The sequence below is a fragment of the Hydractinia symbiolongicarpus genome, chromosome 8, assembly GCF_029227915.1.
Source record: "Hydractinia symbiolongicarpus strain clone_291-10 chromosome 8, HSymV2.1, whole genome shotgun sequence".
Taxonomy (NCBI): domain Eukaryota; kingdom Metazoa; phylum Cnidaria; class Hydrozoa; order Anthoathecata; family Hydractiniidae; genus Hydractinia; species Hydractinia symbiolongicarpus.
The window spans coordinates 25,702,922-25,760,789 of NC_079882.1; the positions used below are offsets into that span (position 1 = coordinate 25,702,922).

At 33.5% G+C, this 57,868-nt stretch overlaps 8 protein-coding genes and 1 long non-coding RNA gene across 9 annotated transcripts; 3 read left to right on the top strand and 6 right to left on the bottom strand.

The window, feature by feature from the left end:
• Nucleotides 1-7,576: 7,576 nt before the first annotated feature.
• LOC130655530 (uncharacterized) lies at nt 7,577-13,516 on the bottom strand. Its single transcript, XR_008984678.1, has 2 exons — nt 13,367-13,516; nt 7,577-7,915 (listed from the first exon to the last, which is right to left on the bottom strand). It is a non-coding gene; the product is annotated as an uncharacterized LOC130655530 (long non-coding RNA).
• Nucleotides 9,353-13,358, bottom strand: LOC130655529 (QRFP-like peptide receptor). The gene has a single exon (XM_057458304.1). The coding sequence runs from the start codon at nt 11,464-11,466 to the stop codon at nt 10,507-10,509; it is 960 nt and encodes a 319-aa protein (XP_057314287.1). The 5' UTR covers nt 11,467-13,358; the 3' UTR covers nt 9,353-10,506.
• Nucleotides 13,517-18,814: 5,298 nt separating the features above from the next.
• LOC130655533 (tigger transposable element-derived protein 4-like) lies at nt 18,815-21,340 on the bottom strand. The gene is made up of 2 exons (XM_057458306.1): nt 20,898-21,340; nt 18,815-20,165 (listed from the first exon to the last, which is right to left on the bottom strand). Exons 1-2 carry the CDS (start codon nt 21,281-21,283, stop codon nt 18,965-18,967), a joined length of 1,587 nt encoding a protein of 528 aa, XP_057314289.1. The 5' UTR covers nt 21,284-21,340; the 3' UTR covers nt 18,815-18,964.
• A 3,225-nt stretch (nt 21,341-24,565) lies between these two features.
• Nucleotides 24,566-25,752, bottom strand: LOC130653884 (zinc finger protein 675-like). Its single transcript, XM_057456383.1, has 4 exons — nt 25,700-25,752; nt 25,580-25,596; nt 25,486-25,492; nt 24,566-25,196 (listed from the first exon to the last, which is right to left on the bottom strand). Exons 1-4 carry the CDS (start codon nt 25,750-25,752, stop codon nt 24,566-24,568), a joined length of 708 nt encoding a protein of 235 aa, XP_057312366.1.
• A 2,979-nt stretch (nt 25,753-28,731) lies between these two features.
• Nucleotides 28,732-29,818, top strand: LOC130655534 (uncharacterized). Its single transcript, XM_057458307.1, has one exon. The coding sequence runs from the start codon at nt 28,875-28,877 to the stop codon at nt 29,739-29,741; it is 867 nt and encodes a 288-aa protein (XP_057314290.1). The 5' UTR covers nt 28,732-28,874; the 3' UTR covers nt 29,742-29,818.
• A 1,673-nt stretch (nt 29,819-31,491) lies between these two features.
• LOC130655532 (phosphopentomutase-like) lies at nt 31,492-44,583 on the bottom strand. The gene is made up of 19 exons (XM_057458305.1): nt 44,068-44,583; nt 41,741-41,840; nt 41,086-41,153; nt 39,599-39,687; nt 38,648-38,732; nt 38,206-38,289; nt 37,663-37,686; nt 37,159-37,328; nt 36,862-36,985; nt 36,652-36,717; nt 36,484-36,578; nt 36,208-36,305; nt 35,907-35,989; nt 35,721-35,814; nt 35,212-35,341; nt 34,539-34,638; nt 33,503-33,592; nt 32,796-32,929; nt 31,492-32,297 (listed from the first exon to the last, which is right to left on the bottom strand). The coding sequence occupies exons 1-19, from the start codon at nt 44,539-44,541 to the stop codon at nt 32,189-32,191; spliced, it is 2,217 nt and encodes a 738-aa protein (XP_057314288.1). The 5' UTR covers nt 44,542-44,583; the 3' UTR covers nt 31,492-32,188.
• Nucleotides 44,584-45,801: 1,218 nt separating this feature from the next.
• Nucleotides 45,802-48,558, bottom strand: LOC130655535 (tetraspanin-33-like). Its single transcript, XM_057458308.1, has 2 exons — nt 48,420-48,558; nt 45,802-47,752 (listed from the first exon to the last, which is right to left on the bottom strand). The coding sequence occupies exon 2, from the start codon at nt 47,742-47,744 to the stop codon at nt 46,908-46,910; it is 837 nt and encodes a 278-aa protein (XP_057314291.1). The 5' UTR covers nt 47,745-47,752; nt 48,420-48,558; the 3' UTR covers nt 45,802-46,907.
• Nucleotides 48,559-52,284: 3,726 nt separating this feature from the next.
• LOC130655536 (folate receptor gamma-like) lies at nt 52,285-53,545 on the top strand. The gene has a single exon (XM_057458309.1). It carries the CDS (start codon nt 52,327-52,329, stop codon nt 53,083-53,085), a length of 759 nt encoding a protein of 252 aa, XP_057314292.1. The 5' UTR covers nt 52,285-52,326; the 3' UTR covers nt 53,086-53,545.
• A 1,487-nt stretch (nt 53,546-55,032) lies between these two features.
• On the top strand, nt 55,033-55,800 carry LOC130653885 (QRFP-like peptide receptor). The gene has a single exon (XM_057456384.1). It carries the CDS (start codon nt 55,033-55,035, stop codon nt 55,798-55,800), a length of 768 nt encoding a protein of 255 aa, XP_057312367.1.
• Nucleotides 55,801-57,868: the final 2,068 nt, after the last annotated feature.

Below are 57,868 nucleotides of genomic sequence, written 5' to 3' on the forward strand. Positions count from 1 at the left end.
GCGATTTCTCTTTGTCTTACAATACAAAAAAAATCAAAACATTCGAATTCGACAGAGATTCAAATTACGAAAAAACATTCGAAAGTGTTAATGGTATATTTACACTTAAAAATTCGGATTATAGAGAGAATTTAGCCGAAAGAACCTTAAATTAGTTCGGATTATAGAGGTTTTCGGATTACAGAGATTTTGATAATAGAAAGTAAATTATGAGAGTTTCTTAAGGAAAATTGACGGTGACTTTTAAATTGTTCGGATAATAGAGATTCGGATAATAGAGATTCGGATTAGAGAGAGTAAACTGTATATTCTCGGGGAAATATAACTACCTATATACTGCTCCCACGCAAGTGTTTGTGTGTGAGCATGGACTCTATGGTATGAGTGTGGCGTATTCATTTTCTCCAATAAACACTAAGAAAAATCACATCCTTCTTAAACATCATCTGCTAAGTTGCACATCATTACCACTTTTCGCATTTGTTTAAATTGTCTGCTAAATATTTAGGCTGCAAGCCAGTAATCACAAAACGTTTTAGCAGAATGTTTTCTTTGATACTTCTCCTGTAGTATAGTTTAAACCATATCATGAACCCATGCAAAAAGCAAACTATAATTCATTCGAAAAGTGTGAAAACAAGTAACTTTTTTTGTGTAGAGAACCAATTTTTTACATTTTAATAACTTTCTTTTTCAATACTAACAGTTATTGTGTTTTGGCTAATAGATGTGATATGTTTTTTTATCGAGTGTAACTTGTACGCTTCAGCTTGCCATGACCATAAACAATGCAACAACCAGCGTCTATACCATTCTCAATTACTATCAAGCATCATCATCAATCATCATCATCTCCATATCGCTACCCAGGATGGCCCTCATTAGCTCCTAATGGTATTGTAGAGATAGAGAAATGTATGTTCTGGCACAGTCCCTAAAACGCGCACGCCCACGGTAGCCACAACAAATCCAACACCATCCCATGCTTAGCCACGCCTAGTGGGGTAAAGTCCCTATGACGCAGCATTGAGTAAGGACATATCCCTAATAATAAATGAAATGTAGTGACGTCATCAAAATATGCAAAATAGGAGCTCCAAAATCTTTCTAGCACCATTCCCTAAAAACCAACGCGCATATCAAAGGGTAAGTCCCTATAGTAGTATAGGGGAATGAATATAAGTATACTGACCTCCTTCGACACTTTTACTCGCTCAAACCCAGCTAAAAACGCTCCCCCGACACTCCCCTCCAAAATTCCCAAAACTCATGTAACCAGCACACGAAATTTTGATGACGTCATCAAAAATTTTAGCGCATGTGCAGATCACACGGCAACCGACAAATTTAGCGCATGCGCAATCGAGTAGGGGATTTTCCTTACTCAATGACCTTTTTTGTTTGAGCCCTACTTATAAAAAAAGAGCATGAATTGGTTTAGAAACGCTATTAGCAAACTATATAACACCATATCAGCTCCAGTAACAGCAACCCGCGACGCTCTTACTGGTAGATTGAAGAGTGTGCGGGATACTGTTATTTTTTATTACAACAAGGAGAAGGAGCAAATTTCACCAACGCTTCATGATGTTGTTGAACATGAGGCGCAGATGATAGAAGACGGAAATCGTGTGAAGACATGGCGGTTTAACAAGACCCTTAACCAACCACTGCCAGGTGCTATTATGCAAAAAATCACGCCCCATATCGATATGAGAGTCACTGTGGTTTATAGCTTCAACTGTGATATTCACAAAGGTGGTGGTGATGTATCAGGTTCTCACAAAACCAAGAGCTCTGGGTCACAATCGAGCATTGGTGAAATCGAAACCTTCATAGAGCAATGCGAGATGAAGCGTCTCGACCTCGAAGATGCGGAGTTTTGGACCAAGGCATACCTACCACCCGACAGAACTATCGAGACCCCCGGAGCATACGAGGGCAAAATTGTCTTCAAGCACGGGCAGATCAAGAGCATCTCTACGAGGGAGCCGTTACTTGGATGTGGACCACTTCCTGATTGGCTATGAAAGAAGAGATACATCTACGGCTTTGACAAAGAAGATGAAAGAACGGACAATTTGTGCTTTTGGAGATGCCTAGCCGTTCACTACAGAGGAGAGCGCAAACAGCGTGAAAAATGCATCACACAAGAATCCCTCGCCCTGGCGAGAGTACTACGAGGACCCCAATCTAAAGCGTGAAGATGTGCGCTCTACAAAAGCTTGTAGATTTCGAGGGTATTGCCAAACGATTCAAGATTAACATCAGAGTTTTTGAACCGAAGACAAACTCTGATAAGGCACCATGGCGGCTCGTATACGGGCAGAATCAGTACAAAAAGGGGTTAGACACGATAAATCTTGTTATGTTGGCTGGCCACTGTTTTTTCATCAAAAAGATGGATTTTTTAACGCACCATTGGGAATGCGAGGTGTGTAATCAACGGTTCACGCAAAGCAACAACCTCACGCCACATAAACAGGACGAGTGCGAAGGTGCCAAGACTACGATCATTTGCAGGGGTGAGAAAGTCAAGCGCATGCCAAGCAAGTCTGAGAAAGTCTTTTATGACGAGGGCATTAGCTATGCAGCATGCCAATGGATGGAGGTGATGACTGAAGAAAAAGGGAGGCACATACATCACGCACTCTGCGGACATGGAGGAGAGAGAGTGATGCGAGATGCTCTAAAGCGTGAAGTGTGCAGAATTGACGGTTATGAGCCAATCTCAAAGACCGTTTAAGAATATAACGGCTGCAAGTGGCACGGATTTCTATGCCAACCCAATAGATCCTATGCAGACAAGAATCTGTACATTGCAACTAAGTGGAAGGAAGACTTCATAATGGGGTCAGGGTATAACCTTGTCACAGCATGGGAGTGCGAGAAACCACCAAAAATCAAGAGATGCTTCGACAAAGAATTTCGACCCTACCCCCACTACATCGTGTTTGACTTTGAGGCCCTCCTAGCACCATTGAATTAGCGACAAACAGCAGATCTAACATATCTATCCGAGCATATCCCGGTAAGTGTTGCTATTCAGGACAGTCTCAACTAAAATCCAACATTCATCAAGCACCACGATCCCAAGGTATTGGCTAAACAGTTCGTTAAGGAGCTGGGGAAAAGGCAGGCCCTCATCGTTGAAGAAGTTGAGAGAGTGTACCCAAAGCCTGACGATTTTGACATGCAGCCATATAGATACCAAGACGCTTGGAACGAGTGGGTGAACCAAGTTGCGCTGGGCGGATTTAACAGCGGTAAGTATGACATCAACCTAATCAAGCGGTATTTTGTCGAGCAAATTGCCAAAGACGATAACGACAAAGTCACTGTGGCAAAGAAAGATAACGACTACATGTACCTCACAACCTCGAAGTTCAATGGTGCAAGTCCTTGGAATGCAAGCTTGAAAAACTCGTGTTCCCATATGAATGGCTTGTCACAAGTTGAATCATGTAGGCCCTATCGAGCACGAGGCCTTCTACAGCAGTCTTAATGGTAAAAACACGCTAACGAATGAAGAGTATGAAACATTCCGCGTAGAGTTTTATAAGCGCGGCTGCGTCACTATGATGGACTGGTTACGTGAGTATAACCTAGCCGATGTTATACCTTTCACCGAAGCTGTGGATAAGACGAGACTGCAGTATTATGACGATGAAATTGACATTTCGAAGGATGCGGTAAGTATTCCAGGCGTGTCGATGCGATACGTATTAAACAAGTCTCTACGTTTACACCCTGAGTTAGAGCTCTATGCTCCAGGCAAACCTGTACACATAAATGCAAGGATAACTGTTTCAAAACCCGTTGCAAAGCCTGCAAGCAGGTCCAAAAAGCCTGTACAGAGTGCACAAAGAATGAAGCTTACGAGCTCTTGCAGACAGGGATAGTGGGTAGCCCCGCGATCGTCTTTTGCAGGTACCATGAGAGTGATGTGACGGGGATCAGATCTCATGTATACGACGAACCCCGCTCATGCAAGACCATTCTAGGAAATGATGCAAACATGCTCTACCCGAGCATCCTGCTGCAAGATTTCCCGTGCGGGAAGGAGAAGCTCATAAAGATCGCTGAACCGAAAGCAGGACAACAATAGTAGTTTCTGCCTTGCACATATACCGATGATAGTGCCAGAATGGCACTAGCTTGGCAGGGTTAATCGTAGGGTACTGGCATACCGTAAAATTTAGTTGTGATTGCATCCTTGTAATACTTAAGCTTGGCGTTCACGTAATGTTCCTTTTTTAGGGCTCTGTCGTCAATTGCTCAGATATAAGCTCTGAAATCTTGGACCAAATTTGACGATATTTCGCAACCCAATCAGGGTACTCTTCAAAATCGAGACTCATTGCCGGTACAGCATTATACCATGTGTGCATCAGATTTTAGGTGTTTTTACCCTTAGGGCTACCACGAGTTTTCGTGTATGATACTCTATAATGTACCTTGGATCCTTACCTCCGTTGACAGGTATGGGATCTGACTCTGTCAGGTATTCTACATTGATAACGTCGATGTCTGTAAAGATAGCGGCAAATGAGTAGAATAGTTTTGGATTCAAATTGTTGCATCTTCTTTATTGTATATTTCGAACGACTGCAGAGAATTGCATGTCATTGTACATACGCAGCCACCTCCGTTGTACGTGATATATTCATGGTAGCAGTACCAGCACAACATTTTACCCTTTACCACGAACCTCCGACCACAGGCGCGTCTATCGTACACATCGAGTACCCTTTTACAGTCGTTACATTGTTCCATTTACTTATCACAGCTACAAGGACGATTATCCTTTAGATCATCAAGACGTTCCCGTAGGTCTTGAATCCTCTGATTATTATACTTCTCCCTCTTCGATTCTTGTACGCATGCTAAGGCTATAAGGGGCAGAGAGAGACCAATGCCGGTCAGGAAGGTCATGTGTACTATAGTTATAAGGCTATTAAATATTGATTGACAGTTGACGCACATTTATTAGTAGTATTTTTGATTATTCCCCCTCTTTACTGCGATCAGGGAATTCCCCTTTTTGGATGATAGGGACTTACCCTTTGATATGCACGTTGATTTTAAAGGAATTGTGCTAGAAAAATTTTGGAGCTCCTATTTTGCATATTTTGATGACGTCACTACATTGCATTGATTATTAGGGATATGTCTTTACTCAATGCTGCATGATAGGGACTTTACCCCACTAGGCATGGCTAAGCATGGGATGGTGCTAGATTTATTATGGCTGACCGTGGGCGTGCGCGTGGGCGTTTTAAGGACTGTGACAGAACTTACATTTATCTATCTCTATTGTTATCAAGGGTTTCCTAGCGCATTTAAAACTCCCATTTGAGCTTCGGAAGCCGTGCAAGCACAACAATCGCTCAACTAGACAACTGCCTAAGATATTAATCCTGTTCTCATGCTAAACATTAAGCAGAATGGATCGATTCACAGTTCGATAGTCTCTAGCATAATTTGGCCTGGGTTTGAACCCCAGACCTTCCGCACTGGAGGTGAACGCTGCTCTACCACAGAGCCACCAGTCACAAAGCCGCCGTCCTGATTACGATCAATACAATAACTGTGTTCCCGTAAATTAAAGCGTAAAATTAAAAAAATATAGAATCGGCGAAAGCATTTTCAGTGAACGACTTATGCAAACTCTTGTTAGATTATCATATAAGTTAAGAATATTGCAAAAGTAGTTACAACAAGTTAATTTATTATTTTAATTTTATATATTTTGTTGTCATTTTCTAATTTTGTTCGCTCTTCTATTTTTTGATATGAAAGAACGAATGGTTTTTACTGAAATTTAACTGAAGCGAAATTTAACTGTAGCAATTTCAGTGTATCGAAGCAATAAAAATATAGATTAAATTACTTAAACTACATTATGCATAGTTAAGCAATTTTAAAATGAAATTGATCCCCGTGTGTTGGTATATTCACCATGCGTCTTACCAATTCATGGCCTCTTAAAAACGCGATAAAAGCATTAAATAAAACAAAGCAGTAACCAACTTACACTTCTAATACTTCGCTGGTAAGGATGGGTTCTTTTTGTTTACCTTTGGTTTGTTTGTTTCTTGTGGTGGTGGTGTTGTGGAATATAAATCACACTACTGCCACATCAAGATGTCGTTGTAAATTGCGATATTGTGGAAGACCGACAAACTGTAAAGGTAGTAAAAATTAACAATATATCTGTTTATTTACTTTTCTAATAAGACATTCTGAATTAAAACGAAAGCTGTCTTCTTTGGTATGGTAACACATGGAGCCATACTGATTAAGTTTTACTTACATGTATTGTGAACTAGCTGGTAAGGCCTGTGGAAAAATCCTCTTAAGAAAATAAACTATTAAAAACTACACGTTTTTCGTTTTATTAAAGCCTAGTTTATAAAAAAAATTAAGCCGGGATTTGGAAAAAATGAACACCTTAAAGAACATGCTGAACCTTAACCAAATCTTAACTTATAACGAAGTATTTTTTTGCGGCTTTTTCTTAAAACGCATGTGACAATAATTAGTGCACTTTCGTTGTCGGATATAAGTTAAAAATAAAAGGCTGTGAATAGCTTTTTAAAAACTCAATTTGGCGGTTATTTACGCTAAGAATATAAAAAGACCAATTTCGACCTCAATTCCTTTAACAAAAAAAACAACTAATTCCAGTCAAAATTCATAAAAAATGTGTAAATGGTTAAAGATTAAGCAATTCTCGTAATAAATTCCGATTTTAATAAGTATCCATTTGTTAATCGAAGCGCCAGAATAAAATAGACACAAACAAAAAATCCACTTACTGAAAATTATTATTCTTCTCATCATAAATTTGGCGCGAAAAACTTTCTAATCGAAATAGACCACGAATATGATAACACTGTTATTGTTAAGGCCGGTTTCTATTACCTTGTTACGACTTTATTGTGCAACAAAGCAACGCAAGAGATTTTGCACAACAAATGTTATTTTTTCTAACAATTACTCACCGTAATAAAAATCTTTCGTCCGTAACTTTTCTCTGTTGTTTATAACAAAAGCAAATGCTTTGAGGAAACAATAAACGTTAATTACCCGTGACGTTTGTATAATAAAATTATAAATTAAAATTTTTGCTAAAGAACGCTACATATGCCAGAATAAAAAGATGATAGTGCGCAGTATAATCGAGTTTAATGAAGCGAGCGTTGTTTAGTGCCTAGCTTTTCTTGGTTAAGGAGCTGTTCATATGAGGCGAGCTGACCCGGTTAACCGGGCTGGCTCGGTTAGGCGGACTGATATTTTGTTACGTTCATATGAGGCGAGCTCTGTTAGGCGGGCTGAGAATAGTCACGAAAGTTTGTTCATATATTTTATATCGCGTTCTAAATAAAATTTAAATTACAAAAAATCTTTTAAAAAATGTAATCCATGAAAAAGCTACAAATAATGCTTATTTTGTCAAAACAGTGATAAATACACAACAATAAAATTGGGTGATAATGTTAATGGAGCGTTTTTATATATTTAATGTTCCAATGCATATAATATAATATTATTTTCACCAATAGTTATACAAATTGACAAAAAATGCTTTCTACAAATAAAATAATATAAAGTGAGTCAGCCGCCTGGCCGGACTGGCCCGTTTATATGGAAAATGTTCATCCCGCCTAGCCGAGATCTCGGTAAAAACAATCGAGCCAGCTCGCCATTTTTGTATGTGTTTCTTGATAGTAGCGAGATCCCGTCCGGCCGAGCCAGCCTGCTTCCATATGAACTGCCTCTAACTGACCATCATCAAGCAGTTTGGGGTCTCACGTAGGCTCGAAAAGTTCGTGGGATTGACCTTCGCCCTTTTACAACTGATGTAGCATTAAATAATCGATTAGCAAATGTAATTCTAGAAAAAACAAATCTACTTTGCCTGTTACAGACACACGAAATAAGTGTATTATTGCAAAAGCTACTATTTAGTCCCGTGAAAAAATCTACTTGTAGATACTGTGAACAATGAAATAATTTCTTTTTTCATCAAGAGCTTTGTACATTAAAGCGGGAATGAATAGATGATTTTGATCGTGACGCTTGTTGTTCATAATCCCCAGACCTCTTACGCAAATCGGCAGGCTAAATAATGCAGGCGGTAAAACATGGACCAGTTTATTCCAAACTTTATTTCAAGTAAAGGCATCTTGTTATCTTGAAATTGTTTTATATAGCTTGTAGTTTAGATTTAGAAGATATATCAATGAGAAGGCCTGCATTTTTTTGCTTGCCAATTTCTCTGTTTTTTTTCCGCACATGCGCAAAAATCCCGAAAAAACGTAAACATTAAAACTCGTTTATTGTCAAGGTTAAGTACAACAAAAGAAAATAAATAAATCAAAGACAGCTGGATAAGCGTATAGAAGTGCCATTCTAAAGCCGAAACCTTAGTCTTAAGGTAAAATAAAGCATCCCCTTTGATCGAAAGCTTCTGTTCTGTAGATCTGTCTTTAAGAGTAAGTTTTTTTATCTACAGAGCCCAAAAAATGTTTCTTCTTCAGATAAAATGCTTTAGCTCGATCTATGATCGATATTTTGAAACCAGTGTCGCTTTTCTGCAGGTCAACGAAGCCTTTGTCTTAATATTGTAATGGTAATACAAATGGTAGGTAACACTAATAAGCTTCAAAATGAATTCTGCGAAATATTTTAGGGAGTATTATAAAAGATAGTTGTGGCTGTTGTGACGTAAACAAAAAGGGGAAACATGCAATGGCTACGCTGCTGTTTATGAGAAAGGCTCAGTGTGCTGGAACTAACCAAATTATGATAGTCGCATTTGTTTATGTAAGTAAATTGAACTTGACATTTATTGTAAGCAAAATGTCGGAATTATCGTTCACAGAATTTCGCAATATAACAAAAAACGTTTTATTATCTTCACCAATATGACGTCATAACCATCAGAGTCGACTTTCGATATTTGAAATACCTGGGTTGTAAATAAATTTTGATTCCTATTTTTAGCCGTCTGAGTAAAAAAATTTATTTCCTTGCAAGTAAATTTTTTCTTTACAAAAAATGGAGACCTATAGGTGTCAAAGGTGAGAAGAACAAAAATGTCTCAGCCTTATATAGCTACAAGGCTAATACAGCTGTTTACCGCAAAAACTTGCTAATACTGATGTATTGGTCTTTCTTTGTAATATGTATAGGTGGACCAGTGTGCGCAATTTATTGTCAACATGGAAGTATATTGGACAGATTTGGTTGCAAATGCTGCAGTAATTTTTTTTGTTTTGAAGCATAGGAAATATTTGTTTTGTAAAAAAGAAGTTAATTTGTTATCGATGTATTCACTGTTATAATTATATTTTTTTAGAAAAAAAGAAAAATAATGTGTTATCGATGTATTCACTGTTGTAAACTTTATCAGGTCATTCTTTTATCTGAGACTTAATGATATCTTTTTTTCAACAGTTGTTATTTGTTTTTCTTTAGAATTCCCTAGATGTACCATAAGAAACACCTTTCAATATCTTTATGGGAAACGCTCCTTTGACAGAAACAACGGAAGATGGAGTTGCATAAGGAAAAATATTCTCCACCAATGATTGTAACAGGTAAGTATATAAAACAGTGGTTTGTATAGTTTCTCTTTAAACATGCGTTGTATTAAGTACCAAAAAATAAAAAGAAGAATAAAAAGAAGAATTCGTTGGTTGTTTCAATTGACTCGATTTGTAAAGATGGATACAAAAACCTTGTGGTGCAGTTGAACATCGTAAGTTTCTAAGATACTGGAGCATTTAAATTACACGCAAAGATGAATTGGTTGGATGTTTAAAATAAGTTCAATACTTTGAAGAAGGGCGATGACATAATTAACAGTTGGGGAGTGGGGTGAGTGTATATTTAGCCCGGTTGCATAATCGTAATTGTGCAATTTGTTGTATTTTTAGACTGCTGGTTCGTGTACAGGACTAGCATACTGGCGCGTTTAATCTTCCATTTAACACATTCAAACATCCAAACTCTGATTTTAAGTTTTTGTATTTATGACTTCAGCTTTTTTTATATTAAGATATTGCCATCATATTGCAGCATAATTTAGCAAGTAAACAGTGATTTGTTTCAACAAAAAAAGAGGCTCCTGAAATGACTTGTCTTCTCTTCTATTGTGTTTAATTTTATTACAAAAACTAGGAGAAAAGATTGAAAATAGGTGTAAAAGAGTCTTATCTAACATTTAATATATATTTAAAATATATTTTAAATATATCTATATTAAGCAGGGCTAGGCGGTAAATTTATAGTTTAGAGAATTAGTAAAGATTAAAGTTTCTATAAAGAAAACCTAGATGCAGAGAGAAAGGTCAGTGAAACTTGTCGTGATTTTGTAAATGCAAATCTATACAATCTAGATAAAATTTTTGTTGTTTTTGCTTTGTGTTACTTTAATTTTAGTGGGTATATTGTGTTATTATAAAATAATAATTCATTTCTATTTCATTCATCAGATTATGAAACTGTAGATGGTTCCGTTCTACATGCCACACAAGACAACATCCCCCTTACTTTTCTACGTATTTTAGTCAGTCGGAAATAGTAAACAAACGGATTAAACAATCCATTTAAAAGTGCAATGAATTGAAAAACTGGAAGCATGACTGACTGTGTAGAGATCGTCTTTCCCAATAACATAACGTGGAAGGAGTAATAGACCATTGGTGTGAAGCAGATGGTTAATGTTAACGATATGGACAAAGATAGTTTTACGGAACGGCTTTTCATTTGTATCATTCTTTTCCCATCTCGATCTGTCTCAACAATCCTGCTACATATTCTTTTAACTTCTCTGTACACTTTATGATGGGCGAAAAAGAGTAATAAAATGACTAAAAGAAAAATAAGGCCAGCCAGTTTTTGAAACATGTCCCAAAATGTGCGGAATATAACACTTGAGATAACACTAAAAGCAATGCATGAAATCCATAATAAAGCCAATGCCACCATGAACTTTTTCTTCAAAGAGGTTCCTTCGTAATAAAACGGATGCATTACAGCTAAGTACATTTCAATTGTGATGAGAAGTATTGTTGAAACAGATATCAGCACCAGACTGTAACCAGTAAAGTTGATATATAAAGCAACGTTACAGTCCATATAAAATTCAATTGACTGATATATAGTCAGCATCCAAGCTGGTGTCCCAATTACTGCAGCTAATACATCACTCACAGATAACATTATGTACAAACATTCCGATATGGTTCTAGTTGCGACACATTTAAACATAACTGCTAGATACATGAAATTAAAGATTATGGTTAAAACGCTTTGTAATAGGAGAGAACTAAACAAGCACCAGTAAAACGTTTCGGGAGGTGTTATGTTGGTGCCAAGAATATCGCAATATACGTACTTTGAAGTGACATTATTCATTGAAGTGACATTATTCATTGAAGTGACATTATTCATTTCTGCACAACAAGTATTTTTCTTGTTTTATTGCCTGGTATTCAAAAGAGGAATAAATTTTACGTTTGTTACAATCGATATGATGTGTATAAAATCTAGGAGAATGGAAAATGGATACCCCTAGACACAATACATTATACAATCTTTTTGTCAGCATACCTTATTGACAGAATTTTTAGTTATTTAAGTCAAATTGCTAGAACTTTTGTTCAATTCCTTAAAAAATAATCAGCTTTGTACTTTAATAACTATAAAAAATTAAGAATAATTCTTTTCCCTTAAAAAATTTTACTGAACTAAAGCTTTGACAGCTGTGAGCATTTGGTTTAATTTTTCCACGGGCAAATAAAACGGTAACACCAAGTGATTGTAGCTACTTGCGGCTACCAAATCAAAGCATCCATAACAAACAATTTGGATAGATTGAGTCCATCTGCTATTACCTCTGACTAAATCACATGTATAATCATGAAAGAATTCAAAATATTTTTTAATTGTAACAGATTGTTAACATTTGTTGTTTGGGTGTTCTTTAAAACATTCTTTTTTCTTTCAAGGGAAAGCATGATCCTTTGTTTTTATTCATTCATCTAAATAAAACCAGGTCGTTATTCTAACTTTGAAGTTAAAAAATTAAAATTCACTGTGTTTGAGAAATGTTTTGATTTTTGATTTTCAATTGCTTGGTCGTGTCACAGCTAGGAGGCTAAAAAGAAAACAAAGAGAAGGCGCGGCTTGAAAAATATCATGCATTTAATTACGACTTTTATAAAAATAAATAAAAATTGTTGACAGAATTTTTGCGATGACGTAGCTGTAAAAATATCTACCAAAATTTAAATTGGAGAAGATTAACTGTAACTTCTGGCCTAGTTTGGAGAAAAAAATTATTGGGTGTGAATTTTTTACTAATAAAGTTGTGAGAAAAAAAATATATTACACCTATTACTGTGAGTGCATCATTGACTTTGACACATACTATATACCTGTACTAAAGCGCTCCACCTGGATGTGTGACACTGTTTACCTATCGCTCAACCTGGTGTTCAACAGTTGATTACTGGTTGCTTGACCAGTAATCAGGCTTTTTTGTTCGTTTACGATACTAAATTTTGTCGAACGAAGCAATATGTTTATTAAATTTAGACAAAAAAATATTTTAGTATAATAACCATTGCTTTGCTTAACAGGCTTATTTATTAACTGTAACACTGCTAAACTTTTGAAGACAAAAAACATGACCTAATAAATAAATTACTTGTTCGAGGCGTGTCTTAGTAAAGTATCTTAATTTGACTATTGTGTTTAAAGAACAAAATTAAAAAAAATAATGCACAAAAACCCTCCTCCTGTTTGTGTAATTTTGAGCTGTGGTAAATAAATTTCTTAAGGCCGGTCAATAAAAAGTGTTGAACAACAATTGTGCAACAGTCGCACAGCAGTTAATCGCCGTTCCCACTTTAAAACACATGCTGTAACTACAACAAAGTGATGTAAGAGATGTTGCACAACAAAGTAGTACAAAAGATGTTGCACCAATGTTGCAGAGATATTTTTCTATCTCCATAACAGTTGCACAAAAATTACTGACTCTAATCTATGGTGGCCATGAGATGTTTGAAATATTAACGACATCCTTTAGGAACGTAACAGAAACATATCATTAAATTTGAACGACTCCGTCAAAAGATTGATTTCAAGATCGAAATACTTTAGCAGTCCTAGCATATTAGTTATAAAAAATGTCCCAGGAAAAACGTGATCTGACTAGAGCTACTATAAGCAAATCAAGGTAATATATACCCTGTGTACAACTATTGGGAACGGGGAGTTAGGCTAAGAATGATGTCAGATGGCTTAAGCAGACATACACAAAGGTCGTTGTGGAAATTGAGCTTACAGAAGATTGGGTAACAATAGATTCCATCAGCAGCAGCAGCAGCAGTAACAACACAAAAATGCACCAGATAGTTATCCGTACCAAAAGTAAGTTTGGCTTGGTACAAATTAGTTCATCTCTTACTACCGACCAAGTCACATGCAAAACAAATTTTAAAAAAAATCACAATTCTTTTTTTAACCTAACTATTAACAATTGTTGTTAGCGCGTTCTCTTTTTCTTTCTTTTAAACTTTATTCACCGTATAAAATTTATTAATTTGTACCGAATCGTTATTCTAATAAAAGCGAATTCCAATAACAAGTTAAATATATTCTTTTTTTAATTCTTTCATGAAAATAATTAAAATTGCCATATGTTATTATTTTTATTTTTTATCATTTTTACTCGGTCAAATCAAATTAAAAGAGACAATGAATTCACAAAGCCCAAACTAGATTGCTTATAAACGTAAAAATACCTGATATAGCTTCATAATATTTAATTTTCGGTCGCCCTTGAAGATTTCAAATATTTCAATAAACGATTCCTAACCCTTTTTAAAGCAAATTATTTTTTTTTGTTTATATATTCTTATAGACACATTGTTTTGAAATTTGTATTTCTTTTATTTGCTAACCCTCAAAATAATTGAAAAAATAATGAAATTTTGCTATAGGTCATCGCTGAAATAAAAACAAAAAGGGCGACGATACAAGAAAAATAAAATAAAATAAAATAGTAACTATATAATTATAATAGAAATAATGAGCTCTCGTGCATGTTTTGGACGAATGGAGAGTAAGAAATTGTTCAATGTGCTGCTTGTTCAAATGTTTTGCATTAAAAAAAAACTTCTCGTGTAACTTCTTTTCGTGTGACTTAAGGTTCAGATTTTTGAGTATCATTTAAGGTTAAGTGCTAAGAAAAATATTATGTGGAAAATCAAAAACTTGACGTCAAATGATGACGTCATCATAAAATCCTTAGAATAGACAAGACTATCAGTTTTGAGGTGTCCCTAAAAGGCTCGGCGCCTCAATGGTGTTAATCTTGTCGAGAGAGGCAGTTCATATAATTAAGGGTAACACGCGTCCAAAAGTTATTATACAATTAATATCACTAATGGTAAGACCAAAAAACAAATGTAAAAGAATTCATGCACAATGTTTTACCATCCCTTTTTTAACTGTTTCACATCCTCGACCCTAGGGTCTTTTGGCCCTATTCCATTATTACGAAGCAGCTACGCGTTTATTAAAGAGAACCAGCCTAGTATCTCAGAACCAGGCTGGTTGTATACATTAGAGATTATTACATATCCTGCAATCAATGATATTTGATAGTAGATGCTAGATAAATTTAACTTCCATGCGACTGAAGAAAATAACTCCTTTATTGAAAATTTAAATTTGTTACGAAAGTCCAATGCTCCACTAACCCACGTCTATTAACCGTATACTGTATACAATCAAAAAACACAAAAAATGCTCGCTGATATACGCAAAATCTTCAATCAACAACAACCTACTCGTTGCTTTATTTTCGATTTATTCTGATTATATGCAAAATAAATAATTCAAGTCTTCGATTGTTTACTTTATCTATCAAATGTTTGTTTGTACACTTTGATAGAAAAAGACAGATTGTAGCACAAATACAGTCGAACATCGCTGGTTAGTACGTTCCATTGTGTTTTAAAAGGTTTTCTTAAAGTCATGCTAGTGCTTCGTCCCAGGGTTTGGTGTCAGAGGCGCTATCGCTTACTTGACGACCGGCTGTTAGTGTCAACAACTCGTGGAAATGAGAGGTTGCTATACAAGCGTTAAGATTCAAGTCATTTCATGACATTTTCGTACCTTTCTTAAAAATATTTGTCATAACGGAGTGGAAAATAAGTGCACTGGTTTAAAACTTTACTATCCTCACCCTTTCTCTTGGCCCCTGAGCCGTGCCGCTATCACATTAATCAAAAATGCAAAATGCCCTGGGTACGATGGCTCTGAGGGGTCACACTTCTGTCATAACTTTTTTTTACTTCTGCACTTTTTTTCAAAATACTTCTGCAATTTTACTTCTGCAATTTTTTTGAAAATAATTCTGCAATTTTACTTCTGCAATTTTTTTTTAAAATACTTCTGCAATTTTACTTCTGCAATTTTTTTTTAAAATACTTCTGCAATTTTACTTCTGCAATTTTTTTGAAAATAATTCTGCAATTTTTTTTTAAAATACTTCTGCAATTTTACTTCTGCACTTTTTTTTTAAAATACTTCTGCAATTTTTTTTTAAAATACTTCTGCAATTTTACTTCTGCACTTTTTTTTTAAAATACTTCTGCAATTTTTTTTTAAAATACTTCTGCAATTTTACTTCTGCAATTTTTTTGAAAATAATTCTGCAATTTTACTTCTGCAATTTTTTTGAAAATAATTCTGCAATTTTTTTTTAAAATACTTCTGCAATTTTACTTCTGAAATTTTTTTGAAAATAATTCTGCAATTTTTTTTTAAAATACTTCTGCAATTTTACTTCTGCACATTTTTTAAAAAACTTTTAGGAAGGAACTTTATTTAAATATGGCGGATATAAACAGGTCGTAAAATGCAAATATTTTAGTGCAATATGTTAGCTAGGCCCCAGCCCGAAGAAATTGTAGTTATTAAAATAAAGTTTACTTTAGTCCTCAAAGTTTTGGTGAAATAAATATTTTTTGATAATATCTTTTGTTGCTTGTTAGTTTTTTGGAAGGTTAAAGGTTATATAGACGCTAGCTAGCTATTTGTGTGGACCTAATGGGATGGCTTTTTATAAAAATGTGAACATAAACAACGTTTAACTGTACTAAAATTGGTGCCTTGGGCAAACTGTATTATTATTTTTATTTTTAGTGTAAATCAATGGAAAATATTTTAAAGAATACCATTAGAACAGAAATCAAATCATTTATGGATTCAGAAAATACAAATAATGAAAGAAAAGAAGACTAAAAAGAGAAGGGTCCACGAAAAACAGAACAAAGACCAGGACAACTGTTATCCAAAATTCGAGCAAAGTCATCTGAAAGTGGAAGTTCACAATATTCTAGTCGACCCTCCAAAAAGTACAAAAAGTTACAACTTAAGTATGAGAGATATGATAACCTAATTAACGAATTCAAAGTGGTAAGGCTAAAAGATGGAGGAGGCCCAAGATTCGTTGATGTGGAACAAGAAACTCCTATATCATTTCAAGAAATAAAGGAACTAGCTAAAAACCTTTACTTTGATGATAACAACTGACCATGATGACATTTTTTATAATTAGGGAAATACCAATCAGTTTATTTACATGCTTTTGTTTTATTTTTAACTTCTTTTGTGGTATGTAGACATCCTTCTTTCTTTATATATTACTCACTAAGCTTTACTACGGTTTACTATGTCCTAATATCAGTACAAAAATGGGTACGAGAGTATAGTTATGTTGCCAAAAAAGGATTTGTTATTTTGTTAAGATCTATTTGTTTTTACGATTGCTGTGTTTGTTGTATATATATGACTCACATTTATTTTGGTTTACTAGAGATGTAAAAATTACTTATTGTATGAACTTTTTAAGGAAAAAAAAGCAATAAGAAAACAAAAAATGTTTATATTTTGTTCAAGTGTATTATGAGAAATCATCAATCTTTTCAATAAGATAAAAACACAAATGTAGTGCCTCCTTTGGATTTTGTGGTTGAGCGATACCATCGCGATTCATAAAATGCTCTGCAAACTCCTGAAACTCGTACGAGAAATCACAAAGCTCATTTTCAGCGACCGATTGGAATTCATTAACTTCCTGCGGATTCACGTTTTGTAAACAATCCTCTGCGTCAAACAAATGAGGAAGGAAAAACATAGAATCGGAAGGACCACTTGGTCCACCATTATTGCTTTTTGAGATTAAATGTGAGTTCCATTCCTCAAAAATTTGAATTTAAATCACTTCGAATCAATGGCATAAAACAATATCGAATACAGTCCAATATAACTGGATCGGAAGTAAAAAGCGTGTCTGAGTCAGCTAAATCCCGGAAAAAATGCCGCCACCACCCAATACGATCCCGTTGTAACATGGCCCAAAATGACTCAATTCTCTGGTTCTGTGGCGATGTTGTTATACTGAAAGATTCATCAGTGTCTGCGCCTGAGAGTGATCTCAAGTAAACGTGAAGGCACTCGATGAGTGCATGTTTAGTTCCATCATCTGCTTTAATTATCAAAGGAAGTCCTTTCAAATTTAAAACGGCATCTAAATAGTATCCAGCGATAACTTCGAGCAGTTTATTAGTGGTCCCTACTTTAAGCCAAATTATTTTGCGTGAAAAGCCGTCAATACAATCATGAATGCTAAAACCATACGGCTTAAGATTATCGTGGCCATCATTGTGCCAGATATAATTTGGGCCTCGAGCTCGGTATGCTCTTCGACGAAGGCGCCGTCTCTTTCTCCTATTTACTCCCTCTGGATCAAAATACCTTATTGCTAGCCTAACATTATCTCGTCTGCAGATTATGCCTTTTGACGTTAAACATCTATGAATGCGACGATAGCCCAGCTCAGCTCCACTACCATCCAGTTGCTCCTTCACAGCCTGCATCACATCTGTGTGTTGAATTCTAATACTTGCCAAGGGCTTTTTTCTCATACCATAAAGACGAAACCATCTTTTTAATGTCGATAAACTAGTTTTATAGTTATGATGTATACGAAGGAATTTTAGTATCTCTAGGTATGTGATTGAAATAAACCTTAATAGCATCCTTCACGCTTTTCATGACGGTCTAGTGAATAAGGAGATACTAGACAACTGATTAATAACGCCAATCGTGAGTTAGATAATTAAAAAAAAAATGCAAAAGTGAAAAAAGAAAATTGCTGAAGTAAAAAAAAAAAAAAAAATTGCAGAATTGAAAAAAAATTTGCAGAAGTGAAAAAAAAATTTCAGAAGTGAAAAAAAAGTTAACAGAAGTGAAAAATACTTTACAGAAGTGTGACCCCTCAGAGCCATCGTACCTGGGAACGAAGTTGATGCCTGAACTTTTATTAATTGACAAGAATAGCAACACATTAATGTTAATTTTCACGGATACCAAATTCCACTAAATTTCGCAAAATTCGAAAAATTTCTTAAAAATAAGTACTCGTGAAAAACTCATAAAAATTTGTCGGCAAAATAAATCTGTAAATATTTTTATCTGGCAGAAATATTATTCTAGAGAGTTTCATAAAAACACTCAGATTGTAGAAATCACAATTGCTTGTTCCAACCGGTCCCTTATCGTTTTTTAAGGGAATCCACCTTCAGAAGAGTTTAGTCCTCAAGATTAAATAGTTTTGTTTTTTCTGGAATACGCTAAGGGTTAGCAAATACAGTAGAGTCTCCATAACTCGAACAGCCACGGGGAAAAGGAAATCGTTCGAGTTATGGAGACATTCGAGTTGTAGAGGTTTTCAACTTTTAGCGCAATATCCTCCCTTTACGTGGACCAGCTGGATAAAAACGTTATATTTAATCTTAAGTCTAACTTTAAGGGGGCTATTAGGTTAATGAAAGTCAAAACAATACACTTTTAATGAATTTTTTAATGTTTATTTAGAAAAGAAGTCGGTGATAACTGTTTGCTTACAACTCATATCAAAATCTTTGGCGATATTACGATTCAAGTCCCTCAGGGAAGCTATCATTTCTTCTCCAAAATGTGAAAAAATACTCAAGTCTTCGAGGACGTTGATAGCTGTACGCACTTGCTCGGCCGTCGGTCTTGTGATCTTATCTTCTTCCTCCTTGTCTTCTTCGTCGACCTCTTCTAATTCTTCGTCTTGAGTCCCAGTGATCTCAGCAATGATGTCAGCAGTCTTCAGACGCCCATGGGATGTACTGACTTCAATGTCAAAATCAATGAAATCTTCAGTTGATAAGTCAGGATCAATGTGGTCAGGAAACCTTCGTTTTATGTAAGAGAGTTCAGCATCGAGGGTTGGAATTGGGTCTTCTTCTACTTCGCTGGTTAAACTTTTAAAAGGGTCGTCATCTTCGTTGATCGCTCTTTCTGCATCCTTTTGGGAAATTCCTGATTTTCGAAAGCAATTGGTGAATGTTTTGTTGGAAACATCATCCCATGTTTTCCTTAGCATGTACATAGCTGCAAGAATCGAGAACTTCGGAGTCGATTTTTCCTCGTCCAAGGCTTTTATCAATTTCCGCACTGCTAGCGATCGATATTTTGCTTTCAGGGCGCGGATAATTCCTTGGTCCATAGGTTGGGTTCGGGACGTGGTATTTGGAGGAAGAAAGATCAATTCTACCCATTCCAGGTTTTCAACATGAGGATGTGCGGTACAATTGTCAATAATCAAAGCAATTTTTCGCTTAGAGACAGAGAATTTTCGATCAAGCTCGCGTACCCACTCTTCGAACAGCTCTCCAGACATCCAACTCTTCTTTTGCGAACGGTATCGACAGGGTAGTGTTTTGACACCTTTAAAGCAACGAGGGTTGGCGGACTTGCCGATTACAAATATTGGCAATCGTTCCCCCAAGGCATTACCAGCAGCTAAACCAGTAAGTCTAACTTTGCTGTGTTTTCCTCCAGAACACTTATCACCTTTCATATGCAAAGTTTTATTGGGAAGGCATTGAAAGAAAAGCCCGAATTCGTCGGCGTTAAAAATGTCTTCCAGAGGATAGCGGGAGAGAATGGTTGGTAATGTTGTCTCCGACCATGGCGCTGTCATTTCCTCAGTGACGGACCGTGATTCTCCAGCGATGGTTTTGAAGGATACTCCATACCTGAAAGGAATAGATGAGAAAAACGTTTATCTCTGTAGTTGTGACTAGTGTAGATGGAGCTTTACATTTTGTTTGATTCGAATCATGGAATTCTAAATTTAGAATGCCATGGCCATGATTCGAATAGAAAACATTCGATTGTTACCATGTTTTGATTTGTGAAAGAATTCGAATAGAAAAAGATTCGATTTTTACCAAGTTTCGAAGTTTTGACGAGTGAAAGAAAGCATGGAAGCCATGAAAGTCCAACAAGTCAAAAGATTAACAGACATTATTTGTTGTATAGAACTTCCTATCATTAAACTTATTACGTACGAAATCGACGCTTTTGTCATGGGGTATCATGTTTATAAAAGTAATTGGACACCCTCTGTTGGAGATGAATTTTATGGTTTCATGGAACCAACAAATAAAATGGATAAATATGCAGTTGCAGTCAAGAAAAATAATGGAGAAATCATTGGACATCTACCACTAGGAAAGTCAGGACGCTTTGCAAAAGTCATATTTTACTTTCTGAAGAATGACAGCTTCAATGTTTGCAAAATAACAATTACTGGAAAGTCATTGAATACTGGTGATGGATTAGGGATGAAAGTCCCATGCAAATTATCCTTCCTCTCTGAAAGAGAGTCTATTGATATTTTGAAAAAACAACTACCAAAGCTATTGTAACATTTTTTTAGATTTTATCTTCACGAAAATAAACAAACAAAATCTTAGTCAACTAACCTGGTTTTCCATTTAGCCATCCACCCCTGAGAAGCTTGAAATGACTCGACACCCAACGCTTCGGCAAACTCAAGAGCTTTCTCTTTCAGCATCGGGCCACTGATTGGGATATTATCACTCCTCATCATAAGTAACCATTTATGAACAGCTTTGTTCACATCTTTGAATTTTTCTGGCTTTGATCTCTTCGATGTTTGCCCGTTGTTAAACTGCTTGTAAAGCTTTTCTTTATTTTTTTTCCAAGTTGACAGGGTGCTTGGAGAAATTTTGAACTCTTTTGCCACATCCTTTGGCGCAGTACCCTTTTCCAACGCTTTAAGAGCTTTGTACTTGATTTTGCACGACTTATTGTCAATTCGACGCTTTGATCCTGCCACAGACGACATTGTTATGAGAGTGTCTTTCTTTTGAAATTCTTTAGATTTTCTCGAAAACGTTCGAAAAAGACGTTCTAAAGGTTTGGATGACGCATCATTAATCATTCGAATTAATAATAAGGCCTGCAAAACACGTATTGACAAGATTTTTAGACCCAATTTATCAGGAAAACTGTTCGAATTTTGATTATGATGTCAGAAAATTCGAGTTATGGAGAGAAAAGTCTCCAAGGGACAAAAAAATTTGTTCGAGTTAAGGGAAGATTCGAGTTATAGAGGTTCGAGTTGTAGAGGTTTTTTTATAAGAGTTTATTAGGAAATTTTCACGGTGCCAACGAATTTGTTCGAGTTAAGGAGAGATTCGAGTTATAGAGGTTCGAGTTATGGAGACTCTACTGTATGTAAATCAGTTATTTTGTATTATCTGTTATCAGGCCAGTAAAATATCATAAATCTTCTAACTATACAGAAAAATAATCAACACAAAAACTGGTGTTTTTTTTTGAAAATGAAAATAGATCGGAGAATCCAATACACTTTTTTTGAGCAACAAAGGGATTTGTCGGGCTCAACGGTTGCCCAGTTTTCGTCGACTATTAGCCTATTTTACTAAGCTTTCTTCGAGGATATTTAATTCAGTTTTTCTCAAACGCAAGCTTAGACGGAAATAAATGTCAAAGCAAATACCAAAAATTCAAATCCACCTTCCAGCAAACTCCGAATTATAACCAACCAATGAGCATAAAGCCGACGCGATCAATGTCACTCTCCTAAATAATACAGGTAAGTGAAACCATTCTCGCTTAAAACAAAAGATTTCTGATATTGACCACGTGAACAAAAAACAACAGAATGAACCAATCAAAAAGCGCAGTCAGAATTTTGACCGCAGAAAAATCGTTTGAGACCAAGCGTAATATTTTCCACCTTAACCATTCCGATACCTGGTGGTAAGAAAGCTATGCTGGGTCTCCTGGCTATTTGACTATATCTCCTATCTAGGAAGTTCAAAATCACGGTTTTGCTAACCAGCTCTTTTTCAAAATGATTTTTCATTGACAGTAATATTCATTAAAGCCTATTGGTTCCTGGAATGCGGGCGTGTTGGACACTTTCTTGAATACTTACAACAAAACCATATTTTCTTCCAGAGAGAACGGTAGAGAAAATACATAAGAGATTCATTATCTTTTAGTATTATTAAGAACGCCACACAATAACTTGTACAGATTTAATTATTTAATTTATTCATTCTTAATCCATTCATTTACATAAACGAACATCAAACACATTTACTGAAAAATTCGAAGACACTATCAGGCAAAGCTTCATAGGAAACTAGAGGTTTAGAAAAGTTTAATACTTCAATATGAATAAAAAATAGGGGAAGAAATTTTGGTAATTTATCTTTTCCAATCAAAAACAATATTATAAAAAAACACGTGAAAAAAAAATCATTTTGATCGAGTAAGAAAAAAATTTTGTTGTCAAATTTAACGAATTTCCCGAGCTGAACTAGATTTTTCCCCACTATTTTTTGACACCAATTAGTTTCCAATAATTGATTTATTTCTATAAATAATTCGAAAAAAGTAATAAGAAGTACAGAAACTTTCAAAAACTGTAATCACAAATGTTTCGGGATAAGATCATCTAAGTTTAGAAATGCTTCACAGTGTTAAAAGTTACTAAACCGAAAGTAGCTTTGTCGATAAGAGATACAATTTGATATTCTATAATTAACCAATAAATTGCAGAAATCACCATTATAAAAACGTTCGAAATAATAGCTATCATAATTTGAAAAAAATTCAAAAAAATTCTAAGCGATTTAAGAAAAATCAGACCAATATAATTTACAGAGAAAATCTCTGTCCTTGTCTGTGTACCTCTATGCTCTGTCGAAAATATTCAATGACAATATCATTTATCAATATTTACTGAAGAGAATGGCCACAAAATATAATTTCAGGAGAATTTAAGAGGTTTTCAGATCGAAACTAAAAAAACGTATAAAAACTGATACACATTTCAGGACATTGCGAAAAAATCTTCGGTGGAATTCAAGCCTTTACTAACAGTAAATATTGTTTGATCTTTTTTCCCAAAGTACTTCTTTGAAAAAACTGTATGGCAAGCTCAACAATATCAGAAGATTTTAGGAAGAATCAATATTTTGAGTCAAACTTTAGGTAAGCTAGGAGGTTTGGTCACTCTGGATCAGAACTTTCAAAAGTGAGTCAAAAGAGTGACAAACATCATTATGATGCGCAAATCACTGATAACTTTAAATATTGTTCCGGTTGGATTTTGTCTGATCGTTTATCTCCGAAATAAAGAATAGAAACATTTGAACAGTTTTGAAATGAAGTTTAAATTTAATTTTAAAATATACTATTTTAGATCTCGTTGTCAACCTTTTATGTATTCCACCGTATTTAAACAATTTTAGTCTATGTAAGTCACCTTTCAATTACTGCATTATTGAGCTTTAATATATTTGCTTGTAGCCATATTAAAACAAATCTGGTAAATTATGAGATCGAATATCAAATGCCCAGCCAATTCATAAAAATATATTTATGTACATTTTCCTGACTTTATTTAAGTTTTAAAAGTGCAAGAATTTTTTTGGCCACTTATACAGGTGGCATTTCCTCTGTTGCATGTAACCTATGAAATCTGCCTACATTTAGTTCTTAACATATTATATATATTATCCAGAAGCTAAATGGATGCTAGCTTTTTTCATAGTTAAAAATCATTACCTAATGCAAAAATGTTATCCTAAAAATCAATTAAACCAACAAATATATGTGTATATATATATAGTTAAAAATGACAAAACTTATAAAAAAAATTAGATACATTTCCATTCTGTTTTGTAAATTAAACTGAAGAAGACATTTAAAATAAATATAAAAAAATAAGCAGAAAATTATTAACCACATTTGAATCAAAATTGCAGACTAATTAAAAAACAACATAAAAGCTCGACTAACCTTAGTTTAATGTCGCCACTAAGAAAAATAACTTTGCATGAACTCAAAAGAACATATTTTATACAGTAAATATCTCAAAATGTAAGAAAATAAAACATTTATATTTATCAAAATACTAAAAGTCCTAAGGCTTGTGTTAAAAACACAAAAAATATTTTGTTACAAAAATAACAAAGTATAACATATTATGATGAGGTTTACTTTAAAAATTTTGATTTTAAAAATATCCTTCACTTCTTCTAATTTTTAGTTTTTCTTTTAATATATATATATATACATTTAAACTGCACTATTCTGCCAACGTTTTGTTATCCTGCAAACCGTGAATAACTTTAATATGATTACTCAACGCATCCGCGTGTTTAAACGGCTTCTTGCACAATGGACAAGGTAATTTCTTCTCCGTACCATGTACAGTCTTTATATGTTTTCTTAAATTACTACTATGGTTAAAAGCTCTCTTACAGAAGGAGCATACATAATCCTTCTCGTCACTGTGAACACATTTTATGTGCGTGTTTAAATTAAACTTTCTACTAAATCTTTTCCCACATATGTCGCAAACATGGGTTTTCTCATCTTTATCCAACTGTACACAACTCGATGAATTTTTGTGCTGAACAGAATTATCTTCCTGCATTTGCGACATGTAAGAATCAAACACTTTCCTTCTTTTGACGTACCTACGACTCTCTTCTGTTTCCAGAATTGCTTTCTCCTGGCCATCGCTTTCGCTGCTAAAGTCATTCGACGAGCGTGATGAAGGACGAAATATACCGTCAATATCTGACAGAGTGCCCTCAAAAAACTTGATCACTCTATCAGCTTCATCTTGTGATATATCATCCTGTTGGATCACCTCAATGTATCCATTCGCATTCCATAACAATGGCACTTTGCACATGCTTTCCATCACTGAGCTTTGATAAAGCATTTATGTAAATTAATCTGTTTTGCATAAAATATTGAATTGCAGAAGAAATATGAAATTCAATTTTCACACAACAATTTTACAGTAATCTTATTACACATTAAAAGGGTTACAGAGCGGGAATATAGGAATATTTGCAAAAAAAAGTTATGTTAGTAGAAACCAGGGGCAGGACTTTTTTTTCCTTTTCTGGCCTCCAGCCGTGTCATTTATTCTTAGGTCATAAAACTTACAAGATAACTCACAAGAAAAAGAGCCTGTAAGTTATCTCAAATTACCTCTTGCCTAAATAAACACCAAGTAAATTTGTGATTTTCATGCATTTTAAATATGTTCATAAAAATTTTCGTAAAAAGACCAATTTGTGCAAACAAATCTTCGTGAAATTACTATATAATAACATAAGTCTGTTCGTAAGCAAAATTAAAAACCACATCATTTAATCCGACTTATAATCATAGTAATAACTTGTGTCCAAGCAAATTGTGTTACTTCATGTAACCAGGTGACAAGGACGCACAAAATAGTGGTGCGGACAAAGACATACTATTGGATTCACTAAAATAATTCTTTGCAAAAGACAAATAAATGGTTCTTCCACAAAAAAAGTCTTCTTGAAATTGCTAATTTTGTATGATCAGATACTGTTTGCCTATCATCCTGATTGGCTTTTACTGATCAAATGAGCATACAACACAAGATTTCAGTTACTCTGTGTGACTAATACACAAACAAACAGTCTGAGCAATTAGCAAAAATAGGAAGTAGTATTAAAGCCGAATGTGACCTTGTAGTTGGAAGGGGACTTTGTGGATTTTGCAGAAAAAAGGTTGGTATTAACTCAATTTTTTGTCAGACTTTAGGTACATAGGAAGTGCAGTGATGTTAGATAAAAAGGTTCGGAGCTGACATTCAATTTGTATGTAAGTGTTGCAAAAGTGAAATTATAGACAACAAAGTTTTTTTAGCTTTAATGATGTACAACAGCAGTTTGTTGGAGATAGTTGTGAACTGCTGTTATTTAGATGATTTGTTGGGTAGTGAAGGAGGCGTTGGAAGAAGTGGTACTTGCAGGAAAAATTTCAAGTTACTTTCTCTGTTGACGTGTCTTGTTGATTGAGGTAAAATGAAGGTTGTATGAGGCCTGTATAAGAAGTGTTACTGTATTGAAACATGGACAGTGAGAAAGTAATTTGAGAATAATTTGGTGGATGTTAACACCAATTTAAAAAAACAAAAAGAGTTCAGATAAGCTAAGAAGCAGGCTAATTATTTGTAGCAATGGAGCTGCTATTCAGATTAGAAGATTGAGATGGTTGGCACATTTAGAAAGAATGGAGGAGAATAAATGGGTTAAAAGAGTGTAGAGATATGATAGTTCCTGGGGGTAAAGTCCAGAGGTAGACTGAGAAAGCATGGCAGGAGGTAATAAGGACAGACTTGATGTAGATGTATTTGAAACAGATCAATAATATACATGATCTAACCCATGCTAGCATGGAAAACAAACAAAGCAAATGATTATAATGATTATGATGAGCGGGAAATATATATGTTAACAGGTAACTGGTTGAATAATGGCAATTTAACAACTTTTCAGCTACAGACAACAATTTTAAAAATTACAATTTATTATAGTTATATATATAGTTGAGCAGTTTGTAGAAATATTGAGAGAAAAACGACAAAATCACGACATATCCATTTTTTATATATGTTTTCCCAGTAGGCTTTCACTGGTACCCAGGTTGGCATGTTCACACTAATTCTTAACTTTTAAAGAACGAGATAAAATACTACATGTAACAATGAAAATAAAAAAATGTAACTATAGACTAAAATAATCTTAAAAGCAAAGACTTTACTGTGTTGTTCAAAATTAATAAATTCTCACTGAAAGTGAGTTTATCATTAGACTCTTCTGCAAGTACTGAGAAGTTGTGAAATAGTGCTGGAGAGCGATTACAAAACATCAAATGTTTGAGAACAGCAGTGGCCTGAGGATCAAGTTTAACACATTTACCAGTGGGTGCAGACATACAGACTTTAAAAGGGCATTATGTTTTGCCACAATAAGTGGCATTGCAGCATCATCATTTTTGACTTATTAAACATCTGTTTTTTATGATAGCATGGATGGAGGGGTATAATAATAACTATATATACTAATTAATCTATTAATAGCCGCTGCATCAAAACAGTAAACACAGCAGTAAACCATTGTCAGGTGCACATAATGGAGATCTTGGTAAGCAGTAAGGGCAGGCAACAAAAGATATTTGTCACGCTTAGCTGATTTTGTCTATTAACATTTGACCCCCCTTATATGGATTACTGTCATATGCGCCATACGCTATCATATTTTTTACTCTACTTACTAAGGCGAAACTGTACACATTTTCTCTCCTTAAGCCTGAAATACACTATCATTTTTATTGATCTATTAACAGGTTCAATTATATATTTATTGTTTTTCTGGCCTAGAGTCTGTATTCACTCATTTTTTTCAAAAAACAATATACAACACAGGTTCAGGAGAAAATTCCAGAAGGACAGATTTTCATCACATAATACATATCTTTAACAAACTGACCTCAAAACCGCCCTTCCCACGCTCTTAGCAGACAAAATCTGTTAGCGTGCCAAACCTTTTTGACACCGTTCCTTAATTTAATTTCCCATATGAAAAGAACTGAAGTTTCCTTGGTAAGTGAGATAATTTATCTTGACTTGGCTTAATTTTTAGAAATAAATAAAAGATTATCATAATAAACAAAGACACTTCACATGTTACTTTCTCACCTCACAGGGAAAAGTTTTCTATCCTATGCGATAATAATAAATATTTAAAGTTGCTAGCCTAGAAAATCACAAACACTAGAAAAACACAAAAGTGGGTTGTTTCCACTGAGCCACTAAAACAAAAAAGAAACCTCTAATTATCATGCTGAAACATTTCCCCTCCGCTAACCAAGGAAATATTTTCCATATGAACAGCACCTAAATTCTACTATTAGTCATAGCTAAAGGGTTTATGACTATGATTCTACTTCTTGACACGGCTGTCATTACCTGACTGTTTTCCTCTTTGTGTGTTCTCCCTGCTTGACTATTTAGCTATCTGTTCTCTAGAGAATAAACATGGGTAGCTAACCACTTAAAATATATAAGCAGTAGCTATATATATATATATACAATATTGATAATAGAACATACACCATGCTTTATGAATTTTGATATCCCAACAAGAAAGTTCACTCAATGAGTCCGTCACACAACCCACCACCACACTACACCTCTACACAGACGGGCTCACCTTTGCTTTGCCGTCCCCCAATTCCACCAGCTTTTTCGTTGACGAAAAAAGGGGTTAGTGAGCTAGCTAGCGTGGAGGAATTTTCGCCCCAATGCACAGTTGTTAAGGGATTAATTATATATTGATAATGATATTTTAGCTAAGCTTTGGTAAAATTCTTTGTAACTCCCAGTATTTACCAGTGCTTTGATTTAGCTGTCTGACCAATCTAATTCTCCTCAGAAGCACATTGGGCATTAAATTCAATAAGCAAATTAACTTAGAACTATAGGTCATTGGTTATAATATCACAACAACGATCCGTCCCAAAAGGAAGAAGCCAAAAGATTTTATTCTTTATTTGTTGTAACTATGTCAACTCAAGGAGTTATATCCCCATCAGTGTTATTAGTTTGCGATTTTGACGGAACTCTTACACAGAGAGACACATCGTACTTATCATTTAAATCAACCGAAAAATTTCGCGAAGCTCACGCTAACAATCAGATCGAACTTTTGCATATGTGGGAAAAAGAAGGTCAACAGTATTATTCTGGCTACTTAAAGTGTCTGAACACTTGTTTAGATAAGTGTAAATCCGATAATGACTTTAGTTGCAAAACTCTGGAAACCATGATTAAAACTTTAGACGCATACAATATTAATTCAAGGCACCTTTTAGCAAGTAAGAAGTATTTCAATGATATAGTGGGAGTTAAACTGGGGGAGTTAGTTGAAGAAATCGAATTCTACCCAAATGCAATTGAGTCTTTAAAAGTTCTCCGAGAGAAAAAAAATATAATGTGTAAAATTTTATCTATAAATTGGTTTCCAGAATTACTTATTGCTGCATTAGATGGAATAATTGCACCAGATGATATAACATCTTCTGCAATTCCTTTGTATCAAAATGGCACAATTGACTTTGGAAAAGTTTCAACAGCTTGTGGAAAGTGTAATTGGATAAAACAATGGAGGTCACAACACTTACTACCAGTTATATATATTGGTGACTCCCTTACCGATTTGCTTGCTTTGTTAGAAGCAAATTATGGTATTATTTTTGGATCCAATGTTTCTTTAACAAATGTGACAAGCCTGTTTCATGTGGATGTAATTCCACTTTCAATATTAATCAAAAATAATGATCATGCAGACATGCAGGAGAATTCAACAAAGAAATGCTTATATTCTACTCAATGCTGGAAGGAAGTTACTAAATTTATTTCTATTTTGTAATTATTATATGATGCCAAAAATATTTCAAACGTGTGTATATATTTATTGTTTACTGGAGAAAAATTTCATAACGCTGTTGTGCTGTTTCTTGGGTTTCATAAAACAGAAAATAGAATAAGAACAAACCCAATCCCGCTCCCAGGGCTCTTTTCTCTTTTCAATATAAGAAGAGATTTCGCCTCGCCGTCCCGTCATAAAAAAGAAACAAAGAGCCCGAGGGTCGAGGTTGTAACAAACCATATTATAATAATAACTAGAACTTTCATAGCTTTTTGTTAAGAACATTAAACATAAATAAAAGTACAGCTAAAATTTCGCGTTTTTCACAACAGCCTACTGTAAAATTATATCAGAAAAGCAGCCCTAAATCATAAGAGTTTGACTGTGGTTTAAAATTGGTTTAAAATTACTTCTCATAAAATTTTGTAACAATTGAAGTTTCCCAATTTTTAAATATTCTCCATTGCGCAGAAACTTGCTGGGCATAATTTTTCAATTTTGGACACTTCTCCACTGGAGTAACTCTCGATCATAGTACGGCTCGCGTCACCTTCAGAATTAGAACAAGAAAATGCTATGCATATTAACAATCGCGGAGAAGAAACGATGTTTTGTGTAAAAACAAACTTATATTGTGTTATAAATTATAAATAGTAGGTTAAAATAAGCGTTCAATTTGCACATTTTCCCCGCACTTAATTAATGATGAGCTGAGCTGAAACCAAACCACCGCGCTATCGCGATTGAATAAGTTTTTATTTTAACCTTATCCCTTTGCTTTTTCTTTGTGTACACTGTACACAAGTAAAATCATTCACAAAGTTTTACCTTAAGAATTTTTAGACATAAGTTATTGTCTTATTATCTAGAAGTATGTGATTGCACACAGGAGGAAGACTCTAGTAGTATTATCACTAAACCTTTCATAAAAGATCAGTAATCAAGACGGAGTCAGCATATGTTTGCGATCTAATCGCTAACATATTGATTATAATTAGTTTGTTTGGATATCTAAAGTTTTCGAATTTTTCTTTAAAACTTTTTCTGAACCGAGACAAAACTCCTCAGGTCTCCTGATTTCCTCTGTTCAGGTTTGGAGTTCTTAGAGTTTCTTTGTATTACTTATTTTCTTTCACAAAATTTACGCACTAGATTACATCAAGGAGGATATTACAAAATCAAAAGTTCGCAGTTGAAATTTACCCAAAGATGAATTACCACTTACATATTAATTCGTCTCCTCCAAACGGAAAGGATTCTTTTAAACATGGTGAAAAATACTTTATGAGAATATCAGACAGGAACTTCAGGTTAAAAAAACCCAGAGTAGATCAAAACGAATGCGTGGCTCCGGAAGGAATTGGCCTAATTTTTATCCGGAGTAGTTCCTAGTTACCCCCACGTACAAGTGAAATCAGTTAAATCTACCCATTCTCAAGATGTTTTGTATCAGAAAATTTTAATCAGGCTGGTTTTACCTTTTTTTCATTGTTCGAAACAATGGACCTATTGTTTGCCTGAAATCCTAGCCTGGTATTCTTAAAAAAAAGCGTGTTTAGCCAGTCACATGTACAATGTAATGGCTATGTTTGATTTTAGAAATGCTATTTACACCAATTTGTTTTATAGAATTGGTATCAATTACGTCTTGTTTGCTAAGAGTATAAATCCCCTTTGCGTGTTACAGGCAGCCTACTATATATGAAGCAACAAATTTTAATTCAAATCATCAAATCCTGAACACTATGAATAATTGGATAGAATCTATTTTCGTTAAAAATGATACAATATAGGAATTTTCTAAAAAAACTTTTCCATTTTAGAGATTCAAAAAAAGAAGAAAAAAAAAGCGACATAGAGAAAACATTATAACAAAACTAATCTGCTAAAATACCAAAGGCAATTACAAAAATGGGAATTGTGCACCCAATTATCTGCTAAAATAAATATTTTATCAATAGGGCCACAAGCTACTAAAGTTTGGTTTTTATTAACATAAAGTGTTGAGCAAACAAAACAGTTGTGTCACAGTTATTTCACAATTTTAACAGAAACACATCGTGTGCAACAAAGCGACAAAACTAGTTGCACAAAAATTACGAATTTTAATGGAAACCAACTGTAAGAAAACAACAACGGCAGGGGACAACAGCAACAACAAAAACAATAACAAAAACAAAAACAAAAACAATAACAACAGCAACAATAACAACAGCAACAAAACGACAACAATAATAACAACAAAAACAAAAACCAACAACAACAACAACAGCAGCTACAACAACTGCAGCAAAAAATATTCCATCATAGCAATATCCACATCATAATAATTAAAGCAAATATTGCTTCAAGAGATACAAGAGTGCAAATCAACAAAAAAAGGGCTAAATATAAGCATGATTGTAATTAAACAACAACAACAACAAAAAAGATAATAATAAAATCTGCTAAGATTCAACTCTTCTTTCGAGATTGTTTTTTTCTGGTTCCAACAGCTTCTCAACTAAGTTATTTATAAGTTCGTCTATCTTTGCTTGCGCTTTTTCACGAGTTAATCTAAAAGAAACAACAAGGTGCATAATTGTGACGAAAACAACACTATATACGAGAGTCGTTATAAAATCATTTCAAATGATCTTCCATGCACAATGAAAGCCGTTTGTCTGCAGCGCAATTTTATATGGTGACTACTGCTTTCTTCGTCCATTCATTTATTCATTCATTTATTCATTCATTGTTTAAAAGCACGGTACAACAATATAGAACAGCAGGCAAATATAAATATGAAAGATCAAAATAATAAACGAACAGTTTAAATCTTTTTCTAAATTTTTTACGAAAGAACTTATTTTTCGCTTGTCATTCGATAATTCATTTGTTGAAACATCGCTCATTACAACATTACATCAAAGCTGTGTCTTCCGTACAACAATTACGTAACAAATCATAACAGCATAAGCTACGAAACGCCTTAACTAAGAGAATTTAATCAAGGACCAAACCTTCAACCTACAATAAAGAAATAAATCTAATTCAACTAGTAACCACAATTACCTCTCAGTAGGATTCGTGGATATTTCCGAATAATATTTAATTTTTGGTTCCGTTCCACTGGTTCGTATTGTAGCCACACAACCATGGTCAAATTGAAAAGTGATCATTTCGCTTGAACTACTAGTGGGTAAAATCTAAAAAACAGAACAGAATGTGGTTGCTTAGATTAAACTAACAAACACCATTCTGTAATCTATTACAAGAAAAAAACATATTTGTACGGAAACACACGGATTAAACATAAATTATCCTACTGAATTTACAATTCGATAAGGTTAGCGATCGCCGAGTTAATAAATGCATCGTACGTACTTGACGGGGAGGCGCTAATTAACCTATTAATTTATTTCGTTATAGGGCAAGATAATACATGCTTTCCTATTCAAAGATTTTTCAGGAGAATACGACACGAGTTGTTAGAAACAATTCGTACAACCCTACACTTTTTTGTCGCATGACTAGTACTATTTTCTAATAAGTACTCCATAAGTGCGACGCTACTAGAGGAAGGCTTTATTAAGAGGTCTAGATCAAATTAGTGGAACTACAATATCTTTTGCAATCGAAAACATAGAATTAAAATCTTAGAAACATAATTAGTCAGTAGATTTAATCTATTTACTAAACATTCAGTAGATTTAATCTATTAATTGGTCATTTCAATAGATTTAATCCAATTTACTCTTTTTTTCAGATTCTTAACTTACTGGTTTTTTATCAGGTTGACTGCTATCGTAACCATTCCCAGTCAAATCACGAACAGAAACAACTTTGAACGGTCCAACTGTTGTCGGATACTAAAGAAAGAATGTGATTTCTTCATTTATTCACAAGAAGAATGTTTAATACACTCTTTAAAACGTTTGCTATAAAAAAACTAACGAACAATTTTATGCTGTAATATTCCTACCGCCAGACATTATGTTTGATTTTTTAACACAAAAAATCTATTTTATCAACTTTTTATTGCAAAGATGTCTACGTATTTTTGAAAACAACTTGCAAGTTTTGTGTAATTCGCGATCAAAAAAACTTGCTCATTAGCCCGTTTACAGTCAAACTCGGTAAATGATTAAATATAAAAATAAAGTTGATTCAAGAAGTGTTTCAAATTAACGCGAAAGAGATTACTGTTTTCACTGATGTAAAGAATGCGTTAAAGATCAACGTTGCAGAGAAGTTAGTTTTCGGAAGCATAAAGAAAAAGCATTTCAATATTATGAAAGAAAGAGTAGGTTAAGCCTGTCAAGTACAATATCGGATGACATTCGGATTAACGCGCAAGAAAAACTATGGAATTTATGAAACAAGAACTATCTGAAACGGTATTGTCAATAACTTTTTTAAAAGCTCGTCGTATGAAAAATTATTACAAAAATTAAACAAAGGGACAACGTGAAATAAAATCAAAACAAATATGGCTACTGTCAAGAATTACAAAATATGCGAAATTTTCTTTCTAATAATAGAACTTGTTATCGTTTGGATATAAAATACGTTAAGTTAGACATGCTTTTAATGGTTTTATTATTTCGATTATTTTGTTACAAAATGAAAATGCTAAAAAAAATAATCCATCCTTGGGGATAAACAAACTGTTAGTTTTCCTTATGAAAAAGAGGTATTTAACCAACTTCGACCCCAGGGCTAATACTTTCGCTTTAGTCATGGTAATAAATGCGAAAATAAAACCTACAGCACGCCAGTAAAACATACTCAGTGCAAACTACGTAACGTACTTACCGAACCGTTTTCCATAGTTCTCATGCGATCAAAAATTGCTTTAATGGTCGGTTGAGAATGACAAATAAAGTAAGAGTTATTCGAAATATGTATGCCGTATCTAAATACACGCAAAAACCTTTATTTTTCTGTTATTCACAAGTAAATTGACCTAAAATTATTATTGTCACAAAGTCATAAATTATCTATTATTACATAAGGTTGAACAATTGTGTGGCTTTGACAAGTCCTGATAATAACTTACTGCAAATAAGTGAGGTCCTCTACTTGAGAGATTTACCAAGGTATGTCAAATGTAATATGTATTCAGCTATTCAGTTTTAAAACATATTACTCGCAAGTTTAGTTATTTGTTATTTTATGATTATTATTTACAATATTGTTTCTCAGAATTTAATCTGCAATATTATCATTTTGAATTATTAGCAAAACTTTCAAATTATTTCTAAAACCAATAAAGATTTTTCTATATTAATCCTTAGACAACTTTCCATGCTCTTTCATAAAATCAACTTGCCCTCGCCAGAATGAAGTTTTGACGCTGCCATTATCTGTCGTGTGAGCGTGAATCTTTAAATGCATACGTCCAAAAAGAGAAATCGCAGAATGTAGGATTTTTATAATTACGAGAAAATTACAAATACTTCTCATAAACATAATAAATGAATCTTACCGTTCATACAGATGATCAAGTTGTATTGTTACTGTGCTTCCCTTACTGTACAAGTAGGAAGCCATTTCAGATACTATTGCTCCCGCGCTGATGCCATCCTTGTCTAAAACTTGCGTTCCAAACATGAAACCTGAGAGATAAAATGGTGTACGCCAGTTTAATCTTTGTTAAAAATAGTGAAAATCTGACATATTTTTAAAGCGTTGATGCTTTATGGCAAAAGATTCAAGTTCTTTAAAACCCAAAGAAATCAGTTTGTGTCATTCTTTTGCATTTTTATTGGTGTAAGAGTTTTCCCCCTATTAACCCTTAGATTTCAAAGCTTTTACCTGCATGGCGCTAAACAATAACACTCACACGAAATTCCAACGCATCAAGGCATATGTATACGTAGAACAGCTATATCGCGGGAATAAATTTAATTTTTTCGCGTATGATCGCGCATAAAATGTTCTGTGAGCAATTATACGAGAAAATTAATACCCGCGAAGTGCAATTTTTAAACATACCAATTGCTTCTTCGAATGCAAATAAAACATGCTTTCCATCTTTTATTAAATTATGCGCAATATTACCCATCCATTTAAATCCAGTTAATGTTTCCTAAACGTGAAAATTAAAAGTAGAAATAATAAAACTTGATTCCAAAGAAAGCAGAAAGAGATAGTGAAAAGGATAAAAAAATATATACTTACAATGACTTTGAAACCTTCAACCTTGCCGATTGATTGCAGAACGCGCGATGATACAGTGCTGTGTACCATGTACACAGAATCACCTAAAATATAACCAGTTGTTTTAGACAATGTAAATGTCGCCCCAAATTCATCTAAGTACACAAGGGAACAGCTTAAAGCACTTTCCCTTTTTATATTAGGGGAATTTTCTGAAACTAAAGAAAAACAATAATAAAGAGTTAAATTAGCTATACAAGGAACGTTGAGAAGCTTTATTCCTTAACGTGATCATCTAATTTACAAGAAGTTCAGAACTCACCAGGATACATTTCTGCATTGTTGTTTTTATGGTTGTTAAAAGACCACCAACCAAGTAGCAGACCAATTTCGTTCCCAGTAAAAATTTTCCAGACATCACTATAGAAAACATGAAAAGATTGTTAAATGTGAAAAAGGCTGGGTCGGTCCTCTTCTGATGTTACTAGATTGCAATACTGACGTTTATCTAGAGTTTTTTTTCCAGTGATATCTGACACCAAAACGAATAAATGTAGTCTCAAAATTTTATTTAATCTCGAGATTAAAATATCCTCACTTTATTTTTTCAGCAATCGCTAGCCGATCAGCATCAGGGTCGTTAGCAATTATAAACGGACTGTTGTTCGCTTCAGCAGTTTGAATTGCTAGGTTCTAAAAATCAACCATAATGACGTGATCGATAATACGCACAGCACTTTGAGGTGAATGAAAAATTTAAACTTACCAGTGCTCCCTTCCCTTCCTCTGGGTTAGGATATTTGACAGTTGGAAAATCCGGATCGGGTTTATCCTAAACGAACAAAAAATGACTTTTATATTTCTTAAAATTAATTTCGTAAGGGTTAAGGGCCAAAACAACAAAAACAACAATAAAAAACTCCTAAAGAGAAGAAAACGTGTCAATGCATAAGACTTTTAATTGTAACTGCCATACCTGTTCAGGCGTTGTAAAAAAAGGTTTTAAAGAGAAAGCTTTAAAGGCTTCAACTTCGTATTTGGCGCCAACACCGTGCATAGCTGTATATGTTATGTTCAAACTGCTTGATTTATTGTTGGATCTTAAACAAAAAACAACACAACTTACCTGAAACAACCATATTTATTTGGCTACAGTTGCCCGAGTAGATAAGAACTAATTACGCAAACAAGAACTCATTAAAAAAGACATTGTAGTGTAATGTATGCCAAGTTTTTCCTTGTAACTGTGATGAAAACATGATATTATACTAACCTGTAATGACAATGTGTCTGAATACTTTGCATGTAATCTGCCATAACTTCTTTCAATGGATCAATGCATATGTCACTGGACTTATGGATATCAATATCCCAAGATGTCTCCAGCGGGGCAAGGTTTGCCATGATGTGATCAGAAATACCTTTGTCATGTGGAGGAATAATCTAAACGCCGGTGCAATTTGCTATACTGGTATTTTAGTGTAACACAAGAGAAAGAATCTAACAATTGCTTTGTACAAGACATGATTACTGTGGAACATGGGAATCTGCATCATAAAAAAATCAAGCTTTGAGATGGTGAAGTATTTCCATTGCTGCAAATCTTTTTAATAATGTGAAGCTCAAACACAAAATTAAATGGAAGTAAATTTCACAATCAAATGGATTAATGTCTGAAGGATATTCTCTATGAAAATGCTGCAAAATGCAAAAAAGCAGGTCCATGAAAAAAATATTATAAAAACTGTAAGTGATTACTGAATATAAAAAAAGTTACCTGAGCTCCATTTGAGAAATAGACCTACAAGAAAGGGTAGAATATAGTGGCTTTTATGGGATTGTTATGATCTGATGATCTAGTAGCCACGAGAGACTATAAAATTATAAATAATTTTATTCTCTGGTTAATTATGTTTAAATAGAACACAACAGAACATAAACTTTTGTACATTACGTGTAAGTACATTAATCGCTTAACTAGACAGCCATCTAAGATATTAATCCTATTCTTATGCTGAACGCAGAAAGGATCAATTCACACTTTTATCGTCTCTTGCATGACTCAGCTGGGGTTTAAACCTAAGACCTTCTGCACTGAAAGTAAACGCTCAACAACAAGGCTAACAGTCAGTATCAACTTTATATTGTTTCTTAGAAGCCATGGTATATGCAACCCTCCCCTTCCCTTTCCTCTCCTCTCCTCCCCCAACCCCATCCCCTACAAAAACACCTACTTACACTCTATGCTGACATTAGCTTCAATATGAAAAAAAAATACGTAAATAAAATACTGACATTCATGGTAAATAAGCATACATACCTTGTATCCATTGTCTTCCTTAGGGTTATGTGATGCTGTTACCATTACTCCAGCAGCACATTTGTACTTCAACACTGAAAAAGGCTATGTGAAAAAACTAATATATTTATAGAATTGGAAAAATTTATGTTTTAAAGTAAAACATAAAAGGTAAAAAAGTCGTAAAAAAGTTTAAAATGTCCTGTACAACCAAAAAAAGCTTTTACATTCAATCCTTAATGATAAGAAAAAAAACAGGACACACCAAAATACCAGTATTTATATCTGCTTCCTATTGTTTTGTAGTTTACCTTTTTTATATCTTTTAGCCACAACATTTCAGCAATAGGTCAGTTATGCTTTAAAGTTGCTGTAGCATTTTTTAACTTATTTATTTAAGCTACAACTTTATTAAAAAATAATTGCATGTAACCCTTTCAGTAATAAGCAATTATTTACTCACCACAAATGGTGTTGGCACAATATCAGAGAAAAGATAAACTTTGATGCCTTCATGAAGAAAAACAGCTGCTGCGAGTCTTGCGAATCTAAATAGAGGGGTTATGTGTAGTTGCAATCGTTTTTTAGTGAGATCTAATTTTGGGGTTTTGAGCAATGCAACCATGCAATTTTGGCAGGGACCAAAGATAAATTTTTAAATTCATATGCTTCCCATTTCCAGAAACAGCCTAATTTTTTCTTTTATTTTTAAATCACAGTTTAATTTTAAATCAAATTCATTTTTCTTCTAATTTTTCTCTTAATGTAGCAAAAATATTAACTCCAAAAAACCTCAAAGGTATACCCTTTGAAAAAGTTACTAAAGGTGTATTTTCACTCAAAAGTGAAACGAAATGGACCGTAACAGACAATTATTATTTATGGAATCTAATTGGTTAAAGAATTTTTCCGTTCTCATCCCTTACGTTTCAAACTGAAAGTTAAAATCATACTTTTACAAATTCTTCATCTTAAATAAAATTAAAATAAAATTAAAGGATTGAAAAAGAAATTTCATGCAATCTCTCTATTACTTTATTTAAAACAACAAAATCTAAAGATTATTCAAATACCTATCAAAATGTTGGGGCCAAATTAATTAAAAAAAAAATGGTCTGCATAAAAAAACATTATGAATTGAGATAAAACTTGTTTTGGTGATGAAATTATTGCTAAACCAAGAGTTTCTTTTGTTCATACAGAAAAGGTACTTAAAATTTTTTATAGATTGGGTTCTATTTAGCTACCGAAATCACTGTAAGAAATTATTTGGAGTGTCAGTAGAAAAGAAGAGAGAGTTCTTTGTTTCTAAAACTTTAACTTTTTTAACACACAGTGATAATTGTGTATTCAATAACACCAATTGGAAAAACTTTTTAGGCTTAAACCCTCTTTTAAATATATTATTAGAAACCTGTGACTACCATGACGTGCATCGTGGCCAATCGCCACACCCATACTTTTGATATCTGTAAATTGTGTTAACAGGTATTTGCACAGTCCCTAAAAACAATTAAAATACATCTATCTTTACTATCATTCACTTATATTTACATGTGAGATAACATCTCACATGTAAATATAAGTGGCCCTGTCAAAACTGAATTTTTTTTAGAACTTTGTATAACTGTTGCCTTCATCGTATAGATCTTGAAACGTATAGGATCATTTACTTTTGACGAACGGTTGCAGAGTTATTAGGGTTTAAAGGTTTTTAGATGACGTCATTAACCTGTCCCTTCCGAAACAGATTTGGGGACTCAGGTTTGGGAAAATTACCTAAATTGATCCTAGGTGGTGCCTAGTTACCTACGCGGTAAAAAATCATTGACATCACCACCTCTTTTCCAAGTTATTTGGTCTCAAATTTTTAAGTGGAATGCAATGGCTTCACCAATCTTAAACAAATTGACTTCAGTCTAAATGCATTGACGTCGCGCAATAACCTTAGAAAATTTGACATTTGAGACATACTTTTTCGGCGACATTAAAGGAAAATAAACACATCCACTTTGCCTGTTACAGACACACAGACACACTCTCCGTATTATTATAAGATAAATTTAAATTAATAAGTAAGTCATGCAGTAGATATCTATATTCTCAAATTCAAATGATCGCATTTTTAAATACATTAAATGCTGAATTGTTCAAAATTTAAGCTGTCTTTTAGCATTTACAGACTATAATTCTGTAACACAACAAGTAATACCATTTTTTATTCATTTGTACAGAGTATTTATATGAAGTTGCCTTTCATGCATTCTAGTTTAAAAATTTACCAAAAAAATTTTCTCAAAATTTTTAACTGTTTGGTAACTTCCTATAACGGTTTAAAATTTCCTGATCATTTGTCATAAATTAAGCAAACAGACAAAATACAATAATTTAGCAAGTTTTTTTGTCTCATGACCAGTTAGGGTAGGTCCCAAGGTATCTTTGACACTGAGCCTACAGGAAGGAAACAGTTGGGAAGGAAAATATAACTAAAGGTAACTCCATAAAAAAAAAATTTAAAAGGGTACTGCTAAATATTAATCCTTAGAGAAGGAGAAGTATTTGAAAAGCTTTAAACAAAAAGAAAATATAAATTATATTTTGGGTTTTTACAGTTTTTTTAGAGAATTATGAATGTTTTTTTTTTTAGGTCATGTGGTCTAATTTCAACGCTTTTAATTCTGGCAGTCACCCTGAGTTTTAAAAACATTTTTTCTTTACTTCCAATAGGACAGTTAATGTTTATAAAGAAAAGTCAAATAGCATTTCAAGCAGTCGAAAGACCTTCCTGAAACAAAGAAAATTTTAAATGTTTTAAATTGTAATTGTTTAACACACATACAAGGGACTGCAGAATTTGTTTAATTTTGTGTTTTGAACAATGTGTTAATAATATAGACAAACCTGAGTAGCTTGTATGACGGTGACATCATTCATTTTACAGAAGCCTGCTCCCAATGCAGCACGTAATCCTAAAATATATATAGCAAAAAAATATATTCAGTAATATAGTTTTTCCCAGCGCAATGTTAAATAACTTATGATTTATTCTTCTTCGTTTTCACCTACCCAGTAACAAACTTAGATCCCCTCATGATACATATTCCCTGCATGTGGACCCTAGTAAATTTCATCACTTTAATGAAGTAATGACATTTACTTCAACAGCATATTATGGAATTTTTGATTATAAAACCCCCAATTCCTAAATTGTCTCACAGACAGATAGAGTGTATTATTATATAGATTTCACTACAGTTCTCACTAATCTACTCAATACTGAACAATGAAGGTCCATTGCAATTGATACATTACACTGATTTGAACATGAAAACAGAAATGCTACCAAGAAAGTGACTAACAACAGCAGCTTTATAGCTGTCACTAGTTTATGTGAAATTGAAACACTTGCCCAATTTTTTGTTTAATAAATAATTTTTGTTTAATAAATAAGAATGGTTTCAATCTAAACAATCTTCCACTATTAGCAAAATTAGTTTTCTTGATATTTCACATTTTCATGCTTTTTTATATACTTTATAATCCACAGTGCTCTTACCTGCAGTACCAAACTCCATACGCTTAAGAAGCCTTTGACCTAACCCTTCATAGTCCTTCATCAATAATAGATCCTTAATTTCTCCAAATGTATCTTCATTCTAGAAATAAATGTAAGTAGTAAGGATATGAAGCATAACCAATTAAATTTTATCAATTGTTTCACATGTAAAAATTAAAAATCAATGCGATTTTCTTACTTTTTTCATTGTGCCAGAAAAATGGAAACTTTTGAATTTACACAGAATAGCCACTTCACTGTAAGCAATGTGGGTTTCCATGCTTTGAATGTATACATTAGATAAACATTGGCAGCTTTTATCCAATTTTTCTTTATTCGATGGGTTCACTTATAGCTGTGGAAATGGCACTTGCTAAATATGTCGGCAGTATGGACTGAACCATGGAAATTTGCAACCACTAACAGGTAAACTGTTAGCAAATGCTAATAGTACTTAAGCAATATTGTCCTCCATGTTGTCGACCCATAAAAGCAGAGTTGTCATGGCCCCAACTAGGATAATTTTCCAGTGGTGAAATGTACAGTACAAGATAAGACAGCAAGTTTGTTGATCAATGAAGAAAGGGGGAGGTATTGCTTTATTGAAAAATTTAAATTTATAATATTATTTTACAGTTTATGCAATTTGATTTTGTATTCAAAAATGCAATATTATATCCTGGTAGTGTTGATTGTTTGACTCTAAAAGCCATTTTGCTAGTAAATTAAAAGTACAACTTAGTTTAAATTATTTATTATATTTGTTTTCTTCTGTACATGTAGGTAAAAATCATTAGAGATAACAGCAATACGGCATTGTCTGAGATTTGGGATTATTTTTTAATCTGGGTCAAAATTATTGAGATTCCTAGAGAGGTGGAAGTAATAGAGAAATGAGAATAACAGAGTATGGTACATATTTCAGCCTCAACTTTAATATTTTTACTGCATGGCAGTAGAAGTAGGTTTTATTGCACCAACAGATTTTATGATTCTTACACTTTGTAATACTGAGACTTTAAAAAGTTGGTAAGTTTTCTTTCATTGAAAATTGTTGCCTTGCATTGAAAAAATAATCCTGCCTTCCTCATATTTCCACCTCTCTGGAAAATTCACTTTCATTTCATAGGTTGAAACAAAAATCCTGCAGCATGAATAATAGAATAAATTCAGTAAGTACCTGTTTTTGTTTGCATGTTTTTAGTATGTTGATATCCACAGGGTTTTGATTTTTTTCCATTTTGTGTGTTACAATTTTATTGTCTGTTTTTATTAATATACCACATTTTATTTATCTCTATTTTCTTCCTTGTCTACTCATTGTACTCTGTTTATGGATATTGATCTTTCAATTGGGAAATATAGTTGTTATTAGCACCAGTCGTAATATTAACCGTTTTTTCACTGAAATATACTGCACTGTAACACAACCATTTTTTCTTTAATATTTTAATGGTGTCTTAATGTGCTGACATATTTACATTCTTATTCAACAAATTAAAATGAAGTGTCTCCTTAAAATATCATTGTTAAGTACATTATATACACACACTTTTTCAATTAACTTCACAAATTTTTCTTTTTAAGGGGATGCTTGTTTATTTTTTAAAAACTTAAGCTACATTTTACATGTACGTTTTTTAGGAAGAACTTGCAAAATATTTTAATGTAAGGAATGCAAGAAAATTTTTATCTTATGTACATTTTTGTTCACATTTTCGGTTTTATATCTGTTATGTAGGTAGCGTATATTAAATAGTTCAAAGAATTGCTCAATATCGAGACAACGTTTAGGGTCATAATTTAGTTGCTACACTAATTATCTTGAAAACGTTGTCTGTGCCATAAAAATGCAGCAGCAACAGTTCCAGATGTCTGATTCGTTAGAATTTAACTGACTCTAAATTGATTCTTTTGTATGTTGTATGCAATTTAGGCTATGTAATCAAATTTGAATCCAAAATTGAACATTTTCTTCTTTCGCTTACGTACCCTTACGTCATGTTTTTTTGTCAGATTTTCTCACTCCCAATTTTTTTTGCTCTAATTTAGAGCGAAAAACTTTTGCATGTAAAGAAATATCATGTAAGAGCTAAAGTTGCGCATAGGATGTTGACGTGTGTTACGTAAATGGTGTTACTTGTTATGGTAAATTTTTACATAATATAAGAGAATTAATAAACATTTGTGCATTTGAACGTAGCTTTACCAGAGTATTTTTAAATCAGGTTGTGTATATTGCCTGTACATTTATTAATAAATTTATGGTAGGACATATTATGCTAATAATTAATAATTCATTTAAAACACAACAAAAATAGAATTACCTTATCCCACTGCAGCCAATTTTTAATTTGCTCGTCTAAAACTGTATCTCCAGAATTGATAGATTCTATAAGAGCTTTGACTTGAGCCAAAGAAGTTCTACTTTCACTCATACTTCTGTATATATAAAGAAAAGAATATTTTAAAATATTTTTATTCATGTAGGTGCTATCTGCACTAATTTGATTAAAAATATACAACATACATACATACTTTCTGTGCAAGATGTTTTGATTTTGCATCAAAAACAACAGGCATGCACACACATTTTGGTAGACAGAAAATATGAACAACTGATCACAAAAAAAATCCTTTAAAAAAATATTGCTGATTGAAAAAAGATAATTTGACCTAATGTTTCTGAAAAATCTATAGATTTCATTAATAGCCATTTTACCTGATAAGGTCTTTTTATACCTACCCTTATGCGTGCGCATAACAAAACTACATAAAATTTCATAAACTTCTGTTATCATAGACAACTAATGTTGCTTGCAATAATTTTTTAATTACACCATCAAACTTGCAAAAGCTCACTTTTTTAATTGCTCCATTGAGATATTCTTAGCTCGCGTAAAAAACTTTAACAAAATATTTCGTAACAAAGTTAAACTGAAGCTTGAATGCAAGTCAAACGAATTTTTGCATGTTTTTGCAAAATCTATGTACATGGTTGCAAATATTACTCACTTAATGATGCCTCGCAAACACAAAATGGCTGATATCAAAATCATTAAACAAACAATAAAAACAAATACCTGTTAAATATGTTGACCAGTAAGGAAAATTAGGAAATTTTGGGATTGGTATTGTCTATGTTAATTATGGGGGCATTCAAAAAAGTATTTTCACCCAAAATGGAGCAAGAGATCAGTCCTTGTCACCCAGATAACAAAGATTAGGCAGTGATTATTTTTACACACGTAGATATCATTAAAACCAACTGCTTGCCAAAATTACCCAACACAATCACATGACCATAAAAATAAATTAAAAAGTATTAAAGGAAAACCGAAGAAAAAAATTCTTTCTCAAAAAGCACATGTGCAGTTAGTTTTTGTTTGTTTTTACATGACCTCTTGGGATGAACATACTTTTTGAATCCCCCTATCTATGTAAAAAAGGCAACTTAAATGGGCTACAAAACAGTTTTAAATAAGATCTCCATTATTGGTGTTACTTTTCATCCTTACACATAATGAAAACAGTGTTTAGACCACTCAAAAGGTCTACAAAAAGTTTAAATTTATTTTGTTAGAAAGTTTGATTTAAAATCAGGGTAAATGTGCTTATAACAAATAAATTATGGATAAAGAATATGTAAATGTTAAACAGGATATTTAGGATGATAAAAATGTTTTCTTCACTCTCATTCCCTAAACATTTTACTGTCATTAAAAAACCTTTGTGTAAGTCACTAGAGTCCAAAATCAACATCCTGTTGTGTAACCCAACTAGCAAATAAAACGAAACCTTACAAAAGAATTTTTTTGTCATTTAGTGATACCAACAGTTTTGTAGAAAGTTTGGCATGCAAATTAAGCACTTTCTGCAAACTGGTTTTGCAAATTTAATGAAACATTGTCAAAATGACCCATGTCTTGATACTACCCCCATAGCTTTTAAAGCATATATACAAAATATATACAACTTAGAGAATTTGAAATCCATAAAGTACTTTTCACAATAAGGTATCACATCCAACCAAATAAACAGGGTAAAAAAACAAGTTATAATTGCAACAATAACTAATTTATTAAATGGAAACAACACCTGCTTAGAAATATTTCTGCGTGCATTTAAATTCTTGAAATAATTCTTTCCACAAAGCATTAGCACAAAAATGTAACATGCAAAACTTCTACAAAAAAATATACAAAGATGTAAATTAATATGTAAAAAACAAAAAATAATTAAAAATACAAAAGTTTTTGTATATACTATACAACACAGAGTGAGTATGAGTTAGTTTCATTAAATATGTCAAGGAGCTATAGCTTTTCTATGTTAACATTATATTAATTTCACAAAGTCTTGCTTTTGATTGATGAAAATAAGCATTTATAATTTCTGAATGCTGCAATCTGAATTATCAATCTCTGATTGGTAAAAGGGACAATTACTAGGATGGCTGGGCACTGATGCTTTACATATGAAAAAGTCACAAAAAGGTGATTTAGGTTTAATAGAGTCGTGACAACCCCTTTATATATCACACAACTTAGTTAAACAATCAAAATTCAAAACAAACTGAGCAGTATTCAATTGGACATGGAAACTGAAGTGAAGTCGCTTTGTTATCAACAGAATACATATATTAAAAACTTACGTTCTTCAAACTTAAATTATACAAAATCACCATAACATTAGAAAAATTACTAACTTTAGAAACACAAAAAGAGACAAAGTTGCTTTCCTAAGAAATAAGTTAACATATTACATTTTCCATACTCACAATAAAAACAAGTGGTTATGTATTAACTTACCGGATAATTCACCGGTTCTATTAGATTTAGCTTTGTAATTAGATTCTAATTCAATAGTGTCAAATGGTTTTTTAGAAAACTGACTAAAAAATTAGCTATAATTTAAATGGTAAAACAAAAGAGTGACATAACAAAATGTAAAAAGGGCCACATTTCTCATAAGTAAATATTTATACATTCACAGAAAACACTAAGAATATCAAGCACCTCCCTAAATAACAGCAATGAAAAAAAAAACTTCTGACTGTTTTGCACATGCGAAAGTGGCTACAAGACAAAACTTGCAAGTTTTAATGCACCACAGTAAGTATGGATATATAATGTTCTTCATCAAGTACAATATTCCATAACAAAAATTACAAATATACATTCTGTTTATTAAGTACACCAATTTGAGCAACTATTTGATTGGCCAACATGTGTGTCATAAACATGCCAATGATTAAAGGTAGGGAAAAACATATCGCCAAAATAGCAACTAGCCCAAGATTTTTCCTGAAAAATTCAAAACCTTTATCCAAACAGCCAATAGTGTAGATTTCATTTGAAAGCTTAACATGGACTCTATTTTTTCTGACACCGTATCCACACTGCCGATTTTGTTCATATTTCTTCAGGCAGCAAGACCATGGTACTCCACATGAACGATAACTTTCTTTGTTTAGGCAGGTGAAGTATGGATTGCTGTCCCAATCATCTATTGTAAGACTACCACAACATTCAAGCTCTCTTTGAACTTTATCAATCATGTTTCGTAGGTCAACATTAACGTTGTATTTTTCAATAGCAAGGGATAAATTCTTGTCAACCAATTTCTTAACTTCAGGCCAAAAGGCAAAAGCAGTAATCCCACAGAACACTTCAAACACCAGGGTCAACATCAACAACAATTTATAATAATTCAGTAAGCAAATATTTTCCCTCAGAGCACCAAGAACCCCAAAAGATGACACAATGAAGATCAAAACACCCAGAGCAGCTAGAATAATACCAGGATCTGATGCAAGATCAGCTAGCTCTTCATACCCTGTTTTTTGCGATGTAGTATAGCCTCCAATTGCTATAAATAGGGCCCCAATAATCCAAAAGAACATTGCAAAACATAGTAGACAATACTTCAACACACGGGATACTTTGTTTTCCCCTTTATGTGATCGAGGGTTTCCAGTCATCAAGTTATCAGTGTCAGCCATCTTTACACCTAAATAATAATACAATAAAATACAAGCTATGAAACTTTGTATGTTTTTGTATTCATTAATTAAGATTTTCCATGATTTTAAAATTTCACCACCCTTTGGAGGTGTAGCGCCCCTAAAATATAGAAGGTGGAATAGGCTGAGCCAAAAATCAAAATTATATTGAAAAATGTACTAATTCAAAATATAGTTTTGGATATAGTAAATGCCAGTTCTAGCCAATTTGACTGTGAAACATATGAAACTAAACTAACTGAAAATAAATGCAGGCTTTTCGGGCTTCCACCCTCCCTTGAGCCTAAAAACTGACTGGAGGTTTGTTTTGGAAGTCTAGCTAGCTAGCTAGCTAGATCACAATTTTTTATTCACCTAATCATTTGATGGGTAAAATTTTACTAGAATTTTCGCTGTATCCATTTACTGTTCCATCTTATTTTACAAGGTCTGTAAGCATTGTTTGTAAGCAATCTTAGTAATGATTTACTTCTGAATAATGAATAGAATCAAATTTAGCTTAGGCTAGTTAAGGCTAGATACAGTCAGTACAGCTAAACTAGATATAATTGTTGCAGCTGATAAATTCAGGTTCTTATATTTTTCAGCTATAGTTCGTTTAGTATTAATTTTAACAAAAACTTTTTATAACTAGCTAGAAAAGAGATAACTTACTTTTTTTAAGTTTCAAGTCAGCCACAAAAAGAAGGTGAGTAATGTTTATGGCCGCAGTGTTTATTTTACTGAGATTTGAGTATCCCTGTGTTCCTCAAACTCTGTCCTGTTCCTCAAACTCTGTTCTGTTCGCTGTTATGCAAAGTATTATACTGATCCTTTTTAATCTCCACCGGGGTGGTTGATGGAGCATGGAATGCAGACAGAGAGGTCTCATTATGCTTTCCATAAGAACAGAACAGGAATGGACATGCTTGTTTCCCGCATTTTGTAATTTTTGGTGTTTGGAGAGTTGTTGAATGATTTATTTTGGAGTCAACAGCCAGAGATTGACTTTCAAACTAAAATTACCTTGTGCATAAATACATTATAGCTAGCTAGCTATATATATCATTTTTGCAGTCCTTGCTTGTCTTTGTCCTTCTTGCTTCTGGAGGCAAATATTTCAATATATACTTACCTGAATTGAATAGAATAATGTTTCAATAAATTTCATGTTTATTGCATTGAGAGTAGACCCTCTTAGCTTAATGGGTCAATGAAAAAAATAACCACAAAAAAGGGGAGAAAAACTTGCATATGATATTTCTGAGTGCAAAATGCTTAAAAATTTGCTAGCATTGTTTGACTAATAATAAAAGCTTAAGCACCAGTCACCATGGTTCACATAGCTGTTTTGTAGCTACAGTAATGAAAATTAGCAATATTTTTCAGTTATGTCATCATAAATTGTACTTTGCACTTATGATGGCAAAAATTAATGCTCTCATTACTAGTCTTAAAATTTTTCCCCAATGAGTGATACATCAACCAATTATATATCTTTTTCCATGAGTAAGGTAATTTTCTGGCAGCAACTTTTTTCAGGTTAAATATTATATCAGTTAATTAAGTTAACTACATCTGTTTTTTTAAAAGGAAAATTCTTTATAAGAAAATGAGCCTGAAAAACCTCCAAAAGTAATGGGAAAGTGAGGCAAAGCTGTCTTCAAAAGGTAGCTGGGTGTTGCAAAGAAGTCTGATTTAATTAAGTTAAAATGATTAAGTCATAGAGGATAACACAGAAACTTTAACCGTTTTATGAGGCCTGTGTAAGAATTGTTATGTTGTACGGTAGTGAGACATGGGCAGTGAGCAGGAAGATCTTGACTGTTTAGAAAGGAATAATATGAGAATGGTTAGGTGGATGTGTAACGCCAGTCTGAGAGACAGAAGAGTTCAGATGAGCTAAGAAGCAGGCTAAGTATCCGTAGAATTAAAGATGTTATCCAGATAAGAGGATTGAATTGGCTGGGGCACTTGGAAAGAATGGAGGAGGATAATTGGGTGAGAAAGTGTAGACTTGATAGTTTCTGGGGCAAAGCCCAGAGGTAGACCGAGAAAGACTTGGCAGGAGGTTATAAGGACAGACTTGATACAGAGGAAGTTGAGTTTAGATCTAACACAGTCTAGATCAGATTGGAAGAGGGTCATTAATATACCCCGTCCAACACATGCTAGCATGGAAAGCGGACGTTAATCCTTGATAATGATGATGATCATATTGTTGATATATTTATAAACAGCATCATGATGGAAATACAGCCACGCATGTTCTCCCTCATTCATTTAATTTTGGGTGATGACATGTATCCAGCAAGCATGTGGTCGTTTTTGCTGTGTGTTTATAATCGTGTAAATCGTGAAATAAATTGCAATGGCGCATGTGTAGGCTGAAAAAAATTAGGATGAGTTTCAGTATAACATTTGAACATGTTCTGATCTTCAGTTTTCAATAAAATTTTTAGGATAATGTTTTCTTATCTGTATCTAAAATAAATTAGAGACCTCAAAAAAATTGCCAACAAGGTGATTATGTGCTATTTTAGATCCAGTTTTTGGAGACCTTGATATTTACAGTTACTAAATCACCATAATTTCTAAACAAAATACAATCAATTTTTTTTTAGTGAAATTTACATGCGTCGGAATATAGGTTTATCCCAAAAATAAAAGAAATCTTTTTTCTTCATAAAAATCTTTAAAAAAAATTTCTTTATAAAAATAAAAGATGTCTTAAATAAAATATGTGACTATAATTTTATTTACAGCTGTCTATAAATTATAGTTTTAAAGAAAACAAAGAAAATAGAGGAAAAAAACTTGGAAAATTTTGCTTTTTACTAAGAAAATGGAGACTCGGGTTAAAAAAACGTTTTTCTTATTAAAAAATGTGTATTATATATATGTTAACTTTAAGGCTAAGAGTTGTAAAAAAAAAATAAAGTATATAGGAATAGTTTTTTCCAAAGTTTTCTGAAACTAAAAAAATTATAAAACAGCATTTTTTGACAAACATGCAAGATGTATATTGTTATTATGATAGAGGAAAAAACAAATCGTGAAATGAAATTTTTCCTGTCATGGCATGATATGAGAGCTTGGACCTCAATTTCCTTTGATGTGTGTAATCCAGTGTTTTCAGTGGTTGTTAAACAAAACATATATATACTGATTTTCCAATTCATTAAGCTTAACAATTATAGTTATTTTAAAATATAGGACTTATAACCCATGTCATAGAAGGTGTGGATGGAATAGAATTCACCACCTTAATACACCTTGATGAAATTCACTATTAAAGATTTTTGGATTATACCTTATATCTTAAATTAAATATCATATTTCCGAAATTGTGTTATTTTAAAGAAATCCTTCCATGCCAAACTAATAATATGTGTAAAACAATACAGACTACTTTTCTATGCAACAAAATAATAATGTTTTTTTTTCAAATTTTTATGGACTGGAGTATCTGAAATATCCTTTTAAACTTAGTCTCTTCATCTCTTCCAGGGCTCCTTCCTTGCCAACCAGAAAAATCATAATGGTGCTCGCCGTATACGTCATTACTAGAATCTTTGAAGACCTTATTTAAGTATTATAGTCTGTGTTATTCTCTTGTTAAATATAATATGAACATAAGCAAAAATAATTCTCAGGAGAAGAATTAAAAAGTTATTTTGAGAGAAGGTATAAAGACTTGTCCAAAAAACTTAGTGCTAGAATCTCAGTTTGAGCGTGGTAAGAATTTTTAGATGTGCATATTTTACATGCCCACAAATATTGGGTTATGTATTTCCAGAAGGAGCAGTTGCTTAGATGGGGAGTCCTAAAGTATTTAATGATGTTCATTTTAAGCTATAAAGACCTAATTAGAGTTCACACTCTGCCAGACAAGACCCATGGTAACATTCACTTGCACATATTGAATTACAGGCAAAGGGAATCAAATCCTGGTATCTCGCACAAAGTGCATTAGTTAACCACTAAGCTAGACCCAGCAAAGAAGAAATCCTTTATAAGCTTACCAAGGCTAGTAAAATCCTAAAAAAGCACACGTAAAGAAGCCGCGATTCTAAACTGAATTTTAGGGACTTTAACATTGGTGCCTAAAGTCTTTGAATAAAGGGGTAAATGGAGGGGTACTACTCTTTTAGGCAAAAATATGACTTTGCTGGTTTAGCATTGTAACACATTACCAAATTAATTTAATTGGTTTAAACATAATCTCCTTGTGTTCAAAAAAGATGTTCAAAAATTCAAACTGTACCAACTTTATTTAGCATATTGTATATAACCATATTTTGAGGCTATAGAAAAGGATTTCTTTTAGCATACTAACACTGAAAAAATGCTTGGCTTATAAGAGTGTAATTACTCCAAAGGTATTCCAAGATTCACTTTTGGTTGTTAGTTTGAAGTAATTTTTTTACAGTATTTACTTTCTCTAGCATCTTTTGATATTTACAATAAAAATGAACCCCCAAAAGTGCCTTCTAGGTAAATATCACCTTTTAAACCATCAAATATTAAATAAACCATTGTACTCAGTTTTGATAACTTGGCTTATTTTTAGAGTGTAACAATGAAGACCTGCTTAGCGACTATCATAGCTATATTTTTACTAAATATTGTAGCAACTGAAGATATTCTTAACAAATGTATCTCATCAAAAAACCACAAATTGTTACCTGGTCCAGAGGGAAGGGCATTGTCAGCATTTCACTGCCAAGCATGGAACAATCACTCCTGTTGCACATGGAATACAACATCTTCGATTGACAAAGATGGAACTCTTTCGCTTTACAACATGTTATGGGATCAATGTCCACAAAAAAGAAACATGTCCAAGAAATGCAAGCGTCACTTTGAAAAGGATACTTGTTTTTATGAATGCTCGCCAAACTTGGGACCTTGGATTAAAGTTGACCCAATTTCTAAAGTGACTCGGAAAGAAAGAGTTGTGAATGTGCCAATATGTGCAAGCGATTGCGATCAATGGTATCATGATTGTATGTTCGATTACACCTGCAACGATAACTGGGGTTTAAACTGGAATTGGAAGAAAAAGGGCACTACTGATATGTGTCCCAAATCGTGCAAAACCTTTCGAGAATACTTCTCTGGACCAAAGCAATTTTGTGAACTCATTTTTAACCATTCATTGAAGTATGAAACTGATGAAGACAAATGTATGAATCTTTCACCAGTTGGTTCTAAAAATGTAAATGTTGCAAGGCAAAAAGCTGCTGAAATGTATGGGAAGAGTAGTTCTGTGGTTGTTAAATGGGATACTGTAGCCCTTTTTGTTTGTTTTTACCTGTTTTCTAACATTGTTTTATAAATAACAATTTTTTTTTAGTTTTAATTTTTCCTTTTTTAAAGACGTCTTTGCTGCGATAGTGACAAAAAAGGACAGGCTAAGTCAACACAATGCTAATTTTTTTGCATTTTTAAATCCCTGATAAAGTTGAATTATATAACTATATTTTCTGTTTTGTATTTTATAAATAACCTATTCGTCGTCAATTCCGATATAGCTACTACAGGGTTGTAATTCTGGTTTGTCACCTTGTGCAGCTCACTTTTCTTTACAAATACCATTTGTAAATAAACATATTTTGGACAGAAATCACTCTTTTATTAAATCACCTTCGTTTAAATTGTTTGTAAACAGATAAGAATTCGCGAAAATAAATCCATCCAAATTTTTAAAAAAAATTATTTTATAGGTAGTAGATAGTACTGTTAATATTCAATAAAACAATTGATAAAGCTGTGCACACACGTGCTTTTTTTGCAGACATCAGTTCAAAGGACTTATTTTCTCTCTTTACCTTTTTTATGCATTTTATTTTTCTAATGCATAGCTAATTCGTTATTGATTTAAACTATAATTTTTTACAATAAGTACTTTTTGTTCGATAATTTCAGCACTAAAAGTTACTTAAAAGTTGACAGCTGTTGTATCTTAAGTTGAAAATTTCAATCTTTTTAATAATAATTTTGTACAGATAATGTTGAGCACCAAAAATAATAGTTTTTCATCCCAATACTATTTTATTATTGGTTGTTCATTAAAAAATAATTTCAAACCGAAATAAATAGACATATTTTAATATATATTTTAATAGACATGCTTTTGTTTATAAGGTCCCGAGAAATATTCACATTTTTCGCTTTGCAAAGTTTAAACAGATTTACAACCAGTAGTTAGAAAGACCATCCTAAGCAAAGACATTGTAAATACTATTCATATTATCTTTTAAATAACTTTAAATAACCTTAAATAACTTTTAAGAACAGGTCGCAAAATTTACTTCCGAAAATTTTGTTTAATTACAAAAAGCTTAGAAAATTATTAAGTCGGAAAAATATTTAAAATTCTGAAGACGATAAGTAAACAATAATGTTAAGGAATTATTTTATGTTTTTTTTATTATATTGTAAACATTTTCTTGTCATTTTCCTTCAAAAAATATATTTAGAATACTATATTCAGACATGTTTTTTCATAATCGCATACATTAGTTCTGGCTTTTTGTAAGTTCTTCCAGAGACGTAGCCGCAAACTTTTAGTTGGAATAGGAAGATTATAGAATATGGAACATTTTTGTATTAGCTCACATGGAGCCATTTGTGCTAAGAATTGTTTTTTTATATAAGTTTAAAACTAGCCTGTGGAAATATCGACAGAAAAATACATATTTCAGGTAGAAACTTCTGCGAAGGCAGACCAATCGCGAAATTTTTTATAGAAACTTTCGCAAATTGGCCGATTTTTGATTTTTCGCGAAAATTGAAATTCGCGAATTCATGGATATAACGCAAAAATGAAATATCTACTATTTCGCATCTTTTCAAGAAAATATATACAAATGAAAGTGAAGTGAGAAAAAGCAAGTTTAGTTTTTAAATGCATTAAATACGTTTCTGTCATTAACGCCCCAGTCAGAATTGTCAATGTCATCGTCATCAGTCACTTCGTGTAAGTATTCCACCGCTTTTTTCTCGAATGTAAGTGCACATATGGCTCCCAAATGATTCCCTTTCTCAATTTCGGAGAGTAGAGGATCAATATTATATATGGATCGATGGGTAGGTTTTGTGCTGACGAGCTGTTCACAACTTCAATTTATTTAGAAACTCGATCACCCAAAAATATTAGCTAACCTGCAGGCGCTCTCCACCCTTAAAAAAAGACAAACCGCTTCTGTAGTTCAGGAATTCTATCGGTTGGAGACGATTCTCTTTCAAATATGCTTCAACTTTGATTATTGCTTCTAATGTCATGGTGGCGTGGTCGTTGTACAAACAAAAACGAAATAGAATTGATATGATTTTTTTAATTGTAAGCGCTTCTGATATTTTTGTTGGACTGCTATCAATACCAATGATCTTGCTTCGAATTTCGATTTCAGATATTTTTACCCTTTGCCACTTGATGCCTGTGGTAGAATTCTTTGCAGTATTTCCATGCGGACTTTCAATCTGGCTAACGGCGTATTTATCAATTGAGCGATATCTCCTATTGATTCACCCGATAATTTATCGCAAATGTATAAAAAGTTCACGCAGTATTTCACTAACAGCATTTGTTTGTATCAGTATCATTTTTTATGCTGCTTTCGTCAGTTACAGAACGCACCAAGCTATCACGCTAGTTTCTATATCCCAAGTTATTAATAAACGGAAGTTTCTTGATAAAGTGCCGCAATTTTTACAATGGAGTGCTGAAGTGCTATTCATAGTTGGTAGTGCTCTTATAAACTTCAAACTATATATTCACGTGAGAAAAGAAGCAAGGAATATGAAAGGCAATCGACATTGCAAATCTGCTCCAAGTGATGCTTTAAATATGGCTATCGGGAGAATAATTTTTGCCATGATCATCTGTGAATTACCACATATTACCTTAACTTTTCTTGACCTGTTCTACATAATCGACACCAAGGAACTTAAATTAAGAGTAGTGTACTGGGTACTGCTGTTGTTATACTGCCGTGGTTTTCTAAACGCTGTTATTTTGCTACGATCATCAAAGTTGCGAAGGAAGTAGCAAGTATGCCACGTCTCACGTGTACTAATAAACAGATTTAGTAACAACATAAATGTTGTTATAGGATACTGTATTATAAGCAGTTTTCGTTTTATTGCTCACAAATATATTTACAACGACAAATGCATATCTTCTTCGCTCGGTAGCATTTTCGCTCTGTCTATTGCCCAACTCTTTTCGTATAACCGGCAACGCGGCATACACACATCGCGACCCGATGCTCTCCCCTACTTTGAGTGTTTGTCGTCGTAGTATTGCCTAACTTCGTTTCGTGGATGTATTTCCAAGAAATGGCGTAGTCGTTCTAGATTTGGGATTCCATACGTGACGACGAGTAAACATCAAACATAAAAACGCTAGATTAACACATTGGTAATACCGTAGCACAATAGGGTGGCTGCAGTACACCCCATCACGCTTCATTTACTTCTGCACTCCTTTCTCAGGTTTCTGGGCCTCTACTTTTCCCTAACATGGTGTCCTTTTCGTTCTAGTTAATCTTCATGTTCAGTCTGGGATGACTTTGATCATTTTCGCTAATCTGCCGACGTTCCTTTTTGTTGTGGGGTCAACAGCTTTTGGTACAAGTTCTATGGGCTTGTCTACGCTCATAGTTTTTTTTCATATATTCCTTTCTACTGTAAAGTCAACAGTGTTTATGTCTGTTGTCTCAATCTTAGGTCTTACTATTATTCCATCTTTCTCTACTATTCTCTTTCCTGATTGATCTTTATACTGTCCTGGTCTTGCCATGTCAAGTGTTACTATTGATGGGTTTTCTGTTACACTGTCAACGTACCGTCTTACTGTTCTCTTCTTCTCCCGTCCTTTTCACTTTGTGATTTCTTTTCATTCTCACTGGGTTTGTCTTCTCTACTTCCCCTTCTCCATAAAATAGAGAGGTGAGTAGTCCAAAGGGGGTAGAGTTTGGATGTTTCATCACTATTATTACTGTTATTAACATCATTCGTTACATCTACTTCTGATTTGACCTCGCGCCATGTTACAGGTGACCTTTTACTGGATCTCAATGTCTAACTGATGGTGTTCCTTTGTGTGCACCTCTCAAAATTTCCAAGCAGATCATGACAACATTGCATTTAACCTCGCAGTTGTCGATGAAATCTGATATATGCGCAGGACTTTGACTGACACAGCTTGTGATTGGGTTATCCACATTACGCTTGTAATGAATAGAGAAGTTGTAATCCGCAAGCTCATTTACCCAGCATTGTCCAGTGGCGTTCAATTTACTTGAAGTATTTATCTACGTCAGCGGATTGTTGTCGATGTATACATCAAAACTTTCTGCTTAGTGCAGGAAATCTTTAAAATGGTTGCAAATAGCCTATCCCAAGAACAAGAGTTACAGTTTACAGCTGTGATACTCAGATTCTGCGTTGGGCATCGTTCCGCTTCCGAAACCAACGATGACAGCTCCCCTTGTTAATGCTGGTTCAATACTGCACCCAGTCCATGTGACGAGGCGTCTGTTTGCAAAATAAATGGAAGTTTGAAATTAGGGTAGGCTAGAAGAGGTGAATCAGACAACTGTGTTATCAATGTTGGTAATGCTTTCTGATGCTCTGTAGTCGTACCGATGGGGTAGAAAAAGACTTTGAATTCGACTTACAATTGAGTATTTGAAATAGTACTGAAATTTGAAACCGATTTCCGGAAATAACCAAGGAGACCAAGCAGATGTCTAGCGTCTGTAACATTTTTTAGTGCAGCGTCTAATAACTTTATCACTGCTTCCATGTATCTGGTCTGTACTCTTCAGATAAAATGAGGCATCCTTAGTATGATACCTCTCGTTTAAATAGTTGCCATTTTGAAGCCTTTATCCTCACTTCATGCTTCTTGAGACAAGGAAGGACCAAGCTAAGATGTTTCACATCATATTTAAGGCATCCTGAATATGCTAGAGAACCATTAGGATATGGCACTGCAAAGTCATCTCGGTAGTCACATCTCTCCACAAATCTTTGAACCTCCGGGTGCGTTCATGAGCCCAAAAAGAATACGCATCCATTCATAGCATCCCCAGGGTGTGATAAATACAGTA

What these genes read in the sequence shown, in the direction of transcription:
- LOC130655529 (XM_057458304.1), bottom strand. Translation starts at nt 11,466, where the DNA reads ATGAATAATGTCACTTCAATGAATAATGTCACTTCAATGAATAATGTC.
- LOC130653884 (XM_057456383.1), bottom strand. Translation starts at nt 25,752, where the DNA reads ATGTCTTTGTCCGCACCACTATTTTGTGCGTCCTTGTCACCTGGTTAC.
- LOC130655536 (XM_057458309.1), top strand. Translation starts at nt 52,327, where the DNA reads ATGAAGACCTGCTTAGCGACTATCATAGCTATATTTTTACTAAATATT.
- LOC130655532 (XM_057458305.1), bottom strand. Translation starts at nt 44,541, where the DNA reads ATGATAACAGAAGTTTATGAAATTTTATGTAGTTTTGTTATGCGCACG. An exon ending in CAGACACATTGTCATTACAG is followed by an intron (nt 36,986 to 37,158) that starts GTTAGTATAATA and finishes TTTTTGTTTAAG; the next exon opens with ATCCAACAATAAATCAAGCA. An exon ending in TTGAAGGTTTCAAAGTCATT is followed by an intron (nt 35,815 to 35,906) that starts GTAAGTATATAT and finishes TTTCACGTTTAG; the next exon opens with GAAACATTAACTGGATTTAA.
- LOC130655533 (XM_057458306.1), bottom strand. Translation starts at nt 21,283, where the DNA reads ATGTCGTCTGTGGCAGGATCAAAGCGTCGAATTGACAATAAGTCGTGC. An exon ending in ATGGCTAAATGGAAAACCAG is followed by an intron (nt 20,166 to 20,897) that starts GTTAGTTGACTA and finishes TATTCCTTTCAG; the next exon opens with GTATGGAGTATCCTTCAAAA.
- LOC130655535 (XM_057458308.1), bottom strand. Translation starts at nt 47,744, where the DNA reads ATGGCTGACACTGATAACTTGATGACTGGAAACCCTCGATCACATAAA.
- LOC130653885 (XM_057456384.1), top strand. Translation starts at nt 55,033, where the DNA reads ATGGTGGCGTGGTCGTTGTACAAACAAAAACGAAATAGAATTGATATG.
- LOC130655534 (XM_057458307.1), top strand. Translation starts at nt 28,875, where the DNA reads ATGTCAACTCAAGGAGTTATATCCCCATCAGTGTTATTAGTTTGCGAT.